The sequence below is a fragment of the Chenopodium quinoa genome, unplaced genomic scaffold (assembly GCF_001683475.1).
Source record: "Chenopodium quinoa cultivar QQ74 unplaced genomic scaffold, ASM168347v1, whole genome shotgun sequence".
NCBI lineage: Eukaryota > Viridiplantae > Streptophyta > Magnoliopsida > Caryophyllales > Amaranthaceae > Chenopodium > Chenopodium quinoa.
In genome coordinates this window covers 2,710,307-2,780,087 of record NW_018745003.1, presented here as the reverse complement: position 1 = coordinate 2,780,087, position 69,781 = coordinate 2,710,307, and the positions used below count along the sequence as shown (strand labels likewise).

At 34.4% G+C, this 69,781-nt stretch overlaps 10 protein-coding genes across 16 annotated transcripts in view; 6 read left to right on the top strand and 4 right to left on the bottom strand.

Annotated features, from left to right (window-relative positions):
* Nucleotides 1-1,063, bottom strand: part of LOC110707888 (protein kinase PINOID 2-like) — a 2,578-nt gene extending 1,515 nt beyond the window's left edge. The window contains exon 1 of the mRNA XM_021885964.1: nucleotides 265-1,063. Within this exon, the coding sequence (XP_021741656.1) occupies nucleotides 265-842 (578 nt within the window). The 5' untranslated portion in view covers nucleotides 843-1,063. The remainder of the gene's footprint in view (nucleotides 1-264) is intronic.
* Nucleotides 1,064-7,768: 6,705 nt separating this feature from the next.
* On the top strand, nucleotides 7,769-9,004 carry LOC110708128 (uncharacterized mitochondrial protein AtMg00810-like). The gene has a single exon (XM_021886235.1). It carries the CDS (start codon nucleotides 7,769-7,771, stop codon nucleotides 9,002-9,004), a length of 1,236 nt encoding a protein of 411 aa, XP_021741927.1.
* Nucleotides 9,005-10,128: 1,124 nt separating this feature from the next.
* On the bottom strand, nucleotides 10,129-10,953 carry LOC110708127 (zinc finger MYM-type protein 1-like). Its single transcript, XM_021886234.1, has one exon. It carries the CDS (start codon nucleotides 10,951-10,953, stop codon nucleotides 10,129-10,131), a length of 825 nt encoding a protein of 274 aa, XP_021741926.1.
* Nucleotides 10,954-18,572: 7,619 nt separating this feature from the next.
* On the top strand, nucleotides 18,573-22,855 carry LOC110707887. The gene is made up of 2 exons (XM_021885963.1): nucleotides 18,573-19,313; nucleotides 21,299-22,855. Exon 2 carries the CDS (start codon nucleotides 21,322-21,324, stop codon nucleotides 22,339-22,341), a length of 1,020 nt encoding a protein of 339 aa, XP_021741655.1. The 5' UTR covers nucleotides 18,573-19,313; nucleotides 21,299-21,321; the 3' UTR covers nucleotides 22,342-22,855.
* Nucleotides 22,856-23,466: 611 nt separating this feature from the next.
* Nucleotides 23,467-29,206, top strand: LOC110707886 (pentatricopeptide repeat-containing protein At1g19720-like). Of its 2 annotated transcripts, XR_002508607.1 has the most exons (3): nucleotides 23,467-23,994; nucleotides 24,698-27,761; nucleotides 28,878-29,205. XR_002508607.1 is itself a non-coding variant. In XM_021885961.1 (2 exons), the coding sequence occupies exon 2, from the start codon at nucleotides 24,815-24,817 to the stop codon at nucleotides 27,059-27,061; it is 2,247 nt and encodes a 748-aa protein (XP_021741653.1). In that variant the 5' UTR covers nucleotides 23,467-23,994; nucleotides 24,698-24,814; the 3' UTR covers nucleotides 27,062-29,206. The 2 variants fall into 2 exon arrangements, 1 of the variants encoding a protein (XP_021741653.1); XM_021885961.1 differs by having other exon boundaries at nucleotides 24,698-29,206.
* Nucleotides 29,207-30,187: 981 nt separating this feature from the next.
* LOC110707885 (deSI-like protein At4g17486) lies at nucleotides 30,188-35,114 on the top strand. 2 transcript variants are annotated; one of them, XM_021885960.1, is made up of 4 exons: nucleotides 30,188-30,901; nucleotides 32,380-32,667; nucleotides 34,106-34,186; nucleotides 34,572-35,114. In XM_021885960.1, the coding sequence occupies exons 1-4, from the start codon at nucleotides 30,763-30,765 to the stop codon at nucleotides 34,703-34,705; spliced, it is 642 nt and encodes a 213-aa protein (XP_021741652.1). In that variant the 5' UTR covers nucleotides 30,188-30,762; the 3' UTR covers nucleotides 34,706-35,114. The 2 variants fall into 2 exon arrangements, with proteins under 2 accessions (XP_021741652.1, XP_021741651.1); XM_021885959.1 differs by having other exon boundaries at nucleotides 30,201-30,901; nucleotides 34,569-35,114.
* Nucleotides 35,115-35,579: 465 nt separating this feature from the next.
* On the bottom strand, nucleotides 35,580-40,911 carry LOC110707884 (acyl-protein thioesterase 1 homolog 1-like). Of its 2 annotated transcripts, none has more exons than XM_021885957.1 (10): nucleotides 40,801-40,911; nucleotides 40,372-40,422; nucleotides 39,277-39,403; nucleotides 38,932-38,968; nucleotides 38,768-38,837; nucleotides 37,924-38,028; nucleotides 36,530-36,680; nucleotides 36,355-36,434; nucleotides 36,078-36,171; nucleotides 35,580-35,960 (listed from the first exon to the last, which is right to left on the bottom strand). In XM_021885957.1, exons 2-10 carry the CDS (start codon nucleotides 40,400-40,402, stop codon nucleotides 35,882-35,884), a joined length of 774 nt encoding a protein of 257 aa, XP_021741649.1. In that variant the 5' UTR covers nucleotides 40,403-40,422; nucleotides 40,801-40,911; the 3' UTR covers nucleotides 35,580-35,881. The 2 variants fall into 2 exon arrangements, with proteins under 2 accessions (XP_021741649.1, XP_021741650.1); XM_021885958.1 differs by having other exon boundaries at nucleotides 39,277-39,391; nucleotides 40,801-40,910.
* Nucleotides 40,912-41,800: 889 nt separating this feature from the next.
* On the bottom strand, nucleotides 41,801-50,507 carry LOC110707883 (probable receptor-like protein kinase At5g20050). Of its 4 annotated transcripts, none has more exons than XM_021885956.1 (3): nucleotides 46,766-46,876; nucleotides 43,753-44,978; nucleotides 41,801-42,171 (listed from the first exon to the last, which is right to left on the bottom strand). In XM_021885956.1, exon 2 carries the CDS (start codon nucleotides 44,930-44,932, stop codon nucleotides 43,799-43,801), a length of 1,134 nt encoding a protein of 377 aa, XP_021741648.1. In that variant the 5' UTR covers nucleotides 44,933-44,978; nucleotides 46,766-46,876; the 3' UTR covers nucleotides 41,801-42,171; nucleotides 43,753-43,798. The 4 variants fall into 4 exon arrangements, 3 of the variants coding, with proteins under 3 accessions (XP_021741648.1, XP_021741646.1, XP_021741647.1); XR_002508606.1 differs by lacking the exon at nucleotides 41,801-42,171 and adding an exon at nucleotides 50,072-50,507 and having other exon boundaries at nucleotides 44,848-44,978; nucleotides 46,766-48,553; XM_021885954.1 differs by having other exon boundaries at nucleotides 43,753-46,828.
* A 1,065-nt stretch (nucleotides 50,508-51,572) lies between these two features.
* Nucleotides 51,573-56,704, top strand: LOC110707882 (protein arginine N-methyltransferase PRMT10-like). Its single transcript, XM_021885953.1, has 6 exons — nucleotides 51,573-51,855; nucleotides 53,491-53,680; nucleotides 54,440-54,625; nucleotides 54,717-54,800; nucleotides 55,435-55,655; nucleotides 56,252-56,704. The coding sequence occupies exons 1-5, from the start codon at nucleotides 51,806-51,808 to the stop codon at nucleotides 55,609-55,611; spliced, it is 687 nt and encodes a 228-aa protein (XP_021741645.1). The 5' UTR covers nucleotides 51,573-51,805; the 3' UTR covers nucleotides 55,612-55,655; nucleotides 56,252-56,704.
* Nucleotides 56,705-63,520: 6,816 nt separating this feature from the next.
* Nucleotides 63,521-64,683, top strand: LOC110708126. The gene is made up of 3 exons (XM_021886233.1): nucleotides 63,521-63,589; nucleotides 63,662-64,387; nucleotides 64,495-64,683. Exons 1-3 carry the CDS (start codon nucleotides 63,521-63,523, stop codon nucleotides 64,681-64,683), a joined length of 984 nt encoding a protein of 327 aa, XP_021741925.1.
* The last annotated feature ends 5,098 nt before the right edge of the window (nucleotides 64,684-69,781 follow it).

The window sequence follows — 69,781 nt, the reverse complement described above, 5'->3', positions numbered from 1 at the left end:
TTTATCTCTGCCCAAAATTATTATTTTCATACTTGTACTTAATAATCAAATTGACAATATATGGTGAGAAAGACTACTCATGGTAAATTGGTAATAAAACAAAACTCCAAAAGCATCATGCAAAAAACTATGTACATACATACATACTTTTATCATAATATCTAACTCTACCGTCGTCATATCATAAAATCAAATAACACATAACCAACAGCTGATTGTCAAATAAGCGTACAGATTAATTAAAAATGGCTAAGAAAAACTTACTTAGCAGAGGAAAGATGAAACCTCCGATTAGGTTGACGAAGCCTAAGAGCATACAAATCACCACCAGAGCAAAACTCCATAACCAAACAAGAATAATGAGAAGCTTCAAAATCAGCATACAAAGTAGGCAAAAAAGGGTGATCAAGCAACCCTAATATCTCCTTCTCCATATCAGACCTAACAAGCTTCTTCCGAATAGCAAGTGCTTCTCTATCAACTACTTTCATAGCATAATAACACGGTACCGCCCCCACGGCGGGGTTTCGTATTTGACAAAGGTACACATTGCCTAAATCACCACCCCCTACACGTTTCAGTATCTTGAAATGTTCGAGTCCGACACGGCCTCCGGCTACTTGCCTTCGGAGGCCCTTTATCGCCTCCCACCCGGCTTGTTGAGCCTTGTGGGGTTTAGTTGTGGGGGAGGATAGAGAATGACTCGAGAAACTACTACGACGACAAAGACTAAGAGTGCTTAGGTTTAGGTTTAGGTTTAGACTCATCCAACTCTGGCTTGAGTCTGGGATTGTTATGGAGGATGAACAACTGCTTTCTTGGTCGAATGAGTCTGCTGCCATGGTTGATGAATGAATGAAGATGGAGTTTATGTGATGAGAGAGAAAGTAGAGAGAGAAAGAGGGTTTGTTAATGGAGGTGGTGTTGAGAAGTTTGGAGGAGAAAATGAAAGGTTTTTTCTTGTGAGGTGGGGAAGAGGGTGTTTATATATAGAGAGGAGTTTTTATAAAGTTAGAATGAGTTGAGTAGTGTCACTTCTTTTTGTTCTAAAATCACCTTAGCTTCATAATAAGATGCTTATATATATTAGGGGTATTTTGAGATATAATATATCTGTTGGTATCAATGTTATTATCAAATCCTGTTATTTTTTATATAATAGGATATTATGTTAAATTAATATCTTTGTTATTATATTTTGTAATAACTAATTATATTATTCGATTCTTGTATATTTGTTGGTGAATCGTAAAGATTATATTAAGATTATTCTTTTATTTATAACACTATAAATAGTAGTATCCCTTCTTGGATAATATAATTCAAGCTTGCTAAGCTAGTCTCTTTTATGTTTTCCAACGTGTTGTTTCTCATAACTCTATCAGCTTATACTCGCACGCTTTGTTTTGGGGAACTCCTAATAGTACATTGTGTGAGATCAAATTTCACACAATTTAATTATTTGGGTATCAAAATTGCACATATTTTGGCACCAAAAATACCAAGCAATTATATTTATGGTACCAAAATATGTGATTTTGTACCAAAATACTTGTATATAATTTTGGTATCAAAATTATACTGTATTGATTTTGGTATCAAAATTATACTGTATGAGATTTTGTAAGTACTAGACTATGAGGCACTGCAATCGACTCCTTTGTTCTAGGTTAAATGTAGTGGTTTGAGTGATACACTTGACAACGTCATATCTCTAATTACCTAAACATTATTAGAAAATTGTATAAGTTAACATGCACTACTAAAAATATACATTGACAACAGTCTTAATTTTTTTTAATAGCTTTTCTATATGTTAGTAAAAATTACGTACACAGATCAAACTAGCTAAGAAATGTAAATAATTAATAGTGTAAAAGTCAAATTATTAAATCAATAATCGGAAACTGGAGGAGTATTATATCTACGTTACCTTAGCTTCATACTTATCTATACATGTACAATCTATTAATGTGAATTGTTTGATGATTGAGTCCATATCATTGTGGGAATAGGAGAACATAAGGTTACAAGGACATACTTTATTCCAAAAAAAAAAAAAAAACCATGCAACAAGGTTATAAATTGAAAAGTTGTCACGCTTTAAGTAGTAGTTGGGAGATATGCTATAATCTATCACATATATTCACATTATATCAAGTTAGATGATAAATGATGTATGTATTATTATATTTTTGCATAATTACTCACCTAGTCACTTACTTCAAATTACTTTCAACAACTTTTGTCAAATTTTAAGCTAATTGCTTTTGATGATTGGCTTTTTCCTATCTCCTTGTTCTATGAACAAAGAATTATATTGTTAAGCCCTGTTTTTTTGAGCTTTTGAGCAAAACAGAGGAGAGTAGAACAGATTTCAGCCGAGCAGGTATCGGTAGAGCAGAGTAGCTTAATTATACTCAGTAGAATAGAGCAAAGTAGAGTAGGGCTCAGCAGATTTCAGTAGAGTATATTAGACTGCAGCAGCTCAAAAGAACATAACCTTATTTTTCATTTGAATGTATATGTACAATAGTTTATAGATGGCGAGACTTTTAAATTAGAGATGTTAAGGAAAATATGATATGAGATCTCAATTTGTAAGACAACCCTAGTCACTTATATTGATGACGGGACAGAAATTCTATCTATTTTCATACACCTATTCCATTACTCATTTCTAATCTATTATTGAAAAATATGTTTTACCACTTTACCTCTGTAATTCCACAATAATTAATTATAATATACACCATTTTACTCACTTTCTCTCACAGTATTATTGGATGTACTTATATATAATTGCAATTTTTCCTTACAATTATAAGTACACCCATTGGTAACTTAGGTTCAATTACATGTTCTACATCGAAAGATTAATTGTATCTCGTCGACAGCTGACGGTCAAAATGCTTTGTCGCTTGTGCTAAAAGTTACAACACAGATTACCAAAGAATGTTATTCTTTTTGGCTAAAAAATGAATTAAAAATAGCATAAAAGTGATTCTTTAAAGTTAAAAACCTTCTCTTGAAGAAAGAGCATATGATGGATGGACCATATCCTAAACAAATTTCTTCATACCTTTTTTGAATTCTAGTTTACTACGACTACTTTTTTAAATCACCGAAAACAATTACATTAATTAAATTAATTGTACTTAGTAAAAAGCATACTCTTAAACTTAAACACGTAAAATTAGTACATGAAACTCCATAAAACAATGGTGAGAATACAATATTTTATAACTTCTTGTTTTTCAAATCGGATATTCTAAAATCAGATCGCAATCTTTTTGTAGACTTTTTCATTGCTCTTGCCCATCTTTAATTTTAGAATCATGTAGTATTTTAAGCGTGTATGCTTTCGCTTTATTAATCTAATTGATCTAAACTCATTAAAATAACAAGAATTGTTAGATATATCATATATGAAATTATTAGAGCTTATTAATCATAATAAGTAATTGGAAAAAAAAAACAATTAAGTATATTAAAAACAAAAAATATAGAGGGAGAGAGATTTGTATTAAGGAGTATGGAATAATAATTACGCCATATTTGTGAATAATTCATGCAAAATAATATTAATTATGAAATTATTAGAGCTTATACATCATCATAAGTAATTGAAAAAAAAATCAATTAAGTATATTAAAAATAAAAATATGAAGGGAGAGAATAATAATTACGCCATATGTATGAATAATCCATGCAAAATAATATTAATTATGAAATTATTAGAGCTTATTAATCATCATAAGTAATTGAAAAAAAATCAATTAAGTATAAGAAAAATGGAGGGAGAGAGATTTGTTTTATGGAATAATAATTACGCCATATTTGTGAATCCATGCAAAATAATATTAATTATTCATTAAGTTCAAATTGTTATAGAGAAATAAATCAAACTATTTAGAAAGTATAAAATTATAAATCTTTAACATAAAACTAATTGAAATAAAAAAATTATATAAATTTAGGTAAATAATTTTTATATTTTGAAAAATAAAAATTGAAAAAAGGGTGGGAGAAGCATAGTGTAATACTAGATTCCATAGAAAGCACATGAAGTGCCCGTGCCACAAATAAATATCACCTCTCTTTCTCTTTATTTTTCACAAATATTAAGGTGCCTTTTTGTGCGTGGTTTAATAAATATACCTTTGTGAATTACCTTTTTTATATGCATGTGAACCCATTATTTATTTTCTGTAAAAATTTAAAATATAACCTTAAAGCCTTAGCTTCCAGATCTGTTACAGTGGATTTGCTCCAGGTTTTCAACCAATAGATCTTCATTCTTCTTATTTTATATATATGATTGTACTTATTATTATCTAATCTTGTTTTACTTTGCTATTACTACATTGTTTTATCATTAAATACATTTTTATAATATAGTATGAGTAGTTAATTAATTTAGTAGCTGCCTAGCTTCACTATCTAGCTAGGTAACCTACCTTGTAGTATCATGATCATATCATAAGCTTGGATATATGCCAATACTTGAAGCAAGGTTGCATTTTGTTTTTACGTATTATTGTCAAAATTATTGCGGAGATGTGTTAATGATCATACATACAAAGGTCCCCCCATTGAGATATGATAGGAGATTCATTAGATATTTAATTGTATAAGCAACAATAATCGGCATGTAACATCTTTTTCATTACTGTTGTATGTGTATTAATTTTAAGTGTATTCGGGTGTATAGTAGAATTTAAATTAGTTGGAGTTTCAAGTTATGATAATTAGTTGTATATATAAGAAGGAATAATGATTGAATAGTAACAAACACCGCTTACATTCGTTATCTAATAAGGAATGAAACGGGGAATAAACTGATGTGTAGGTTGTAACTTGCATTTGGAAAATCGATCTTTAAAAGGGTACTGTTGTATTATACAGTTACCAATCTATAAAATTGTGACATTTATATTTAATCAAATGTCACTTTTATATATATATATATATATATATATATATATATATATATATATATATATATATATATATATATATATATATATATATATATATATATATATATATATCACGTCTCAAATACATGAATATTCATGTGAGAAAGAGCGTTTTATTATTACATTTAATACTGGTGCTCTTATTCACATATTTATTCCAACTCAATTATCATTGAAGGAGAAGAATAATTGTGTGAACCTTAGCTTATTTCTAAGACAAATCATATGAATAAGCCAGTGAATAAATGCATCCAACCTTATTTTCCAAAAGTTAATTAGAAGGACATTTTGGTTCTAGCAAGAACAAAAGAACCAAGAATGATAACTAACCTAGATTGAGGTTGATATAAGGACCCAATATTGTCCCCTAAAAAGATAAAAATTAAATTAAAAAGGGGTTTTTTTTTTTTTTTCATTTATTCAAAAATTCTCTGAATTTTGTGTTTGAATCTTTTTCGTAAATGATAAAATGTCTTTCAAAACATTTCAACTCAGTTTTCCCCATTAGTTGTGCAGGATTTGATCACTTGTTTTCTTTTTGTTGCAGTTTATGGTAGCACACCCAGCAAAAAATTGCACAAACTGCAATGTTTTTGGATTACTCAATGGCCCATACATTACAGTTCTACCCATACAATTTTCCAACTCTTTCATAAAGTTACTCAGATCCAACATTAACTCACAAGGTTACAGTTTCTTGTCAATGATCTACTATACTTTACACACTTCCTAAACATTAGTATTAACCTAGCTAATAGCTTATTATGTAATAATTTGTCTGTTCTAAGCCGATGGGAAAGCAAAGGTATAAGAGATTGCTACAAAAATGCAGGAGATTTGATCCTAGCTTAGGTCTTTGGTACCATCTTAAAATGTCAAGTTCAATTACACAACCCTAGAAATCAAACAATTATTAAGGGGTTGTTGAGATGTATGAGCATTATTTATAGTGCGTTGTTTCTATTTGACATACTAGGGTACGTGTACCATACACATTAAGGCTTCTTCTTATTCGTCTTCTTTTTTTTGGGGGGGTCAATTGCCTATTTGGCAAAGTTTCAAATGAGGTAAAGTAAAATTTCTTATAAATGAGTTTGGGTGCATTATATTGTGTGCTAGATGTGCATGGAAACTAGCTAGGTACATAATGGACATCTTAATTGATTTTTATCCTCTCTAATCCCTAGTCCCCATTACTAAATTTAAGTGCGTATTTGTATAATTGTTAATTGAAGAAAATGAATAACGAATAATATTTCGAATGGCATAATGAACAATGTACGTAATTATCTCCATATGAAGAATGTACGTAATTTGATATATATTGACAGTAGTTGAATCCAATAGTGTAAATTATTTGTGACAATATATATATTGCTCATAATGCATAATGCTTACTTTGAAATGACAATATATATATACATACTATTTTTAAAATTGGCCGATGCAAAGCACATGCTATCTATTGAAATCTTGAACTTTTAAATTAAAAGTAGGAATTATATAAACATATAATCACTAAAATTGTGGTTGCAACGAAAATAGCCTACGCAAATCTGATCTTATTCATTATTTGTTGTAATAAACTTATGATTGTGCTTCATGACTTAAAAATGTTTTCATCATTCAATAACTTAGGTGGATTGAGAAATTAGTTGCTTTCTGCTACCGTACCATGCATGTCTGTCATTACTTGCATTGTATGCTTCTCTAATTAAGTGGTAAAGCATACGTCACAAAATCGACTCCACATTGGATTATGTCCTTTTATTTATACATTTAGGAGTCCATTTTTATATTTACTTCTACCTAAACTCCACGACCCATTAAATTTGTCCATTATTATGATAAAAATTTGAAAGAACATAAAATTTGACAATAGTGTACGTATTTGTATCACTGTATGTATCTATTTCTAGATATGCTCGATATATCTAAAAACGGGTGCATACTAATTATAACATGCATTCAAACATGGTTTACTTGTAGCTTCTACAAATACTAAGCTTTCTTATTAATTAATTCATTTATCATACGTTCTTCTTTTTGTTTAAAATAAGCATGTGAAAAGTGTTCTTTCCATTAATATTTCCTCAAAATTCTTGAATACCATTGAAATGTAATTATTATTCTTCACAATCTTTGCGTCACTGAAAGTGCTTTGCCCGCTTATTGATAAAGTTCAATGTGGGTTGCAATTTATTTGTACATCAATTTATTTTTAATTCAAATTCAATTTTTACCCTAGAAGGTGCTAAAGAGAATAGAGCACAAGCTTGGGACACTTTATTTATTAATGTAAGAGGAAATTTATTTGTGAAAAAGACAGGGGCACTAGAAAGGAATTTATGTCTTACAAAAATCAGTGCTTAATTTTTTGTTAAGGTCAATAATTAGGTTAATGATATGCATTTATACTTTTATGCTACTATTTGAAAATCCATTTGGTAAAATAGTACCAACGAATCACTCCCTTTGTTCAAATTTAGTTGTCATACTATGGAGTAATTTATAATTGTGTATGATGAAACAATACAAAGTATTTCATATGAATCATAACATTACTAATACTGAAACTATGATTCATCATCATATCATAAGGGAAGCCTTGGTGTGAAAATTGTATGTATTATACATCGACACAAAACTAAGGTATATATGTACGTAGTACCCTATTACATACATCCGTCAATGACTTAATCTAATCTCGAGGAGGATGGATAAACACACATTAATTACATTCTCTATGAGTGCCCCGTCCGCGTGATGTTAATGTTATTCGGTCTATGTGGATTTTTACTCATAAAGTTAAATCTAATGGTGTGTTTGAGAGGCATAAAGCCCGTCTTGTAGGTGATGGTAAAACTCAGCAGATCGGCATTGATTGTGGGGAGATGTTTAGTCCGGTTGTCAAACCGGCAACCATTCGCACGGTCCTCAGTATTTCTCTCTGTAAGGCATGGTCCATTCATCAGTTGGATGTCAAAAATGCCCTCCTGCATGGTGAGCTCCAAGAGACGGTGTATATGCATCAACCTTTGGGTTACAGGGATCGCACTCATCCTGATTATGTTTGTCTTCTGCGTAAGTCTTTATATGGGCTTAAACAAGCTCCCCGCGCTTGGTATAAGCGTTTTGCAGATTTTGTTTTGTCTATTGGTTTCACCAACGGTAGAATGGACAACTCTTTATTCATTTTCAGGAAAGGGTCCGACATGGCTTACATATTATTGTATGTTGATGATATTATTCTCACAGCTTCTTCAGATACTCTCCGGCGTTCCATAATGGATCTTCTTGGTTCAGAATTTGCTATGAAAGATCTGGGTCCTCTTAACTATTTTCTTGGTATTGTTGTCACGAGGCATAAGGGTGGTATGTTTCTGTCACAGCGAAAGTATGCAGAAGAAATAATTGAGCGTGCCGGTATGTCTTCCTGTAAGCCGTCTCCCACTCCAGTTGACACCAACTCAAAGGTTAGTGCTACCTCTAGTACTACTTTTGATGATCCTACTCTGTATAGGAGCCTTGCAGGGGCTCTGCAATATCTGACTTTCACACGGCCGGATATATCATATGCCGTCCAACAGGTGTGTCTTCATATGCATGATCCGCGGGTTGATCACATGTCAGCTCTTAAGCGGATTATTCGATATGTTAAGGGTACTTTAGACCACGATCTTCATTTGTACCCCTCTTCTTTTTCTACTCTGGTCTCTTACACTGATGCAGATTGGGGTGGATGCCATGATACGAGCCGTTCGACGTCTGGTTACTGTGTATTTTTGGGTGCTAATTTAGTCTCATGGTCGTCTAAGAGACAACCGACATTATCAAAATCCAGTGCTAAGGCCGAGTATCGTGGTGTGGCAAATGTCGTTTCTGAGTCATGGTGGCTCCGATACATTCTTCTAGAGTTGCATTGTCCGATTAGAAAGGCTACTCTTGTATATTGTGATAATGTCAGTGCTATTTATTTGTCTGGCAACCCAAGTTCAGCATCAGCGTACGAAACACATTGAAATGGATATTCATTTTGTTCGAGAGAAGGTTGCACGTGGTGAAGTCCGTGTTCTTCATGCGCCTTCTAGATATCAGATTGCGAACATATTTACAAAGGGTCTCCCGCGAGTTCTCTTTAATGATTTTCGGGACAGTCTCAACGTCCGACAACCTCCTGTTTCGACTGCGGGGGTGTGTTAAGATATATGCAAATATTATTGTAAATATTTCGGTTTCCTGATGTTTAGCCTTAAGAATATTTAGTTACCTTGTTTATAGCTAAATTAGGGGCTGAGCCCAATCTTTGTATACTGTATATATTGATAGCAAAGCAATGTGAATAGCTACGGAAAATATTACTTTCATTCATCATATCATATCAAGAGAATTTGAGGTGAACTAAACATAGTTTAATTTCAATTATATGTAACGAGTGAGCTATCTAAAGTCGATCATAACCAAAACTAATCAAATGGATAGATAAGGAGGAGCTTTGAAGTACGAGTGGTATGTTTCGACAGTGTAAAAATAGTAAAAAGCTAGAAACAAAGAAGATAAAGACATAAAAGAATGACGTTAATTTTTTAATTCTGCATGAATTCCAGTTTCCACTCTTATAATGCACTGACCAAGTGACCAAAAAAGTTGAACAGTGCTGACAACCCCACAACTTAAGTTTTCAAATCAACTAATTTAATAAAGAAAAACTTAATTAAACTCCTGTTCTTTAATTAAATATCACAACATTTATCTATAACAAAAGTTTCAGTTTTATTGCAACATTTTCTTATCTGTACACTCTTTTTCTTAATTTAATTGCTTTGTTACGTAAACTACCTTTTTTTTTTCCATTTCTCTCTATCTATCTCTTGATCTCGTTATCACAATCCGCTAGCTTAGGATACTGTGCATCCCTACATGTTACAATACAATGACAAAATTAAAGAACGGATAAAGTATATCTTATACTCAGTGGCGTCACCAGGATTTTCGAACTGTGGGTTCGAAACTTCCGAAATTTGAAATCATAATTAACAAAGGAATAAAAATACAATAATTAAATATTCAGTACATAAATAAGTTCAAACTATGGATTACAAATAGATTACACATAGAAAAATGAAAAGAAAAAAAAAAAAAAAGACTACAGAAGCATTCTTCGAGTCTTCATACTTTGGAAGCGTTCCAATACATCATCATCACTAACTCTTGAAAATAAATCTCTTTCAAGAAAAGTGACTAAATTATCATTCAATAGTTGATCACCCATACTATTTCGCAACTTATTTTTTACGTATGTCATTGAGGAAAACACTCGTTCCACGCTTGCTGTTGCAACCGGAAGGATCAATGCTAGTCTTATAAGCAAGTAAACTAAGTTGTAAGTAGTATGCTTATTTGTTTCAACAAGCATCATAGAAAGCTCATGAATACCCTTCAAGTCTCCAAACCTTGCATCTTGGCGCACATCATTAATATAAAATTGAAGCTCATGACGAAGTGCAGTCATCGTCATATCATTAGTTGGAAACTCTTTGGGATATAACTCAGCAAGTCTCAACAACTTTTGCATATCAAATGCCGCAAATGAATTGATCGGGTTTAAGCATGACACACAAATAAGTAACTCCATATTTTCTTCACCAAATCTACTATTGAGCTCTTGGAGTTGTAAATCAATAACACTTATAAACATTTCTACCCGAAATCGATGAAGATTTGAAACTTTGGCAAAGAAGCGTCTTGACCTTCCACGAGGAACATACATATCATCCATAGTAGGAACTTCTACATCATGTTTAACACAAAAACAAACCACAAGATGTAAAAAGTCTACCCACCCATGGTCCCTCATTTGTTGTAATCCCTCCTTAGTCAATTTAACATATGTCATGGCATTAACAATATCTTGGTCCCCCTTTTGCAGAGCTTGACACAATTTATCAGTAATCCCAAATATTTCGGACATCAAATGTATCATAAATACAAATTCAAATGATTCAAATGTAGACATGACAGTAATAGCCTAATTATAATCATCTAAATAAAATCATACCAATCCAAGCAATAACATCAACCACTCTAGCTAATTAGAAGGTAGAAATTAGATTGTTTATTATTCTTGATCAACAAATAGTTAGAATGTTTACGATAAGATATTGAGCAAGGTGAGGCCATATGTTGAAACTTTTCAAGAGAATGTTTTTATGCTACGAGGTAATTAACAAAGTCTAGCCCATTCAACATTCTTACAACTTTTCAGAGGTAATTAACAAAGTCAAGCCAATTTAACACTCTTACAATTTTTCAAGAGAATATTTATACTTGAAATATAAGATAATTATAACCAAATTTCAGCAATTTACAAAAAATTCTGCAATTTGTAATGTATATTAGCAATTTAGCATATGAATTTCAAGTATTAGCATAATAGCATATGTATATGTATATTAGCAATTTAGCATATGAATTTCAATTTTCAAGTATTAGCATATGTATATGTATATTACTATATTAGCAATTTAGCATATGTATATTAGCAAAAAATCCCCAAATTCACTTACCCCTACATACGGTGGGTCTGCTCCGCCACGGCGCCACTCAGGGGCGGAGCTACGGTGGTCAGCTGAGTGGCTGACTAGTGACTACTGGCCTACTGCCGACCTGCCGTGCTGCGGTGCTGGCTGAGTGCCTGAGTGGCTGCTGCGGACTTCTGCGGTGCTGCGCCCGTGCGCCGGGAAGAGAAGGAGCCAAGGAGGAAGAACGGGAAGAGAAGGAGCCAAGGAGGAAGAACGGGAAGAGATTAAGAGAAGGAGGAAGAAGTTAGGGTTTTGCAATTTGGGGGAATGAGGAAGAGGAAAGCTGGAAGCAGGGGATTAGGGGAAGCAGGATGAAAGGAAACAAAATGAAAAAATAAAAGTGTGAGTTATGGGTTTCGAACCCTGAACCCACAAACTCTTGTATCATTGTATGATGAGAGGTAAAAATAACCACTGGGCTACAACTTTACTTGTTGCCATATAATACACAAATATTCTATTTAAACCTATTTTGATTTTTTTTTTTTTTAAAAAAAAAAGTTTTTAATTTTTTTCAAAAAATCAGTGGGTTCAATGAACCCACTTGAACCCACCGTGGCTCCGCCCCTGCTTATACTAGGTATCACATAATAGTAAAAAAAAAAAATGATAAAATGAAGAGATAATAGTAAAAAAAAAAACGATAAAATGAAGAGAAAAAACATGAACTTCAGTGAAAGTAGTAAAGCAAAATATTCAGAGGGACAAAGATAGATGGTGTAACAGGGAAACTACATAAGCACACATCTAATCGTGTTTGGTGTCCATTGTTTGGATGCATGTAATTATGGGCAGCTTCAACTAATGGGGTCCAAATGCATTCATGTCTGTGTGCCCCTACACTATCAATTTTATCCTTGACATTTTTATATACTCATCAATTTTCTAGATTTTTTTTTAATTATTTTTGGCATATGTATAAAAAAATTCGTTCTATTTTGTCCTTAAGCTTCTATGGTTGTATATGTATATGATACCTCTCATACGTCAGCCAGCCCAACTATATATATTTATGTCAAAGAATTGAGAGAGAAGGTAAGAGAATCCTCTACCCCAAACAAATATAGGTGATAGGGCGCTCAAATTTGTGACATCAAAGTCACAAGGACACAAGGTGATGAGTTCTCACCAACACCACCAAACATGCTTATTGGTTCATATATACACAATTAATACACGTATTGATAAATAATGATAAACAATACATGTAGAATATTCTGATTTGTCCTCATAAGTGTAGACATTTAGTACTATCTAATGATAGATAATTTCTCTATTAAGATGAATGTGTAAATGTACAAAGAGATCGATAATCTATGTAAACCCACCACCAAACTATTATATCTTATTAATGAGAATAAGTTGTAATATATGTGGTTAGAACTTAGATAGAAGCTAGGGTTACATAATTTTGTATTCTTCATCCTACATATTTATATTTAAAAAACAAGCAACGAGTAGAGAAAGTAGGAAGTTATCTTAAGTTTGACTAGTAGTTTAGATTTCTAATCCGGGTGCCCCTAAAGTACTTACAAAGTACGTATTTCATAAAATTTCTAAGATCCTCCAATTAAATTAGACATTCTAATATGCTTAAAATGTCATTAAGATACGCTAATCTCTCAAATGACCCTTCATCCCTCCAAATACTAGACCACATACATTAGTTGTATTCAATTAACTAAACTGATCAAAGTCCAAGTTTGGATTTAATTCTCTTACATTGTTGACTTTTTTGTTTTATTAGATTATCTATTCTCCTAACTCTAGTAACCTACTAATTAGAGAATTTATTCCATTAGTCATTTGCAAATGGTTTACAATTCTTGATCATCCATCTTTCTTTACAACTTTTAGATAAATAGTAAAGGAAATAAGCGCCTCTAATATCATTCCTCATAAAGTCATAAAAGCCGAGCTTTGATTTTAAATAGTAAAGAAATGCATTCCAGGGTATAGCAAATAAGTAAAAAGGATATTGTTATCAATTTAGAAGACTCGTCTTGATATATACTTTAATTTATCAAAAGATATTATTACTCGTATTTTTATTAGGTAAGTCATATCATTATATTCACAAATATTATTAATACAGTACAAATTGTATATTAATAAGCATGAAACTACAAATGATGCAAGTATTACGGCAAGTAAAGTCAAGCAAACGTGGATTCTTATCAATTAAATAATGTTATCCAAGAAGCAAAAGAAAGCAACAGTAAGGTGATAAACCAGAAAATACAATCAATAAGATAATTTCCTCATGTGAGGGTTTTGAGGTATATAGAATCTATATCATAACAAAATAAAAGCTTGATGTCTAGTTGGTCGGGAACATAACAAAACTATGAAAAGATTGATAGTTTATCTAGAATTCTAGAATCAACATCAATAGATAAAGTTCCTTGGTACATGAATGTGTAATCTAGTGAAGGTTCAATGCAATCAATCTCTTTACCTACCTCTTTTAATCTTAAAAGTTTAGGTGAGTAATTTTTATGCTTTATAAATTAATTAAAAAATTAGGTTTAACTATTTTGAACAATTTTTTTTTTTTTTTAACGAACCCATTAAAAAGGGAAATATTTAAAGAAATCAAATATCTCTCAAATATATTATGAAAAACCGAGGAACTTATACTAGTATATCATTTGACATGTCAAGTTAATATATGTTGGAACATGAGTCATTGTTCGACAAATTGGGCATTGGATGCAATATAAACATGGATTTCCAATGCAACTTAAGAGAGTTTTTTTTTTTTTTTTTTTCGCCAGCGAATTTTTTGGTGTTTAGAAAAAAAAAATTCAAACAATGTCAGTCCTAAGCCTCGAACCCAGGACCTATTGACCTCAAGTAGTTTTGGCTCCTTTTTATCTCAATATAAAAAAATCTAGGATTTTTCTAAGCTATGCCCCTAAGGTAGTCGAGTTTCTAAGGTGTACCCATGCTTTTTCAAATTTCTAAGTTGTGCCCCTCAACTCACTACCATTAATGAATGATACCCTCCTTGGGATTTCCACGTCACCTAAAGTTAACTATAAATTTAATAAAAAGATGATAAAAGGTAAGGAAATGATAGGAGAAAGAAATCTTAGCCACCGCAACCCTAATAACGAAAACTGAAGCCAAGAAATCACACTCTCAATTAACTTTTAAACAACTAATAAGGGTACATTTTAGTATGATAAGTAATTGAAGGGCACGGCTTAGAAACTTGAAAAAGCATGGGTACACCTTAGAAACTCGACTACCTTAGGGGTATAGCTAAGAAAAACCCAAAAATCTATAAATATTAGGCTTTGAATCTAAGGTACTTGGGCATCCCATATTCTAGATGGGTCATTTTAGCAAGTCTTTAAATTGGTATTATTTGGGCTTCAAAAGTAATGATGGTCTTCAATAAATTGGGCTTAATTAGTTTTATTGGGCCAAATTAACTGTACTATCATTAAAACTTCAGTCCACAAAAGTAGACTTCGCTACTGATTTGTACTTCTATCTTGATAGCTACTTTTTCACCTTTGATAATTGCTTTTCTTCTCCCTGCCTGCCTGCTTGAGTTTTAATGAAATTCTGATAAGCAGTTTGTATGAAAGTTTGATGCATTTCGAGTAAATTTCACGACCATATGATATACATGTAATCTTCGCCTTAGGGAGCACTTAACTAGGTACTCAGTAGATAGCTAGGCTGCTATATTCTTCTCATTATTGTTTCCAAAACACTTCTTATCAACGTGCTCTTATGATCAACGTAACTCTAAGTTAAAGTAACACTGCAACCTGAGATCGCTACTAGAGAGGTACTGGTTGTTTAGTCCTAATTAAGTGCATGCCGACCATCTTACTCTGAGAGCTAAAGAATTGCGCGCCATTGCAGCTACATGGATGAATATTAAGTTAAAAAACAGAAATAAATAAATCTATAATGCACCACTAAGGTGTTGGAGTAAAGAGAGTAAAAATCATGTTTTTTTGGTTGATTTGTGATCTTTCTAAAGCTTGATCAGTTTACTCCACAAGTAGGTTGTGGCCTACCATGTTTGCCCACAAGTGGGTTGTGGAGTAGACTTTTTCATGTCTAGTAGCTCTCTAGTAGCGATCTCAGGTTGCAGTGTTACTTTAACTCCCCTCACTATGTGATTGTTTATGATGATTAATCTTCACCTTTATTCTGATTAATTCACTTGTTGGAGAGGTTACATTTGCCTTTTTATCTTCCTTGCATAGTTTATATATTGCTTGGAACTCTTTCACAAATATAATATACACGTGCTACATAAATAAGATTATCATCCAAACACATAAAGCTAAACAAATTCCTATTTTTAGGCATAAGTTTGACTCCAACCTCTCATCCAAAAGTGCCTTTGTATGAGAGTGGTGTGTTAACCTTAGGGAAAGTGCCGGCGAATACAATTGAGCACCTCGGTTGCGCCGGAATTTCGTTTTTAAGTCGGTGATTTGCATCACGACACACCATATTTATTCCATTGATTATAAGATCAACTTTTCGATTGTATTGTTTATTCATTTCTCACAGTCTTGAAAATACCTTATTTTACAACATAAGGGTGTGTATGGTCTGATAAAAAATATTTTCATGTAAAATGATTTTTCCATTTTCCCCTCAATTTTCCTTTCTATGATTTGTGATACTTGATATCTCCGTAGATGTCGTAGTTTACAATATCAAGTTCAGAGGGGAGAAGGCACTTGAGATACAGCTTTCAGCCATCTGGTGCCAAAGTCTTCTCAAATTGTCTTGACTCTTGAGAGGTTTAGCTTGAAGTAACACTACTTTTGTAGTAACATGTAAGTATGTAACTATGTAAATATGAAATGCGTACTTAAAGGGGGCATTTGGTTCGGATAATGGAAATGGAATAGAAAGGAAACAAATAAGAGGGGAGAAAAGAATTATTTAACTATTACCTTTTCATTTGTTTGGTTTAACCGGTATTTAATTTGTTAAAAGGAGGTAAGGGTATTTGTTACCCTAAGTTTTTGAGAGGTAACAAATGAGAGGAGGGTAAGGGTATTTGTTACTCTAAGTTTTTAGAGGTAATAAATGAGGGGTAACCATTACCCTTAGGTAATGGTAATTGTTATCATGCCTTCTAACCAAACACATGATAACGATATCGGCTTAATCGAATCTGTTTCCAATCCAAAAAATACACTAACCAAACGCCTCCTTAGTAAAAATTGGCCATTTTAATAGACACCTTGTGCAATGGTGCTCATCCATGTAATAAGCAAATCTTTGGATTGTGGAGTATTTGGCCCTCCAGTATTTGGGCCATAGAATCCATTCACTCCTTGGGCCTTTTTGCACCCAAAAACTAAGGGTTCGATTTTATTTGCATTTTTTTAAAAAAAAAATCCTCGTTTTATTCATAAGTTATCTTTACGATCTTAAAATTACAATAATTCTTTCCGAGGTTTGAAAAATAAAATAGTCCACTAACTTTGAAAATACAATTTTGATAGAGAGACTAACCATAAAACTAAAATTTAATAATTTATGGTGCATTGATAAAATTATTTTTTTTTTTTTTTTTATTTTTTAGCAAAGTAAATGTTAAAGGTGAATTAACTTCAAGAGCTACATTTTACAGTAGTATTTTACAAACATTTTGATAAATAATGTTTTGTTCTTCAATTCCTTGGTTGGTTGAAATTAGTGACTTTCAAGGATATTAGGAGCTTTTCCAAAGCTTTTTAACTCATAAAACTAAATTCCAAATACGGATTTAAAAAAAAAAAAAAAACACACATATTGCCCATGCCTCGAGACAAATTAACTTCAATCTTTGAAATGACTAAATACATTAAACTTAACTTAGGTGTCGTTTGGTTGGCGAAATTCCTAGGAATTAAAATTCTTTTGTGTTGTTTGGTTGATTAATTCATGAGAAGTACGAATTTCTAGGAAATTCCACTTTCCACAAAATAGAGGAATTTAATTACCTAGAGAAACATAGATAACTAGAACTTCCCATGGGAATATAAATTTAGCATTTCTTAGGAATTTCAATTAAATGAATATATGAATTTCTAATAAATTTACAATTCCTACATTTAATCAAATGAACCATTAATTTATATGTTCAAATCTCTTTTTTTTTTACAAAAAAAAAAAAAAAAAAAAAAAAAAATTAAAAAAACACCGTGAAACTAAGAGAACATGATATTGTTTTAATTTGATAAGATACGAGTAAACAAATTATAAACATACTTGAATACAACACGATTAGACTCTACTTAAATTGAGTTATTCGTCGTCCAAATTTATACTCACTCCGAATTTTTGAAGAGATTCGTTTTGACTTTTTGCATTATTTACTCAATCCACTATGACTAATGTTAGTAATTTATACATAAGAAAAAAATATAACTTTGTAGGTACTTGATTCATTTGTTATAATTTTTACTGATTGATAATTATAGATTTTATTAGTCAAAATTTTACATTGCCATATACACTCTAGAGAAATGTTTTACTTAATAAAATAAAGACGAAGAGAATACAAGTCTTAACAAAAAAAAAAAAAAAAAGCAGTCTTCAACCCAATTTGAATGAATTCAAGTCAAAGACCATTCTCAGCAGTGAGGAAAAAAAAACCTCTCAATCTCTCTCTACCCACTTTCTCACTCCTCCCATACAATTTCTCTCATCAAATGTTTTTTTCACCACAGCAATGAGGAGAAAAAAAAACCTCTCATCACTTTCTCCTCCACTATTTTTTAATTTATTTTTTAATTACGTTTAAAAATAATTTAATAAAAATTTATAATTACGTTTAAAAATATTAATAATACTAAATGGAAATTTTTTTTATAAGAAATAATTATAATAATAATAATAACAAGAAGAAATTGGGAAAATATGTTAATTTCTCTAATTTATGGGTTTTTTTGAAAGTATATCAAAATGCATGTCTATTTATAGAGAAAAAAATTTTATGGTCGTTGGTGAATTTTTTTTTTTTTTTAAAAAATAATTACAACGGTTATATTTCAAATACAAAATATAACCGTTGTAAAAAAACAACAAAAGCAGTGGGGGCCACATGTTACTGTTCATCACCAAAAGCCCTCAACTCTTGAGGGTTTTTATTTTCACTCATCGGTGAGTGTTTTTTCACTCACTGATGTAGTGTTCGGATTTTTTTTTTACACCCTTATTTTTACTCGTGAGGGCTTTTCTCCTCACTGCTGGGAGTGCTCAAATGCTCAAATTGCCAATATCATTTGTAAGTGAAAAAAAAAAAAAAAAAAACATTAACCAAACTAGTGAACTACCAAAGCAATAGCGCGTGATACCCACACACAAAGAAAACCGAGACAGTAATGATTAAAGTTACATTTACGCGCCGCCGACTTTGTAAGCAAACATGCATTTTCATTTTTACCCCAAAATCTCTTTTAAATTTCAAAAAATATAAATAAATAAAAACCACTAATTCCACGTCAGCAATAAAAAAAAGTTGCATATAAATAAGACGGCCTAAAACTCTCATCCAATTTTAAGGCGTCAAGTTTCTCTCTCTAACATCCCTCTTCTCTCTCTTCTTTCTCTCTGATTACAGAGTTTTCGAAGCAGTGAAACCCAGCATCACACCTACCTACCAGTAGAAGAACAAGAAGAATTCAAAGATCATCAATTTATTTAATTTCGGATTTCAAATCGTCGATCGTTTACCCTAGTTCATTCAATTTTATCGACATCTTAGCTATTTCTGGTAATAATTTTTTATTCCGATGAAAACCCTAAATTTTAATTGGACCAATTTTACCCACCTTCTTTTTTGATTGATTCTTGTGTTTTTGTTTACGAATCGAATTTTGTGTTTTGGGGATCTTGGTTTTGTTATTAGGGTTTTGATTTTGGTGGGATTTGTTGGGTTTTTTGTGTAAAGGTTGAATTGCTTGGTTCGGTTGTTGTCAGTTTGAGGCGGCGGAAATTTGCTGTTGTTGATTGAGTTTTTTGGTGCATTGTTTCAAATGTACGAACTGTAATTGCCTGTTGGATTGAATTATTTTTATGGGTTTGATATTTCATGGTTTATGATTGGGTGAATTCGAGGTTGGTTCAGCAAGAAACCCAGATGAATTGTTAAATTGGGGTTAAAGATTCAAGCTTTATGTTGTATTTGAAATATTCCTAGGTAGATTTGCTGTTAGGTATTTAGGATTTTGTTAAAGTAGGTTGTCATTTGCTTTGATACAGTTGTTTACTGTTAGTTATGCATTGAGGCTCTACTTGCTGACTCATATGCTGGAAATTGAAGCTGTTTCCGCATCATACAATGTGTATTAGGCAAAAAGGCCTAATTAAAATGACGGTGATTCCATTTCAAACACAGATTGGAGAACATAGAACTGGTTGGTTTTGCGATATGGACACCGGTGTTTTATTCATCAAGGAAGCAATGTTTGTGCGAGAATGTATGTTACTCTGGCTTTACATGAAAGGTTATGAGAACAATTTTTCATGGACTGTTCAGAATCATATGGTCAAACATAACTATATACCATTGGTTTGCTTATGACAGCAGCAACAACCATGTATGGATCATTCTCTGAGTTGGGCTGGTAAAGGTAAATTGTGTTCAAAGCCGTGTATACTGAAAGATCACATGGGAAGACGCGTATACTAGTCGTCTGATTTATGTCTTAGTGCAAATTCTCAGGTGGAGTGTATCGTTGTATCTATGTAGTATTAGCATGGAAGCTGTAGTTTGGAATGCTTGTCAGTGGAATACTCAGAAGGTGCAGATAATGGAATTACTCTGGGTTAAGCAGCAGACACTTGGTATTAAATATACTCTTGGTCTGTCATACCATCTCTAATTTCTTTAAGTTTCTTCTCCTATGATATGAGCTAAGGTTTTAGGGTGAAAGTTGAGGTATGCTGGTTCATTCATTTGGAGAACGTTACAGATGTCTGCATTTGGAGAATTCAACTCCCATTGATCCATTTCACAGGGATGTTCATGGTGTTGTATATCTTTGGAAGAGAAGCTAACAGTTACTAGTATGTATGTATGTATGTATGTCAATTGGTATCTGCTAGAAGAGACCAATGTGTTCTACTTGTGAATGGAATGATGGAAATTTTATTCATTTTGATTTCTTGTTTTGATCATGTATCTGCAAGGCATGGTGATAAATGCTGTATTTTGCTGCTTTATTACTTTCATATTGCAGTGTTATTTAAAATTAAAGATTAATGGAATAGAATGTACTGGTTAGTTTATCATCCAGCTGTGGGTTTTTAAGCTGGAAAGAGTTCTTTCTTCATTGCATCACTAAGCTTAGTCTCCTTTTTCTTTTACCCTGATATGGCGTGGTGGAATGATATGCAGATATGCTCATCAATTTGATTATACTAACTAAGATTGCTTGATTTTTGATCATTTATTTTTGAACAATCTTGCAATACTTAATACAATCTATCATTATGCAACATGACAACATCATGGTTTTGCTTTGCTCATTTTCGGGTTCCTCTTGTTGGAATTTGGGAACATCATGTAATGGAAATTCACGAAAATATGAATGTTACCCTTCATAAAAAGAAGTAACCTCATCTCAGATCAAATCATTGAATTGGTCTCATATACTCATATAGTCATTCTAGACTTAGCTTGTTACTTGTTGGTGTCCTATACTTGAGTATTTGGGTTCACTTATCAGTTGCTTATGAATTTTCTGTGTGATCTAGGTATCAAACTGCAGTATATCAACATGCCTAAGGCAAGAAGAGATCGTTCTGTCTCTTTTGAGAGATCTAGAAAGTCACCTGTTCCTTGCAGCTCGAGTTTGTCTTGTGAAACTAAGGCCAAAAGTCCTCCAGCAACAGTGGAGGACTTGAAAGAATGGGAGGATGCCAGATGCGCCGTTTGTATGGAGCATCCTCACAATGCTGTGCTTCTCATTTGTTCGGCATATGACAAGGGTTGTCGCCCATACATGTGTGATACCAGCTATCGACACTCCAATTGCCTAGATCAATTTCGCAAGTCTTTCACAGAAGCTTCAGCAGAAACGCTGACAGAAGAAGGAATTCAGCCTCCCGTGCAGTCATCAGACATTGTGGCCGTTGAAACTGTGGTGACCTCGCAGGACGAAGGGAAATCCCAAGGTTCTGTTGCTGCAGAGATTGCTAGCATGCATAAACTTCAGCAGAAGCTTGTTTGCCCTCTATGTCGTGGACAAATTAGTGGGTGGATTGTGGCAGAGTCAGCTCGTGATTTTATGAATGCCAAGATTCGAAGCTGTGCCTGTGAGACTTGTGAGTTTAGTGGCAATTACACTGATCTGAGAAAGCATGCAAGGGTAGAGCATCCATTAGTGAGACCTTCTGAGGCTGATCCTGAGAGGCAGAGAAATTGGAGAAGACTTGAGAGGCAAAGGGATATAGGTGATGTGCTCAGTACAATCCAATCTTCCTTTATGGAAGATCAAGATGAAGATGCCAATCTTCAGATGGATGAGCGTGGTTGGATCACCATATTTTTCCTCTTTCGGGTTTGGCGTCCTTCATCTAGTCCCAGGAGCAGCAGTAGTTGGTCTGGTACCTCCAGGTCTCGAACCCGAGCACAACAGGGTACTAGGAGGAGATCGTCTGCTAGGTTATGGGGAGAGAGCCTTGAGGCTGAAACAGGGTCTGCTTCCGTAGAGGATGAGGATTCCTCTGATGACGGCTCAGTCCCTTGGAGGCGTCGTGTGAGAAGACGTCTCCCCACCCCGGACGACGAATCTTGAGTGCCTTACTAGAGTTACTTTACTGTAAGAGAACTGGACTTGGGCATATCTTTCTTGCTGAATATCTTTGTTGCAGTTTGGCATGTGTCTTAGTTTAAAATCGTCAACTTTCTCAGGCATTTGGGGGAATTCAGGGATAGTATCAGTGGCTAATAGGAAGCTGCAGAACTTGGAGATAAAATCGCTTGGGCAGTTCCTTTGCTTCACTTTTAGATTGGTTCAGAACTGTACTGAAGAATTTCTTTGATACTCGTAGAATATATGCTGGTTTATCATTGTATCACATATAAAATGAGCGGGGTTGTAATTTTCTTCTCGAAAATGTACCAATTTGAAAACGATACTAATTTTTGTACCTCTATGGTTTGCAGTGCAATTGCAATCCTTGTTTCTCTCCCTTATTTCGCACTTAAATTTCTCCCCCAAATTCATTTGTTGTTATTTATAATAGAATATCTAGGTACCTGTGTGTATATTTTATCTTTGAATAATGAAGCAAATATTATGTTGTCAATCTTTTCTATGGAGGAATCAGCTCTTGTTCTCTTTCAAAGAAGTTGCCATGTCTAAAAGTCTCATCTAATTATTGAATTAAGTTGTTTCTGTATCTATATATGGAATCCAATTTTTTATTGCTCAAATTACTAAGAAAGGCTAGAGTATACTGAACATGAAGTATATTATCTCTAATGAATACGTTTATGAATCCTATGTTAGAAACATTTTGGTTCTGTTCACCTCCCCAAGTCCCCATAGATTCTTTTAATGGTGAATTGTGAAGTCATTCTTACTTATAAGAACATTTTTTTGTCGATAATAAACTAGTTTAACATCGTAATAAAATCTTCCTCTTTATTCGGGATTTTATCCTAGATTTCAAGTCTTGAATTCTTGAGTACGACCCTCAAGACTTTAACTAATTAAATCATCCACTTATTATATATAATATAAGTATGTATGCCCTTTTATTTATGAGACGCTGAAAACTATGTTTTTTTTTTTTTTTTTTTGAAACAAACTATGCTTTTCTTTAAACTAATAGCAATCTTGTATTAAATTTTGGTCTTATATTCTCTCGAAACAAACCAAAATTAGAAATCATAGATTATTAAAGAAAGGTAAGAAAAAAAATACTACTAAAAACTTTATTTATATCAGGTTAGGTTAGTCAAGTCTAGATTTAACATTTAATTTAGAAATTGTTACTCGTTCTCGTAACAAATGTAGTTTTCTGAACATAAAACACCATATTTCTCCTTAATGTTTTTTTTTTTTTTTTTTTTTTTTTTTTTTTTTTTTTTTTTTTTTTTTTTTACAAAAGAAATTTAGAAAATGTGTCCTTAATGTTAGTTTAACCACATTTTCTAAATTTTTTATGTAAAAAAAAAAAAAAAAAAGCAAAGATATTTACTGTATAATGGATTTGGAGCCTATATTCTGGTGAGTAAATAAAATTCCCAAAGTCCCTTATCCTCTCGTACCCTCACTCAACTCTCTCTCTGTCTTTCCACTGAGCAACCACCACACCCGTTTTCTTCCGGGTCAGAAGACCACTTTTCTGACGGGGTCGGACTGCTGCTCCACCAAGCCCAACACCGGCCCACCTGCAACTCCACCCGACCCACCGCGGCTATACCAAAATCCTCTGTTCAGGTAAATTCTTTCGTTGCTTCACTCTTTCGTTTTTTTTGGTAATTAATTATCATGTTGGCAACTTCAAATATATTTTCTTTAGAATTTTGTTTGTAATTAGTTGAAATGCTTGGGTAGTTAAATTGTTGATTACCAGCTTAGTTGGTGAATTGATTGATTTTGTGATTAATTTTCAAGGTGAATTAGTTACTAAATTGTTTTCCAAGTTTAATTTTTTTTTGATGTATAGGATAATTGTTAATTGAAAGTTTTGAACATTATTGCTGGGTATTTTTTAAATATTATGTGTTTCTACTAATTTTGGATGATGGTATTATACATTGCTTCTTACTGAAATTGTGATTTTTTTTAATGTTGGTTATTGCATAGAAGACGAAAGCGAGATGATGATAATGTTTTTCTGTGTCTGATATCCTAGAGCGTACCCGTACTAATGCACGGAAATATATCCCAGTATACAAAGAAACTAAGAAAGACTTATCTTGTCAGTAGTAATGGAAGTTATGGGGAGATTGTTGTTAGCACCAGATTCTTGGTTTGTTTAAATGACAAAAATTGTTGTATGTGATTTTCTTATAATGATGTTTAATTGCGTGTAATTATCCTTTGATTATGGCTGTTGTCTTCAATGATATGACATTATATTGAATTTTAGGGTAGCATGTACATATTAACTTTCTGACCTCCAATATGAATTTTTTAGATCCTCTATTGGCCGAGAGTCCCAGAGATGCAATGATGCTTACTTGGTTGAATACATATAACCTCTCGGTGAGCCTGCTTGAACCTACCTTGGTTCCTATGGTATAAAACTTCAAACATGGAAGTTTTTTGCCACCACTCTCTTTCTCTATCGGCTAATTTTCCAAAGTTTTTCCCTACAATGTCCGCTACTGGATTACTTACTTCCATTCCATTTCATAACACTCCTTTCCTGAATTTATTTCCATGTAAGCTCAATTTAGTGCAAAATTTTAAAGCTGAGGCTGCAGCAACTCATAATGTGGGTCTTAAGGACTTACCACACCGTAAAAACTACTTATTGTCAAGAATCCAACATGCTAATGATTTTGTTAACTCCAATCATCAAGCTGTGGAAGATGAGGTTGTTGAATGTTTTGCTCTCCTTAACCAAATAAACAGAAATAGTAGTGGGACTAACAACAATTCTTCCACTTGTAAACAAGTCCATGGACGTCTTGTCAAAGTGGGTGCTTTAAAGGCTGATTCTTTCACAGGGAATATGCTAGTGGTGGCCTACTCAAAGAGTTTAGAGTTGTTAAGTGATGCTATCAGGCTGTTTGATGAAATTCCAAGGAGAACTGTATCCGCGCATGCTGCTTTGATAAGCTCATTCTGTCGATTCGAGAAATGGATTGATCTTTTCTTGGCTCTTGGGATGATGATAAATGATGGCATGTTACCTGACAGATATCTTATACCAACTATCTTAAAAGCTTCTTCTGTAATGGGAGTGGAAAACATTGGTAAAATGGTTCATGGATATGCCATTAGGAGGGGGCTTGATGAAGATGTTGTTGTTGGGAATGCTCTTATTGATATGTATACAAATTGTGGGGGATTGAGATTGTCAAAGAGTGTTTTTGACACAATGAACTCAAGGGACGTGGTTTCTTGGACTGCCCTCATTGTTGCTTATATGGTTCATGGTCTTCTTGACAAGGCAATGGACATATTTTGCAAGATGGAGTTGGAAGGTGTGGAAGCCGACTTGATTTCTTGGAATGCCCTTGTCTCAGGCCTTGCCATGAATGGGGAGATTGAAATGGCTTTTAGAAGTCTAGAAGAGATGCAAAGAAAAGGGGTTAGGCCACAAGAGAACACTTGGAATGGAATTATCTCAGGCTGCATTCAGAATGGATTTTATGGAGATGCTTTAGATGCATTTGTTAAAATGTTTCGGACTTCCTTGATCCCTAATGTTGTGACAGTCTCCAGCATTCTACCAGCTTGTGCTAGCTTGAAAGATCTAAATTTGGGAAAAGCAATTCATGGATACATTATTAAACTTGGTCTTCATGGCGATTCTCATGTTGATGGGTCATTAATTGGTATGTATTGGAAAAATGGAAGGATTGATGATGCAGAAAATATTTTCGTCAGGATAATGCACAAAAGTACTTTCGTATGCAATGAGATGGTTGCAGCTTACATGAGTGATGGAAATGTGGAATCAGCTCAAAGCCTTTTTATGTCAATGAAAGACTCTGGTCCAAAACCTGATGTTATTACTTATAACACTATGCTTGCTGCCTGTTTCGGGCATGGAAGAATTGAGGACATTTTCAAACTGTTGTATGAAATGCCTGAAATGGGTTTGTTACCAAATGTTGTTACATTCAACATTTTAGTATCTGGCTATCAGCAAGCTGGCATGAGTCATGAAGCTCTGAGATTGTTCCAGGCCATGCAATCACCTCATAGTGTCAGCTTTCTTCCTCAGATAATGGAAAATTCGATTGAACCAAATACTGTAACTGTTACTGGTGCCCTTGCAGCTTGTGCTAATTTAGGTTCATGGCGCCATGGGAAGGAACTTCATGCTTATATTGTCAGAAAAGGGCTTGACTCTAATATTTTTGTATCAAGCTCACTGGTTGATATGTATGCAAAATGCAATGATATAAACTCAGCAACAGATGTTTTTTGGCGAACAAATAACAGGAATACAGTTACATGGAACATATTGATTGCAGGTTACATCAACAGTAGTTTGGAGCACGAGGCATTCAGACTCTTTGATAGAATGCTTAAAGAAGGGGTTGAACCAAGCCCTATTACTTATATGATACTCATTCCTGCCTGTGGAGAAACAGGGGCTCTTAGATTAGGGAGAGAAATCTATGGATACCTTCTGAAGAATCAGTTTGATCAGTCTGATGATTACCTTGCAAGACCTTTGATAAATATGTATGATAACGGTGGCAGGGAGGCCAAACGGGTACTTGACTTCAAACTACAATTTAAGAGCACATTTAAATATGATAATCTAATGAAATACATTCATTATACTTCTTTTGTACCTATTTCTATAGGACCTTTCTAAGAAATATTGGAGCTGCTTAAAAAATAGTATTACATGTTACCCAAGTATAATATCTATAGTGGAAACATTAGACTTTTATACATTATAGCTCTAACTTTTTGCGTGCTTGTGTTGTACGGAGTAAGAAAATTGATGATGTGGATGGCCTACCAAGCATTTTTGTTCAGGAATGTCCACAACTACAAGACATTAGTGATGGAAATTTGAGATGAGAGAGAGAAGGATACTTGTTCCATCAATGGTTATGGGAGGGAAAGAAGGGAAGAAACTTGAGGAAATGATACCACTCCAACATTAAATTTGCTAAGCTAGCATTCTGTAAAGTGCCAGTGCTTTAGCAAAGGTGGTGTGTCATTTCAACATTTTTCTTGAAGCATTGGCGTGGCATACTAAGCTCCTAACTAGTTATGTTGCTAGTGCCCCTATATTTTCTATGAGCAGGCCAGAATTTCCATAATGGTCATGCATGAAAGTATGTAAGAATAATTCAGACAAAATATGGAAAGTTTATGTATGTTCAGTGTGTGCAAATATCTCTAATCCAATTTGAAGAAGCTTCATTGATTCCTCTAGTATTTCTTCAAGTTCAAAGAACATAAGGAGTTGCTTGCTTTGGAATTCTCTATGATTTTAACTAAAGCAAAGGATTAGTGAGTTAGATGTGAAGAACTAGTGTTATTGCCCTTGGCTCAGCATACAGGTTAGTTGTCGTTTCTTGATGTTGTCATTGAATTAGAATTCTGTAATGCTGTATGGTATGTTTATTTGACGTGTCTCTTTATACATGCACTTTAATCCAAGACATTCTCTTGATGAGTTGATGTATATAATTGTAGCCCATGGTAAACTATTGAGGTGCTAAATAGTAAATACCAGTGTAGTTTTGCATTATATGGGCCATTCTTTATTAAAACTCTACTGAAGGCTATTTTAATATAAGCTGTAATGGTAGCTTTTTGGTATCATTTGTGATGTTGCTTGTGCTTATATTATCAATGGAATGCATGTTTAACTGTAGCATTTTAAAAAAAAATAATGGTTTAATAATTATTATGCGAATTATAACTAGTGTAACAAGTGTTTACCAAAGTCTTAGTTTGTGTTTGTCTAATGATGCTATTAGTGGTATTTCATTGATGCAATTTACAATGTTTACTAGATGAAGATATGAAGCATCATTATTCCATCAATACTGAATATATGAAGTTCCAATTATTCTGCTGACCAAAGTATCATTACCAATGTCGACATCCTTTGGTTGTGGAATATATGAACTAAATTTGTAAATGTGCAAGATTGAGAAATTGTTGATAATAAAGTAGGACATGTTTTATGCAAGCGATGAATTAGTTTTTCTGTGGAAGGGAAGCTTCCTTGTGACTGTTACATTGGAAGGAATTTATCCTTCTGCAGCATCTGCCCTGAACAGCATAGCTTGTGAACTGCCTGTGGAACAGAGTTTTCAATTTACTATACTGCTATAGATACGGTCGATGGTCTTTGGCGTAGCTGCTGCCTTGTGTTTTTGCTACAGCTGTAACTGCCTGCTTTATTATTTCTGTAGAAGTTGCTAGTACATCTGTAGCAAGTGTTGCTGCTCTCTAGCTTCTTTCAGTGTTGTTTCTTGGAGCTGCACCAGCTACAACAGCATAGCTTACATGCTTTTTTCATCGTTGTTTGATGGTTCCAACTTCCAAATATATTTATGCTTTGCATCTGTTGTTGTCGTCGTTTTTTTTTTTTTTTTTTTTTTTTTTGCTTACTCTAAATTCTTTTCCATTCTGCTTCTGTATATAAATGGAATGGACTTCACCAGATATCATTCGAGCTGTTGAGAATCGAAAGGTTTGACCTTGCAGCACAAAGCTATCCTCTCTTTTCCATTGAAAAGAAATGATCACAGCATCACAGACTTGCAGAAGCGGCATCTCATACTACAGCATTTCATTACACGGTGCTTCATGGATATTACAGCGAGATTGACATTGAAAAAAAAAAAAAAACGCTGTACTGTCATTTTAATTCAATAGCTTTTGAATTTGATCAATTTGTTAATCTCTATTTAATGAACTCATATGCCCCCCAAAATTACATTTAGCAATTAATATATATGGCTTGCAGTTGCGACTTGTTTCTGTATTTCTTTTATAATGTACTTGGTCACCCAAAAGGTTTGACTAGAGAATTGGTGGGAAAAATGTGGTCTAAGAATCTCTGAAAACCCAGTGTTTTTTAATTGGAAAAAAAGAAGTTGACTTTCATTGTATCAATTGATAAAACCATTCTTCTCTAGAAAACATTCTTATTTGAAGAAAGTGCCTAGAAAAGGCTTTATTTTTAATCTCCAAGTTTTTTTATCTAAATAAATCTTGGCCTAAGTTAAATTATTAATATTTTTGACCTAAGTATTAGATTTAATTTTGCCACCATTGGATATACTATTTCCTGGAAATTAATATTTTACTCAAGTAGAGAATAGCATATAAAATATTGCTTACATTGTTAGAGATACTATATTAGGCAATTGATACTTGATGTCATCTTTTGTCATGTATTCAATGCAACATATGTTACAAGTATAGTTTTTATTTTTTTTTATTTTTTTATTTTTAATCACTACAAATATGTCAAATTTGATTATCATATCAGTTTGCTTATTGTCATAGTTGATATATTTGACCAAATTTCAACTTCCATATAAATATAATACTCCCATGACAATATTAGGTTACTTTTATCCAACTTGACTCATTCAAGTTGAAGGGATATGATGACTAATGCCAACAAAGACTAAATTAGTAAATTCTAATGCACATTTTTATACAAAATCAAAGTATCAAGAATCTCATCATAGTTGAGCTGTTTTATATGCATGTAAACTCATATGGTGACATGGTGTAACAAAATTTAATTCATGTGAAACTAAACTCTATATTTATTTATTTATTTAGAAGGGGACCTTAAACTAAGACTGTCTATTCACTTATGAATTTCTCCGTATTTTGATTAATTAATATTTAAATAACTCATTTTACTTATAAAATATCAGGATCACCAAATTTATATATGTGGCTGACCTACCGTGTGGCCGGGGTTACTCGAGATACTCGGTCAGAGATTATTTAAGGGGTTTGGTCAGAGGTTACTCGGTCAGGAATTACTTAAGGGGTTTGGTCAGGGGTTACTCGAGAGATTACTCGGTAAGGGGTTACTTGAGTACTCGGTCAGGAGTAACTCGAGTAATTCCGACCACACGGTGTGGCTTACACAGAAAAATCCCCTGTTAAAATATAATGACTAGTTTTGAGTGAGATATTAGAGATTCAAACCTCTATCCCTTCAATATTTTCGACCAAATCCACCAACGAACATAATTGAAAATCATTCTTTTTTTGTTTTTTTTTTTGTTTTTGTTTAAATATTTGGTTTTCCAACCACGTTCAAATATTCCTATAAAATTTGACTGGAGGCCCCAAAATTGCCTGTTTCTCCCTTCTTTTTCTCTCTCATCCACACACAACAGCAGGGCTGATCTCAGAAGCTTTGCTTTGTTACTGGGTTGCTGGGGATTTGTCAAAATCCTCATCACCTGAAAACAAAGTTTTGTTCTTGAAAAGAGGGTTTCAGTATTTTCTGAGGATTTTTTTTTTTTAAAAAAAAAAAAAAAAAACTAATTGGGAAAAAAGGGGGAAATTCAAAAAATGGGTAATGAAGAATCATCAACGGCTAAAAATGACGGAGGAATTGAAACCCAGGTGGTATTGAATGTGTATGACCTAACCCCTCTTAATCATTACACCTACTGCTTCGGTTTTGGGATTTTTCATTCCGGCATTGAAGGTTATTTCTTGTAACTTTTGCTATTATTATCTAACAATTTCTTGATTTTTATAAATTTTGTTGCACTCTATTTTTGTTGAATTGATTGATTATTTATGTGTGTGATCTGGGTTCTTTCCATTTGATCTGGGTTGTTTCTCTACATCAATATGGTAATTGTTAGGTTATTGTTTGATTAGGGTCTTAATTTGGTGTTTTGTAAAATTGGTATTGTAAGTTGTTTAAACTCTTCCTGTTATTCTGTCAAATACTTAAAGGATCTCAGTATTCTATAACCATCTGCACTTGTGTAGTGATATAACCGAGCTCGGAAATATAAACCATATAGCTAAGAGGAACCTTGAACTAGAATAGAAGATTAATAAGTACATATTTTGTGGTAGTCCCATTAGACAGTACGTCTTTCTTGGTGTATGAGCATAGAAACTTATCGGAGTTATAATGATGTTCTCTGAAATAATCTAATGTTGGTGATATTGTGGGATGGCACCATTTGATGATAGTTCTGAATTTTTTGAAGGAGTCAAGAGAGTTGTGTGTCTATGCTGGTTACTATGGACTGTTATCAGTTACCAGAAATTTCTTATTAGTGAGTGTGTTTTTCTATATTGTTATCATCCCATCATTCTCAATTCAAGATTTGTTACTTCTATTCCTTTGTTTTGACTGTAAAGTTTGGTGCACATTGATCTTGTGTCGGAACATAAGGCTTCAAGCTAGATTTATAGGGATTTTAAAAGAAAAAATGCTTAGGTACTAATTGCTCTTTTTTTAATGGTCTAAATTCACTATTAGATGATTTTGTCTTGGACATTGTGTTTTCTAGTTTTCATTGATTTATACCAGTGTGCTTCAATGCCTTTGTGGCTATAGGCTAGGGTAATTTTTGCTAAGGCAAATCACTACTGATGCACCTTAGGGCACTCCAGCTTCTTGAGACACAAACAATGGATCTTTTAGGTGCCTATTTAAATTAATGTAGCTTTTTAAGTCTTTTGTTGACAAAAATAACTCATGAATCTCCATAATTTTACACTTGAATCTTGGCATCACATAAGGGCTATAACACCATTCATTATGGTGGTAATGTTTTTGTATGTTAACATTCAATGGTGATGGTTAAGGTCGTCCATTTTTCTTGTTTTATGTAGCTTTTAAGTAAATGCACTTTGTTAACCCATGCAATTACTTAGTGATGGAAGGAGTATGTAATTTTATATCATGGTATAACTGATGTCTTTATTATGGAAAGATCAGCATTAGGCCAGTAGTAGCTTCTTTTTTCTTTTTTTTTTTTGTGTGTGTGTGTGTGTGTGGTGGAAAAGGGGTATAAATTGCTATTTTTTTCCCCGTTTTTGGAATCATGCACCTCACTTTGCCTCAGCAAAGACAGATCTTTATGTCTTCTAAGACATTGATTGAGAGTTTCCTTTAACTTCCTCAAAATCAATTCTCATTTATGCATCTTATATAAACAGTCCATGGCATGGAGTATGGATTTGGGGCCCATGATTTTCCGGCTAGTGGGGTTTTTGAAGTAGAACCAAGGAGCTGTCCAGGTTTTATTTACAGATGTTCTATCTCATTAGGCCGGACGAGTATGTCCCAACCAGAGTTTCAGCATTTCGTTGAGCGAGTTGCTTCTGAGTACCATGGAGATACTTATCATCTCATCACCAAAAATTGTAATCATTTCACAGATGACCTTTCCTTTAAATTGACTGGCAAAAATATCCCTGGATGGGTCAACCGTCTTGCCCGAACTGGTATGCCCTGCACTTTCTATATATTTCTGGGTTTTTTTTTTTTTTTTTTTTTTTTTTTTTTTTTTTTAAATTACACCATTTCTTTTCTTGGTTTCCATTGAGTTCTTTTCACCATCAGTAAGTGTAGTTTCATATAAACAATTATAGAGACTTGATATCTTGAAAATATAGGGTGTGGCTAATCTAACAAGTCCTACATGATATTATTTTATTTTGTAATAAGTATAGTATGTATCTAATTGAGAGATAAGGTCAAAATTCAGAGAAATTAATTTTGACCATGAAAAGAGAAATAGTCCAACCAAAAAAACAGAGAAAGTATTTGGTTCACTGGTCTTGTTCTTATAATTTTGGACAAAGCATTTCAAGTTGGAAAGTACTCATGTAGCTGCTGAAAGTTCCTTCATGCATGTTTTCTGATCTGTCCTTCACACATATGTTATATGAAGTACAAAAAATTTTGTCCTCCAAGAAAGCCCTGTTTGAAGGGCATATCATGTTCCCATGTTCTATGTTTGAACAACTGGCTACTATACCCTGTATCATTTTGTTTAAGAATTAAACTTGATTTCTCTTGTATCACAATAAGATTTTAGTGGTATTTGATTGATGTGGGGGAATTTTGGACATGTGCTGTTTAGTTGTTCCAGTTGTTTTTTTTTAAAAAGTGGCCAACAAGTTTCATTTGACTTAGCAGCTAGCAATATGGAATGAGTAATGTGACAAGTGATATAGAGTAAATATATATTTGGCTGTTTCATAGCTTTACATGCTGAAGTTTTGGTGTTTTCTGATTTTCCCATATATTGCTGTAACAACATGAACTACCATTGAGCCTTGATCCACCAGGTGATGGACCCAATAGTATCCTTGCCCTCAAGAAGTATAGTAGAATAGAGCCTTTTATTTTCAACTTTGGTGCTGAAGTTTTTTGGGATGGGTCTTGGGAGTTTAAACCAAAAGGAAACTACTTTTGAAAGCCGTTCCAGCTAAATAACATGTTATTGGTATTATTGTGCCATATTTTGGATGATCCTTTCTGTTATCATCTGAGTATTTGATAGATAAATCTCTCACATAATTCTCTGTTCTTCTTACTGCTTCCACCCCAAATTTATACTCCTGGTTTGCTTTGGCGGAAATTAAGGTAAAAATAGTGGGCTGACCCGTTTGCAATATGTGATTAAAAAAGTTGAACTGGATAGAGAGAGTGTTGGACTGACTAATATGGTAAATATGAAGATTACTTTGGGACTGAAGGAATTTTTGACTTTTTGCTGCTATGAAGAGTAGTGCCACCTGCCTGAGGTAGGACGGTAGGAGCCTCACTAGAGGGGTGGGGTAATGGTCATATTTGGGATGAGCTTTGCACCTTCTACTCTTTAGAGAACAATCAAGTCTGAAAATGGCTAATAAAATGCAATTTTTTGGATTTCAGGTGCTGTTTGTAGCTGTCTGCTTCCCGAGAGCCTGCAAACAACAACTATTAAACAGTCGCCCGAGTATCATGATTGCATAGGTATGTACTAAAGCAACATTGTTTGTTCTTCTCTTGTAATAGTAATAGCTTCGTGGATTAATAGTTTAATACTACTCCCTTCATCCCTAGATAATAGGCCACATTTGTTTGGAATCTTTTTGTGAAATATAGCTACAATACCATAATTATGTTTTCACTATGTAAATATTTACATCTCCACCCAATGTTGTCTTTCTTTTAAATACTTGTAACTCTTATAAAGTTATCACTAAGAGTAATATGTGAAAGTTCAAATTTTAATGTACTAAATTTAAATAGTGCCCTGTTAGATTGGGATGAACTGAATTAGAATTGTGGCCTTTATTTTTGGTTTGGCGGTATGTTTATATGTACTTGAGCTTATGGTTTAATATGAATTCAGAAGATGGAATGGAATCATCCTCGGTAGACAGTCCTCGTGAGCACACTGAAAGCGAAGATACTGATCAAGATAAAATTCTGCTGCTATCACCAAAACCTGGATGTAATGATGTTGCTTTTATCAGGGAAGCAGAATAACAGAGGTGCAATTTGTTAGTTTCTTAGAAGACTGCTTGCTTGAATTTTCAATAGACGAAGTTCTGGCTAGCAGAGAGACATCTACTTGAGGAGCTCTCCATTTCCGTAGTCCCCACGAATTACCTCCATTTTTTGTATATTTTGGCCTCACCTTCTTGTTGGAATTAGTGAGTTGTATCATTGTGATTGCATTCTCAGCTCATGTTAGTCCTTAGCCAAAAGTTAAGGTTTTGCATAAAGTTGGTGTAATTGTTATTATATTGCCCTGAGGGCTTTCTGAACTTTTACCAATCTGTGATCGCATAATGATGTCAACCCGTTTTTGTGTATGAGCTTGAATTCTTACACAAGCAAAGAGACAATTGAACTTCGTCTTACACAAGCAAAGAGACAAATTATCGATCTTGAAGTATTATTTATCAATGATTAGAGATTAGATAGCTAAAGCTACAATGGAGGAGTTTAAGGGTTGCAAGTATGAAGTGAAAGTATATCTATCTACTTTTATCATTAGAAGTATATCCTAGTCCCTGTATTTCTGTCTTATCATTAGAAGTATATCCTAGTCACTGAATCATAATTGTTTTACTTCAATTATTCTCTAATATCTTCATTAAAGTGCAACTGATTTCAATCTCACTAATACTATTCCATAATGGCACAAGTATTGTGGTACCGTAGTTGAATCATGCAAGTTCCTGAATCATTGTTTCCACCCTTCACAACCCTCTCAAAAACTGGCAAGTAACAACCACCCTAATATGGAGGCAGCATTCGTCTAGAATCATGAAATTAAACGGGGAAGGATATGATTTTGGTAAATTATATCGATTATGTACCTAGGAAAACTTAAAATGTAGGATACAGATAAAGCTTGCACAAAGAACAAACACATTATACACAAATTATCGAGCAATTTCACATATTTTTTTTTCCCTCCGACCACAAAATGCATCACCAAATTATCATATAAGCAGACAATTCAAAGTGCAAATTTGGTCAATTCACCAATACCTTCTGTCCGGATACAAACTAATATGTGAAACAATCAAACCAGAGAAACACGAGTAACTCTGAAATTAACACATAAAATCTCACTGTAAAAGAGTAACCTAAATCATAAAAATGAATTCCCCCCACTCTTTTATCAGGTTTCCACGTCCACTGTGGCAGGCATCAACCATCAAGATTCAATTTTGATTTGAGCCAACTACAAATATCCTGTATCTCTTCAGGGTGAGTGTAGTGACCAAGACTGCAATCAAAGCCAACAATAAGTGAATTTCAAACATGCAAAATATTCTCCTAAATGAAAAAAAAAAAAAAAAAAAAGAAATGGGGGAGGGCATTTGCAGAATTAAATTATTATTACCCAGCGTATGATTTAAATGTGACGTCGCCAAAGCCACTAGAAGACAACGCCTTCCAAGATTTCTCTCCAAACTTGTATTTAACAACATCATCAACTGCCATTACAAAATGCTTTGGGTTTATAATTTCCAAAAGTGGAGTTGGAGAGGGAATCATTTTATTCACAATATCATCTAAAATCCTTATACTCCCAAGTATTTTTACCATTTCCGCAGGGTTTGCCAGATAATCTATTATTTTATCCAAAACTTCAAATATGTTTTGCACTAGTTTCATACCTTTGCCATGACAAAGCATTATAGGTAAAGATGCAGCCCGATTTGGAGCCTCGTTAGCAGCTAGCTTGTTGTTCAAGCTCCTAAGAAAACGTCCAAAAGAGGGTTAGAACTGCAGGAAGTGAGAAATCATCAAAGAACAAGAAACAGGGGAAATGTGTAGGTAGAAGAAGCCTACTTAGCCCAAGGAAGCCAGCCGCTTAGCCCAAGAACTGCACTCAGATTGACTGGAAACTCTTTTCCATTAGCATATTTCCTGGACACGTGGCATACCGCAGTATGAAGGGCACTTGCTGCACCCATACTGAAACCACCAACAGCAAGTTTAACTGCAGTATCAAACACCATACATATTAATACAACAATTCAACAACTTTTAAAGCCATGCTACTAATTAGCAAAAGCCAATTGTATCACAAAATTCAAATTGTCACGCAACTAGCAAAAGTAATGGCATTTCAAAACAAAAAAATGTAATGAAATGATTGAAGCTAAAGGCAGTATCTCAATAAATTTTCATTCTAGAGTTTCTCATACTAAGGATTCTTCTCAAAAGGAATAACCATAGATCCATCCTAAGTATATAAGTGTAGCCAACACTACATTATGTATTTGGATGAAAATGGTAAAGGCCTACAACTTCAGTTAAAAATACTGTTCAATTGAATACCAAAACTAGCAGAAACCAGTCACAACTGACAAGAGCTACAGAACTTGATAAAGTATAATTATTAGGTTTTGAGAATGAAGGTTTGTACTTGTCAAAAAAAAAGAATGAAGGTTTGCAACGAAAATGGAAGCAAAAATATTATATTGAAACAAATTTCAAAGAGTGAAATCTGATGAGGTAAATTCAAGTAGGAAAAGAAAAAAAAAAAATCACTACGAATGGTTTAGTCACTAGAATTTGTATTTCTTCCATGAGTTCCAGCTCATTCTTTCCTAACTTCCTTCCCCACCCCTAAGCCAACTGCATCAGTTATCTACTTCCATGCTCTAGCAGGTTTTTCTCCACCATTAGTTAATTCATCGACATCAAACTATCATTACTTTTGTGAGAGATGTTGTTTTAGCCAAATCTGGTTACGGTTGGGGTTCAGTACATCTAGACGACGTGTGATTGTATAAGAATGTTGTTTGTTTTCTCCAACAACATTTGACCACCACCGTATCAGATCAATCACCCAAACTGGGATGCTATAATAATAAAGAGATATATGTTTACAATTTGTATCCAGAATATTGCATGATATACACTAAAGATGATTAAACTGTGTGCCAACTAATCTCAGCAATATCCGCATTAATGCTCCCTACAATTAGCCAGGTAGACCAATGAAATCTACAGCCGATATAGATGATTCCTTGGACTCTCAGAGAGGAATTGTGGCAAAGGGAAAATTTTTCCAATCATACATAGACTCAGAATATAAATTCAGGACTCTTAAAAGCTACAGGTTCCCAAATTGCTTATGAACCCTGAAAATTAGTAGTCATCGCTTGAAAGTCTAAAGAAAGGCACAAGCAGCTAAAAAGTGTCAACAAAGTTAAAACTTAGAGAAAGGAACCTACTGTCAGTGGGCTCAGTAGACAGCAAATTTACCACATGCGCTACTGTAGCATCCAGTCCCTCTTCATCATCCAGAGCATCTTCAGATAGTTCTTGTACATCAAACCCTGATTTAATTCGCATTGCAACCGATTATGTCAGCATTGCAAAACTGCAAAAATTCAGCTGTGGTCCATAACAGCTAATTAGCAATTTATTATGAAATCAAGATGGCATATGGACAGAATGCAAGTGCATGCACAACAGCCACTATTGTGCAAAACTAGACAAGGTAAAGACCTGGCACTTCACTTCATACCTGAGCATAAAAAGCCCATATATTGAGTAGAACCAGATAAACACTTATATATATATATATATATATATATATATATATACATATATATATATATATAACACTATTTGATCACAAAAGGTAGACAGTACAAATTCAATTTCTCAGGAGTTAAATGCAGCAATTCCTCATCATGATAATCTAGTATTTATTTCTTATTATAACAAATTAATGTATATGAAGTATGCTCACTATGTGAGTTCCATTGTTTTAGAATCCACCTTCCTCGGACCGTGACACATTGCCATTTAAGCATCAATCACACACTAAAGCACAATACATAGTTGGATAAACAACCATTCATAGTAATTGCATATCAACATATGCACATTCATATAATTTCCTATCCCCTGAGGATATAAGATACAGTACATGTCTAAACATGTAGGTGATCAAATCAAGTATACATATCTCTCTAAAGAAAATGCAAAATGGTATCTAAGAGCTCAAATATGAGCTTGCAAAGCTATTGCACATAGGACAAATATCAAGAAAGATCTGAGGAAACTCACAAGCAGTAGAAGGAAAGCCACCAAATAAACTAATGGGCCGGGTTGGAGCAGTTGGGCAGATCCATTTAATCTGCATTACAAAAAATCAATCACAAATAAAGACCAGTCAAAATACTATTTGACAACTTTTTATCATAAAACCAAATTCAATTCAATGTTCTCACATTAGTCAAAGGAAGGGTCTCCAAAATTTGTGACCAGCTGCCAGAAGAAACACATAATTTGTTAGACAACTTTTTATCATCCATATTCCATAATTTAATACCCACACATCAGAATAACAACTAAGCCACCACCCAAAAAAGAGGAGGAAACTGAAATCATGAATTTCTGATATTTAGTTGGATTATCTTTTCGAATCCTAATAAGTAAAAATAGAAAATTGAATGTCAGTAGAGGAATCAGTCAACAAGGACATAGAAAAATAAAAGAAATTAGAAGACATACAAAAGAGAGGAAAAAAATAACTGCTATGAGCAACAAAATATAATTACATGCAGCAGAATTACCTCCCACCATTATCACCAAGGCCATGTAGCCACACTACAGTCGCCTGGTGCTTGCCTTTGGGCCTAACCACATAAGTCCGTCCAAACTCATATGCCTTTCTTGCAGCATTACCACCTAAAAAAGGAACTAACAGAAAGTCAAATAGTTAACTACAAAGTACTTGGCTAATGGTAAAACGAAAATTGGAAGTCTAATTATGTCTAATAAAATTACTTATACAACCGCCCATTCTCATCTCAGCCGCTCAAAGCTTGATAACTCAAAACTCAGCTCTGTGTTTGGTGAGAAAATAGTAGCAGCAAAGAAAATAAAACAGAATGAGAGAAATAGGACTGACATTCTCTAAAACAAAGACACCTGGCATTGTTACTCTCAATATCTAGGCTGTAACAGTGTCCAACACATGAACACATATCCAACACCTCTATCAAATATCAGGTATTTGAGTTTTATCCTTCAGATATGATACGGGGAGAGGGAAAAAAAAAAAACCCAACCCGATGTCAGATTCTGATACCAGTACGACGCTTTGACAAAAGGACAGCAAAATTCTGCCTCTGGGAATTCATCCCATGAATATTTGTATCTCCTAGAACATGACGATCCTCTTGCTAACCAGCAAAAAAAACAAGGTTTGTCTAAGCTAGCTGCCTACAAACTTCTTCGGAAAGTGCTAATTGCTAAACACATACCAATAGAGCACAGAAGGGAAAAAATTACAAAATAATACTATATTCAGTATGCCTCTATCCCAAAAAGATGGAAAAATGTCTAAACTTGGTTATCTTTAAGTAATAAAAGCTACTTATCTATCACCAATTCACCATATTCAAAATGATGCTGTGTTTTCGGGACAGACAGAGTTTGTTTCTTTCTATCTCCGACCAATGCCATGATTAAAGGCTTATGTCACATTTGTTTGCTTCATTTAAGTTCCACATCAAAATCAAACTTATATATTCCCAAAGCAACTTGCTCAAAATAAAGCACAAAATCAGCAGTAAATTACCCCATATTTAACTATGAAAACTCGAAAAGCTTCACAAATAACGGTATGATTATTGGCAATAATTAAAAGTGTGGAAGCAACTAACCTGAACCAGCAGATGCGCTACTGAAGCTCATACTTGCAATTTGTATAATTTCTGCAGCATTTAAACCAAAATAAATTAATTAATTAAATCATATAATCATTCCACAAATTGAAAGCAATACTGAAACATCAATGCAACAATCTCAGAAGTCAACGATAAAAATGCTCGTAATTATCCCATTAAAACACCTCAAAAATTGAAACTTATTCCAGAAAACGAATCAATTTTCAGAAAATTCAAATGGATGCCCTATCCAGATAGAGTGAATTCCTCAAAAATGAGATCAAACAGATGATTTTTTTTCGCGGAAGCGATTAATTCAAAAGAGAGAAGATTACAAATTGAATGAAGAAGATGAAGAAATTAATCGAAAGAAGAAAAAAGCAGAAATTAGGGTTTAAGCGAGAAAATTAAGGAGAAAAAAAAAACCTGAAGAAAGGAATGACGGAGAAACGGAGAGCAGAAGAAGTTAGTTGTGAGGTGAGAGACTGACTATATGGCGTGGCATCCGTTCGTGTGTACTTGTCCTTTTATAACCTTCATTCATTTTAATCCTCCTCATTCAACGGAATTCCAACTTTTTTTGGCGTGATTCTATCGCGTATCGGATTAAATTAGATAAGATAAGAAGTGAGCATTTAAGTTTTAATATGTTTGATAGGATGTTGGTGGCGTTTCACTAATGGTGTATCGTGTAATTTGAATTTTATAGATAAAAATCGAGCTTTCTATTTGTTCGATAGCATATTGAACACGTTTTCAGAATTGGTGTATCTCATAATTCAACTTTTATCATGATTTTTATTTTCAAATTGAAAATAAGTATAATAATCATTCACTTGCTAGAGCCTAGAGGCAATGATCTTTGAATGTTTGATTCAAGGTTATATTTGATTTGCCACAATAGTGACCAATTCAAAATATGCAACTTTCATGTGGAAAAATGGAAAACCTCCTAAGATCTCCATATAGGAAGTGCAGTCAAAGCTAGTATATTTGTACACACTACCACATAGAGCTTCATTGCAAGAGTGAAGAATAATTCAAGTGGTTAGAACTTTCCTCCCGGTTTCAGGAGATTCTGAGATCAATTCTCACCTCCACACTTGTGGCTATCTAAATACCAAAAATACATTGAGTTTCATTGCCCTTGACAAAGGTCTTTTATTTATGTGCAAGAAAATTGAAGGTAACATGGTATGAATAAAGTTTGGATTGCCAAAATCATCAAACATTATCATTATTTTTTATTATTATTTTTATAATTGACAAGTTGTTCTTTATCATTGCACCCCAAAAAATAATTGTATCATTCATTCTACACTGTTTTGGTGGATAAAGTCGGACATTATAATCAACCAAAAAAGTTCATGCTTTAAGTGGCCATTAAAATTGCAAAAATCAAAATTGGTCAGAAACTCAATCAATATGAAATTTAAGTTATGACTAATTACAGATTTTGCCAAAAAGCAATTCTCTTAGAGATCTAATTAATCATTACATCAGGTTACTTCAAACTTTTCATCCAGTATTGCACGACTTACACCACTACTAAAAAAAAAAAAAAAAAAAAAAAAAAAAAAAAAAGTAATAATCTAATTTTACAGAGCAAAACACAAAACATTGAACGTGTATCAACCAACTCAGTAAGCAATATTGTGATTGATGTATCAAAGGAACAAGTAAAAAGAAAAAAGGCTCCATGGGACGAAAATTTGAGATTCACCCCGGATTTCTTAGGGCTAGATCGAGCAAAGTAACGCCATCGTGACAAATGCATTACCATCTCCACAACATCACCTAAACACAGAACCAAAATGCTTGGCGTTAGGATAATCTGGTCTGAATAAGTCGAAAAAAGAATATAGAAGCAATGTCAAATGCTGAAAAGAGCAATACATGTATCTAACTGGCTTCCCACTAATATTAAAGCTGGGGTTTCAACCTTGGCATATTCTTCACAACAAAGTTGACAGTACCTTCTCAAACAGAAAATGTCAACAGAAAATTCTATAGAATGAAAGTAAGAACTTATGCTCACTATCGAGTAATTAGCAAATCACAGTAGTTTATTAGACACGATTTCAGATGCTTAACATTCAAAAAAGGGAGTAACTATGATAATTTGATCCATACATATGCATTATGCAATACGTACACGTAACACAAGGAAACTCAGGGGAGCATTCTACCAAGAGTGTCCCGTGAGGAAGCATTCTACAACTAAACATCAATAACCAAAATGTGATGTTAATAATTGTACTACTAAATCATGACAAACAATGATAAAACGCTACAAAGGATCGACGAATTTAGTCCACCCCGGGGCAAATTTTGCTATTTTGGGCATATGTAAGGGCATTCATACCAAAACCCTCTCCCAAAAGGTGGGACCATTGTCCCAACAAGCTCAAAAGAAGCCAGATAGTTATGCATACAGAACATTACAAACACAATTTGTAATGTTATTCTTACAGGGAATCCACTAGATGGCATATCCTGCTAAAATTCTGAATCATTACTCTGGTATGAAATTTGTGTATGATAGTTGACTTTTTAACATTAAATAATAAAATAATAATAATAATAATAATGAATAAATCTAGCTGTCAAGCCTGTCATATTACTGAGTCAAGAACATTATATTTATGGTATGATGTCAACCAAGGACCAAAGACTTAATGTCAAGTATTGTCAACACAAAGTGCAAAAAAAGGAGAGTTGGAATGATTCCTACAAGCGTGAATCCAACTTCTCATGTTCTCCCACTTTTGCACATCTTTTGGAATAATGTCTTGTTGTTAAGTATCAGATCCGTGATTCAATAATGACAGATGCTTATAATCATATCATCTTGTAGTTGATGTCTCGAGTTTAGATTCCTCTCATTACTTAGAAGACATTATACTAAGATATATTAGTTACTCTAAGAAAGTTAGAAAATTTCATTCCGTATTACAAGTGAACGTTAATGCAGAGGGGTGACGTATCGGAAAATGGATGGATTTTATAAAGAAATGACGAGTTTTGTTGTCTAGTGAAATACCCCTTCTTATCCTAAAATTGAAAGCATAAAATTATAATTTTTTCCCCACTTTGAATGAAATTTGCAATATAGTAGTAACATTGATCGGTTAAACTAAACAAATAAAAACATAATTTATTCTGATAAAAATGTTTTTTTTGCAGACATGACACAATCACCATGGAACTCATGAAAATAACAAATGCTCAACAACTATACATGAAAATTTTAAGCCAGGGCATAGTATTTCACAGTTCAACCACAATCTTAGGCTGAGAAAAGCATAAAATACAATAATGGAAGTGGAATAAATAAAGAAAAACAGCGGTAAAATGCAGATGAACAGAAGATTATACCTTTTAAAGCTGCATAGGAGTCAAGTTTCTGCACCAGGCACATGAATTATCGGCCTGACACAAGCGTACCAGGCTCAAATGTTGATGTGCTAGCAGCTGTATTGCAATCTGATAGTACTACTCCAGTAGCCTTTAGCCTGCACATGCCAGGGGCAACTTTATCTTTGTCAATGGATAACAGATCAACAATGATCATTTCAGTTTCCGGGGGCTCGTCCACTCGCATATTTCCTTCAAGCATATCAACCACCTGAGCCATGGTAGGCCTACGCCTGACCTTCTCTTGAATGCACCATAACGCGGTATACACCAATGTCCTTACCTGTCTCTCATCGATATGCCTTCCTTCCAATAGTCTTTGATCAACCAATGACATAAATTTCCCTTCTTTTGCTTTTTCCACCACGGTTTTTGGAAAATACTCGTATTTCCTAACAGACCTATCTTTGCTATCGTCAAGAACGCGCACACTTCTCCTCCCTCCAATCATCTCAAGAAGCACCATTCCATAGCTATAAACATCGGATTTTGCAGAAATGCCATTTTCTAAAAGCCACTCGGGTGCCAAGTACCCCTTAGTCCCCCGTATATTAGTAAATATACTGCTTTCACCTCTTCCCATTAACTTTGCCAGCCCAAAATCTGACACAACTGCTCGATAATTGTCATCGAGCAGTATATTCTCGGGCTTTACATCAAGGTGCAAGATTCTTGACCGGCAATCATGGTGCAAGTAAGAGAGAGCCTTAGCCACATCAATGGCAACACCATACCTCAAATGCCAAGGAAGACAACCTGCTGGTCGATTTCTTTTGTCCCTTCTAGGGAATATCCAACCATCCAAGGATCCATTTTGAATGAATTCATAAACAAGAAACCGCGGTCCCCCGGGAACAATGCAATAACCATACAATCTTACCAAGTTAATGTGCTGTACACTTCCAATCGCTGCAACTTCTGATAGAAATTCCTTCTCCCCACGTTCCTGACTTTCTATCCGCTTCACAGCAACACAAGTACCATCTCCTAGGATTCCTTTAAAAACACTCCCAGATGCCCCTCGGCCAATCAGTGCATTGAAGTTATCCGTAGCCAGCTCAAGCTCTTTTTGACGGAACTTTGTAGGAACACCTGCCACTTTTCTGAGAAAGCTGCAGGGGACGGAAAGTTCCCGGGACATCACATGCTTCTGAGGCAAAATAAGAGCAGCTCCCTTGGACCGGCGTCTGATAAGCCATATAAAGATAGCAAAATTAACTGTAAGACAAACCCCAAATACACAAAAGAATTGCCAGGTAGGTCCAAGATACAGAGCAGATACAGTAATCAAGGAGATGAGAGTCACCACCAATATCAGTGCAAGTATCTTAGAGCACTTGTCATCCATCATAAACTCAGAGCTAAAATAAGATGTGCTATGAGGAAGAAAGCAATCTTCCTTCTTCTTTCCTCATTTTTTGAGGACAGCATGATAGAAAAATGCATCCATATTATTCAATACAATGTTGCCCAAGTCAATGATAAATTTTCTTCCCTTATATCATCTCCTTTGATCAAATCTTTTTAGCAATAACTGAAGCATCAACATACAATCCCTTTCTCTTTATTTTATTCACTTTAATTTCTTATTGATGGAAGTATTCATCAGCATAAATTGAAACATTTGGGCAAGTTGACCTAGTCATTCCACATAGTGCAAGACATGAATGATGGTAATTGCTTGTGTGGATACAACTCATCCAAAAGTTAAAAGCATCCTATATTCATTTGTACTAAAAGATCTACAACTAATAATCAAATGCAATGCCGTCTTCTTAAGAAAGATTGGTTATCATGCCAACAAAATTTACTATTGCCCCTAATACCAAGGCAAACATACCAAAAGCAGAAAAAAGGTTTTAAAAGTGAATAATTTTTCCTATCTTTTGCCCCTCTTGTAGTAAATGCTAACTCTGCTTCTAATTTAGACCACACCAAATGTGAAGACACATCAAGTTAGATAAAAAAAAATCACAAGAAAGCTCCCTAGAAATGGTGAGATCTAGCTCATACTGCTATTAGATCCTGAGAATGTGACATGGCTTGTGATTGGCACAATCACATTGACTTTGCACGATAACAAAAACTGAGTATGAGTATTCATACATGCCGTAAAACATAACATATGCAGTATGTAATATTGTACAATACATGGTTTACTGATACTGTACGTCTGTAATACCATATATGCTGAAATGCCAAAAACTTAATAACTGTGAATTTTTCCAGTCTTGTGCTGCCCATTTTGACTTCTAAGACAAGGGTGACACTGAAGTAAGAGACGTTAGATATTCATATAATCTCAACGACCGCATCCAAGTCATCACAATCTCATCTCTTCCTCTAAGCCAAGTACATTAAGAAAAACTCCAGAAACTTTATTGGATTTATAGGATTTCACCAGTGCAATTGAGCATTGATACATAAACGAAAACACCAGTAATTTGAATCAGCATAATGAACTGTGGCAAGTGGATACATAGCCTGATTAATAACCTATTCCATTTTAACAAGTCACTCATATTATCATTTTTGTATGCATTCAGAAGGGACCCTTTTGAATCCTGCAATTGACTTCTAATACTCTGTCTTGGCAAGATTAGATAACAGATGGAAGGAAGTCTAACAGTTTACAAAAATTTAGTAATGTAAAGTGCGTGTATACTGATCATACTCCATGAATACAGAATTTTCCATAGTTCTAACTTTTCTGGTGGAAAGAGAAAAACTACAAATAGTTAAAAGCAAGTAGTAACAGCTGTAGTGGATCATTTCTCTTTTCAGGATGAAAAAGAATTCCATTATAAGAGTTATAAGAAAGCTAAAATGTTTCAGGATATAAGAGAACAACAGTCAGAGATAAGTGTTACCAAAGATCAAGTCAATGAGAGTCTGAGTTATATCTAAAACATCCACACAAGGAGAGGGGGGTTAAAAAGAGAGATCCAACAGGAGAAAGTATTGAAATATTTACCTAAGTAACCAACCCCAATGCAATCACTAAGCTACTGATATGACAAAATTGTGATAGACTGATACGCGGAATTATCAAGCGTACATTGATGATGTTGAAGCAGCTTCTGGAGATTTATCGTTAGAAATTTGAGAAACCTGCAAAGCAGTAGCCTTTGTATTATTCTGACCTTGGATCTTCTCCGATTTCATTAACAAAAGATCGTGGAGGAACATTTTGGTTTCAGGGGGCTCATCAACAGGCAAACGGCCTTCAAGCATATTAACCACCTGACCCGTATTAGGCCTAATCTTAACCTTCTCCTGAATGCACCAAAGGGCTATGTAGACCAGTCTTCTAACCTCATTCTCATCAATAACAGTTCCTTCTTCCAACAGTCTTTTATCAACCACTTCCATGATCTTTCCTGCTTTCATTTTCTCATAGACAGTTTTTGGGAAATATTCCCACAATCCCATTTCAGGCTTCGTGGACTTTCCTTTGAAATCCCGAGCAGACAGGACGTTCCTCCGCCCTCCAATCATTTCAAGAAGCAACATTCCATAGCTGTAAACATCAGACTTTGCAGAAACTCCTTTCTCTAGGATCCACTCAGGGGCCAAGTACCCCCTAGTACCCCGAATTCTTGTAACAACCATATTTTCCTCTTTACCCATCAACTTTGCAAGCCCAAAATCTGTCACGAGTGCTCGGTAGTTAACATCAAGAAGTATATTTTCTGGCTTAACATCAAGGTGCAAAATCCTTGACTGACAATCATTATGGAGGTAGCAGAGAGCCCTGGCCACATCGATGGCAACCTGATGCCTAAGTTTCCAAGGCAAGCAACCACCTGGCAGCTGTTTTTTGTTGTGTTCATGAGAGAAAATCCAACGATCTAATGAGCCATTTTGAACAAACTCATAAACAAGGAAGCGTGGTCCTTTTGGGATGATGCAATAACCATACAGGTGTACAAGGTTTGTGTGCTGTACACACCCAATTGTAGCCACTTCAGCTCTGAATTCTCTCTCTCCCCGTTCCTGACCTTCAATCCGCTTCACAGCGACGCAAGTCCCATCCTTCAGCATTCCTCTATAGACACACCCTGATCCTCCCTGGCCCACAATTGAGCTGAAATTATCTGTTGCCAGCATAAGTTCTTCATGTAGAAACCTTGTTGGAAGCCCCACTGCTTTCTCAAAACCAGAAAGTTCCCTGTTCCTGGACAGCTCCTCCAGTTGGGTAAAAACCCATATTATGACGCCAAAGGACACAATCATGATAATTCCAAGAACAGTGAAGAAAATCCAGAGTGTTTTCAAGAAAACTGCAGCAGCAACAAACACGATGAGAAGGCCAGACAGCAGAAACAAACCAACCAGCCTAGTTTTCTGCTCTTCCATAATTGCTTAAAACGCTCTCTCACAATTTTCTCTGGAAGTTTTACACATACTTTGAAATCATATAGACTATGAATGAAGCTCCCATGTTTCCATCTAACAAAGATTGATCCTAGAATGAAGTTTACCAATGATTTCAGGTTCTAAACAAGACTTTTGCTGTCAGAGACAGAGAACAAAGAAAGAAGATACTATTAAATATTCCACTTAGTAAATGCCTTTTTCAAGCCAGTAGCAAATGAGTCCTGCTCAAGAGGATATCTAATCTTGTCCTGTAGCTGTGACAAGCTCATCAGAGATAGATAACTAAGCCCCCTCTATGAAAAGCATATAATAGTCCATCATTTTCTAATGTTGAAGATTCTCGAAAATTATCCTGATTCTTTCTTCTAAGCATTCTCATTAGCTGCCATAAGTCAATCAAACAGATGACATCAGATACAGGTTTGACCATTCACTAATGCAGAAGGTATAAAGACTATAAACAAAGAATAAGACTCATGGAACCAACCCAATTGACTTGATCAAATTAACAACCTTTTCTCATGTAAAGAACACCTATTTATCCAATAATAATAACACAAATAATCACGCGGGCATTTATGTCAAGATAGCTAGATTAACCAGGACATAGTTGTTAACCTTAAAAATCATGTAGACACAAAGTAGATCAAGCATGAAGCACCATGTAATGCAAACATTAAAAGGCATGGCTTATACTGATTGATAGTAAGATGTTCTTGTGTTTCAGATTAATGCTTCAACACTTACAATAATTAAATGACATGGTACACTTAAAAGTTAAAACTACAAGGGGTTTGTGGCCAAACCACCAAAGGGGATAAAGATCACTGTTGCAAAATTTTCATCCATTCTAAACAAATATGATTAAATGAAAGATCATAGTTTTGTTAAAACTTAAAAGTATGTTATTGAACTAAACAAACTACCTTGCTTGAATCTGAATCAAAGAAGAAAAAAAAAACATATTGATTGATATATGGGGTAATTCAAGCTACATGTAGTATCAATTATAGCTCACCATTGGAGAAGATCAGAAGATTGTAGCATAACATTAATGTGACAAAGCTATAAGAAATCTTGCTTAACTATTAGAGACGCCCTTACTTCTTTAATACTAAGTACGTACTACTATCAATAAGTCAATCAAGAAGCATTCCTATCAAGAGTTTCAGACTCTCAATTGTATTTCCAATCAAGGGTACAATAGTGAGGCTACATCAATATTACCGTCCCCTTCCCTTACAAGGAACAATATGTGGAATCGGAAACCCACCTAAACTCTTTTTTCTTCCCAAAAAATACCCTTCCAAGCCCGAAAAAAAATCAATAACCTCAAAATATTTATATAGTACTATGTATATGCCAAAATCGACACACACAATGCTAGCCTGCTAGGGTCATCACTCGTCCGTCCTTCATACCCTCACCCAGGCAAACCATAGAAGCATAGGCATTTTAGTTCAATAATGTCAAGTATTATGTTATGGTAATACTATATTCTACACCATCCTATCAGAATGTAACCCAAATTTATATCAAGTACTATACTAACTCAATCTTAATTAATGACCCGTATGCTTTATAATTGGGGCAAATCTTAATATGGCTTTCAGAAATGTTGGTCTTTTCCTTGCTTGTAAATTCTAACTACCTCATTCTTCTTAGCTGCATAAATTATTGACCAAACCTAACTGATTAACATAGTTTATTCAATATTTTTATCAAATCAAAAACACCCTTTGACTAATTAATTCAAATAAATAAAATAAAAAAATATAATACAAAACTAAATTTAAGATGAATAATATACCATGCGTATATGCTGATGATTTTCCACAAACTTTACTAAATATCTACAATTTAATGGATAATTAATATTCGGAATTTTATAATTCTGTACCTGATTGATTGCACTCTTTGCTGTTGCACAAGAAGCCCAAATGTGTCGCCTTTTTTATGGATTTGGTTTCAAAAACGGAGTACTTGCATTTCGATTTCAATTTTCTAATGAATTCAATTTAAACAATGATCAAATTACTTTCTGCCCTAATTTCAGAAAACTCTCTTTTGATTTTTCCACCTTCTTCAATGTACATAATAGAAAATGCTATTATGTGTAATTAGTTAATTACCCAAAAATCATGAAAAGTTAATTCATTGAAATTGCACCTCAAGTCCTTGCTAAAGGTGTCAACTTGGGTCATTTAACGGTTTTTTTGGGTTATCTATAATGGGTTGGTATTTATTTTCAAGATGGGTTGTAAATTTGAAATGAGTTAATCTAATTGGGTAGGTCGATGTTAAATCGGTTAAGTCCATTATTTGCTAGCTTTTGAGTCGAATCATCTTAGAGTCATTTCATTTTGGATTAACATCTCAGTATTATAATAAAAATCGATCACATGATCTTATAGAATCGGGAGGAAAGCTCTAACCACATGAGTTATTCCTCACTTTCAACATCTCAATATTTTAGGAGTATCAAAATATCATAATTGACAACTGGTCACAGACACCATGAAGTTTAATTACATATAATTATATAAACTAGTTGTATAAATTCATGCAATACAAAGTATAACCTACCTTAACAAGTATCGTTTCACTAAGATTGCAACCCTTGCGATAAAGGAGAGTAGCAAGTGAGCAAAATTGGAAATTAGCTTGGGCAAGTTGATTTGCTTGACAAGAAGATGAAGAATGGCAATAAACTATTAGTTGACAAATAACACATTTTAATAGCAATCTAATAGCTAAACATTGTAGAGTAAATTAGCTTCAAAAATAGCTTGAATTATAATGTGGTAAAGTAAGCTAATTTAGTAATTAGTTTGTCATTGAAAATGCTCAACTCATGTGATTATGCAAAAAATAATAATTTTGGTGGTTAAGGAAAACGAAGAGAAATCAGAAAAAGAGAGAACCATATACTATGAGTAAAGAACGAACTTGAGCGTAGCACATCTTTTAATAAATTAAACTTACTGTTGTAATTTTAGTGAAAAGAATGGAGTAGATTGTCCCAACTACTCATTCACCCAGGATCATTTACAAATTAGAGAAAATCGCTAATGGTGTAATTTGTATTGTTCAGAATTCATAATTAGACCTTACTCTTTTGGATTTATTTTCAATTTTTTTCTTCTAGTACGAGTACCTTGTACTTCTATTCATTTCAGCTTCATTGCATCGACTTTAATTATAAGCACCTATTCAAATTCTATTCACTCCGCTTCAATTCATAATAATCTTTCAAAAATCATTTTATATCCTCAAAGAGGAGTAACAAATACTAGTACAAAGGGACCTACTTTTAAATACTTCTATGAGTTGTGAGTATCATTCATGAGATTTGATTCATTGAGAAATGAAGGGTATAAAAGGCCTTTGCCCTAAAAATTTCATCTTTCTCCAGTCTCCCTCTCATTTTCACTCAACTCCACTCAACTCCACTCAAAACCCACACAGAGAGAAAAAACCATGGGAAGCTCATATGCTAATGGCGGCAGAGAGCGGGGACTCGGCGGCGCTGGCCCAGGAACAGTGGACAAAGGTGTAGATTACGCCAATTACTTCTGCACTTACTCTTTCTTGTATCACCAGAAAGAAATGCTTTCTGATCGTGTTGGAATGGATGCTTATTATAACTCCATTTTCCAGAACAAACACCATTTTATTGGCAAGGTTTACCCCTTTTCTCTCTTTCTAATTTTATGTCTTTATGAAAAAGTATTTCAATTAATTCTTGTAATTTTTGGGTTTTTTTTGGAGTTATTTCTGGGGTTCTTGAGTTCATCTAATTTATGCATTTTGATTGGTTCTTGGGTGAAAAAATGTTTTTGTGTAAAAGGGTATGTTGGATTTTGGGTATATGTATGCCATTTTTGTGGGTTGGGACTTGGAAGCTGTTTGTGGGAGTACAATGTGTGAAGTTTCTGATTATGTTGATTTATGCTGTAATCCTGTTATAATTGCATTCGCGGAATATTGTTATTGGAATTTCCTGGAATAAGTTATCATCTTCCCTATAATAGTTAGGCTTTTATGATTGGATTTTTGGAGACAACAACCCGACTTTGAATGAGTGATGTTGAGAGTGTGTTGAAGGGAATGCATGTCATATTCTTGATTATGAGGGGTTGGGACGATGTGATGAATTTATCAAGGAGAGATTCAGATTTCAGTGAGTGACTTCTAAATGTATGTGGTATAATGACTCTTTTCAGTTAATAAAGCCAGCCCTATATAAATCGTAACTCTTTTCCATAGAACAGTAAAAGTGTAAGTGATAGCAGGTGGTTTGGGGTTCGGATTTTGACGTATTTACTCTTATTATTTGAACATTAAACAAGAAGGATAAATTATTTTAAGTAAGTGCTTTCTGAGTGATCACTTTTGTTCCTATAGGTTATAGAGAGGGGTTGTGGCTTAAAACTGGGATGTCTAGCCATGGCTGTGAAGCCCTGCTGGAGTGGCTTAGGGATTTTTTTTTTTAAATGCCTTTCCCTCGTACTATATGACTTGTTATGCTGTGAAGTCCAAAGAATGTTACGAGTTACCCATGAGAGCCACTCCCGACTCTAGAATTCCTTAGTTTGTCGAATGTATAACTGGTGTAAATTGTCGAGGAATTGTTTAGTTGAAGATCCATCTTGAGCACGTTTGTGTAAGGGTTCATCAGCAATGCAAATTTGTTTTGGTAATTTATCAACGTGAAATAGAACTTGGTTGTAAGTATTGCTATCAGTCATACCACAGTTGCTACTAATGAGCTATTTTCTCTATCTAATTTTCATTGTTTCTCTATGGCTTTGTAACAACTTAACAATCAAAGCACATATAGTTAGGGATAGCATCTATAATTGCTTTTTCCCATTAATAGATCAACATGCACATGACAAACAAGTCAGAGATAAAAATTGTAAATGAAAAAATCAAGTTGATGTGGAAGTGGAATTGCTTTAGGTGATGTCAATACATTACTGGGGATAACAATACATTATTAGGTGATAATTGTTTTTGGCTAGCTTTTGGAAGTATGTCTTATGAGAAATAAGCGTTAGTTATTTTCTATTTGATGGCTTATATTCTAGGACTCACACTTGCCAAAGGGGAAGGATATCTATAGTAGTACAACTGAATTTGGTAGACTCCAAAGAGGCCACTTTCTTGTAGAATGCTTCAAATCACATTGTTATGCATTTAATAGTATTGTTGAGATGCCTTTCCTCTTATAGATTGTCTCTATTCACGCTTGTGTCGTGAAATTTAGCGTAACACCCTTATGTTTAATAATTGGAGGAAATTTGGGTATTGCAGGTATCCAAGTCATGCACGCATATGGTTGGCTCCTATAAGATCTCACTTGATAGATCAGAAAAGGGATCACTATGATGGAACTATGGAAGAATGGCATGGTTTTATTGATGACACTAGGAACTCCTATGGTGTAGATATGAGTATTCTTACAGAGCCTTTTACTGAGGAGCAGAAGAAATACTACCTACAGGTCAGTGGTCATTTTTTTTCCTTAAGCGCTTAATAAAAAATACTATGATGTTCTTCTTCTTGAGTTTGGTTTGGAATTTTTTTCTCTTCATATTCAGTTTACCATTTCGTCTATTGGTCCAAATTCTCATATTCATAAATTGTAAACTAATATTTACATCTCTGTACATGTGTGTGTTCAGAAAATAAGTGTGTTTCTTTTTAAAAAAAAATGTCATTGAGAGTAACACTGCATTTTTACCCTGGCAACCACTATTTTGGTATCTGAATGACTGAACGTGAACATTCGTGCGTGTGTTGCAGGTGTATGTGCTAATCTAATGTGCATGAATGATATCTGTTTTCTCGAATGCTTATAGCTTTAATTCAGGTTATTGGGTTTGTAAGTCGGTTACCTTTAATGATATCTGTTTTCTCGAATATCTGAGGTATCATTCTACATCAGAATACAATGTGGCTCATGTGGGTATGAGCACTAATGAAAAAATTCAACAAAATTACATATAACAAGTAATTGATTGTTGAAGATGCATTCTTTTTATATCCATATTGACCATATGTGATGTGTCTATGTGACATATATTGCCTAATTACATACAGACGTTGCTTCTCAAGTTACCTTTGCGTGAAATGAACTGGCTATATAAGTAGTTATGGCATATAAATGGTGTCCTTGACTCCAGTTTTAAGTGTGTTTCTTTTTATCAAATACATTAGCTTTTATTATATATTTTGTTGAACTTTGCTGTTATAATTTCAGACTTCATTGTGGAACAATCTTCGTCCTGAACAAGTCATCGGAACAGCTTCCATCATCAAGGAGATGGATTGTTTAACTGCTACTGTTGAAGATATCCTTGTTATCAAAACTCAATTTTTCTCATCAATCATGGAGGATGATACAAAGTTCTCTGGTTTTGGAGGCTGGTTTGATGTTCATTTCCGAGTAAGTAGAACTTTATTATGTCCAAAGCACGCTTGATATATATATATATATATATATTAGTTACTGTATATTTATGATTCTGGTATCTCAGGGAAGAAGTGAGAGTCCAGCTACAAGTGAGATTGAGTTGTCAACTGCCCCAAGTATTGAAAATGGCACACATTGGGGTCAGCAAGTAAGTAGTGCATCATATAAAGATATATCATGTTTAATTTTGTTTATTCTTGAATTAGTTAGAACATAGAAGAGTTGCATGTTTTACACTATAGACAGTTATTGCTCCTTGAATTAATCTTTGTCTTCATAGTTCATGTGCTTTCTAGTTGGTGTATTTTATTGATAAATAATGGCCATTACTTAGTTGGGTTGACTTTTGATGAATACTTCCAGGAACGGATATACATTATACACTTACGTATGCAAAATATCTAGTTACTTTTTCATTGAAACAAAAAAAGAGCATTATGTTTGCTCCAAACTTTGCGACACTTTATTCTTGCTGCCAAAGGACACTCTTTGCCATTATCGACTACCTGACATATTTATGTCTGGATTTCATTTGAAATTAGGAGGATAATTTATTAATGGGGCCATTCCTAGGGAGTATATTTTGTATGTTCCTCCCTCTATCCCAAAATAATGGCTTCTTGAATTAGGAAAATATTTTATGATGGGAGAATTATATGAGTCATGATCTGGGTGATGAATTGTTTCATTGGTTACTGACTATAATTGCCTATGGTATGCTTGATATAATTAAGTCATTGCCAGTTTGCAACGGTGGTTATATTTTTGTTTCTTAATCTCAGGTCTTCCTGTTGAATTCTCCAATTCGATGTAATGAAGGAGATAATATGAATGTTTCTTTTGTGATGAATCGTGCTAAAGATAACCATCGACTGTTAGAAGCTGAATTTGGGTGCGAGTTCAAACTGGCATCTGGACAGCCACTCCAGCCGTTCAGGAAGAAGTTCTTCATAGAGTGAGAAAGGAAATGGATCAAGCGTTCTTCTTAGTTGTCTTAAAAAAGGTAATTTCAGTATGATTTCAGCATTGTACTGCAGTTTTTCTTGATTCAGAAAGTTTTAGATTAGTGACACTGCTGCAAGCCTGCTAGCACTTGGTATAATAAATGCTGTCAGACTCAGTGGCATAGCCCGTCTCCATCTTGTGGATGAGGATGGCGGGAAAAGAAATGAACATAATACTTTGACGTATTCGACTGTATTCTTGTCTTTTGCTGTCCAACATGTGCACATTCTTCCCTCCCCTCAGTGTGCATTATGAATGTTTGATCCACAATCATTGTCCAGCCTAATTTTGATACGGAGTAGTGTCTTTAGGGACCTCTAAAAATAAAACTTCAGTACACGATCCCTGCTTCATGCTGGCTACTGCGAATCATGTTTATGTTAACAGTGAGGCTATTCACCTAATCATTAGCCAACTATTAAAGTGTAAAAAGGGCTAGAGATTACTTATCCTTGACTTTGCGGTCCTTCTACTTTACTCATTATTCAACAAGCACAACATTGTCATTAGCTATTTAGAATGAATGTATATATTTTACTCAAAAATAGTAACATCCTTATTAAGTTTTCCCTAATCTCCTGTTTCTTTTTCCAGAGCTGCTATGACTCAGAAGACATAAATCAGAAGTCTGATACTCTGTTGAAGCTTCTCTTATATGGAGAATTCTATTGGGATGTTGTGACGGCCTTTCTATAAAGCCTGAGAGGTAGTTACTCTGTAAACTCTCAAGCTTTTCTGCTGATTATTGGATATACAAATGTCACACGTTATTGTGTTAAACTGAATGACTACAAGAATCCTAAATTGGGTACGACAAAAATGGTTTGAGTCCATCTGTATTGACTGAAACAGAGTTCATGGCGAGGCAAATATAATTTTGACATTGAATCATGTAATGCATAGCAGTAGAAAATGTTGATGAAATGAAGAGTTTTTATGTTTTAGTAATAGTTTTGTATCTGTTAAATAATTATTGAATGAATTGTCAATCCTTCAAGAACATCACAGTGCCATGGATCTTTAATTCCTTATACCATAGATTGCTAAATTCTTATACCTGTTTTACTGCCATGCCATCGAATAATGTCTCCGGTTTAACATCTGTGAAATTGTCTACAGAAGGAATTTAATCATGTAATAATTAAAATGGAGAGCATGTATGATTAAACTTTATACTTATTTTTAACATAATGATAATAAACTAATTAATCAATTTAATAAGAAAAAGAAATCAAAAGATGATCTATCATAATCTTCGAAGCATTACAAGTTTCTTTTTATTCACAAATTTTCAAAAGCATTTAACGAAGTAATAGTTTGATTGTAAAAGATGTACTAAAGTAGATGTTAATAGTTATACAAGTATAAGTTGTGTTATTTCGATTGTAAAATTATGTTTACATAATGATATTCAATTAATTAATCATATAGTACTATAGTAATAGGTTAAGAAGAAAATTCAAAACAAAACATGATCGGTCAATATCTTTGAAGCATTATCATGTCGATCATATTCACTGTAAACAAAAAACTAAGCCGGCATACGCACGCACAAGCGATACAATTAAAGTTTACTCTCTTTGTGTCACTTGATGTTTGCCCTATTTTCCCTTTTAATCCGTTTGTTTGTACGATTATACTATCCTAGTATCCTATACCTATATCCGCTTAGTCCCAACAGAGCGATAAAAACACTTTGTAGTAGGTTACTTTGTCATGTGTCGCTTTCTAAATTTTAATTAAATTAAGTTAAACAAATCAAATCATATGAAAGCATTATCTATCCTGTGTAGTACGGAGTAGTATTAAGAAAAAAAAGGATAATTTGTCGCAAAGGTCATTTTAAGTGGCCGATTTGTGGTAAAGGTCCTTACATAAAAAGTCCTTATATGCCAGTTAGGTTGTAAAAAGGGACCTTTGTTTGGATTCTGACCATTGACTTTATTGCTTCCCCAAGACCTGCCTCATTGCCTTCTCCTACATGTGCATCGGTATTCACTTTCTAACATCTATCCCCTAGCTGGTCGTTCCCATGATCTAGGAAATAAAATCTTAGTTCATGTAGCTAGTCGTTCCCATGATCCAGTTCATGTAGCCAACTACTTGTACGTCTTTGGGATTAGCCGATTAAGGCCTCGATTCATCTTGTGTTATTATATCTTTATGTTCAAATCATTAGCAAATAGGTGATCATGTTTGTGTATCACTTTCCTCAAAACAAACGGAATATTGATCAAAGTAATAATGATAATTGAGTGAAACAAATCAAGTAAAAGCATTATTATCCATCTGTACTTTGTTAACCTATATTAGTTCAACATAAACTGCTGGCTGAAAAAATAATTTAGTAATGTTAGCGAATGGAAGAATTATAGTTACTTTCCCTCGACTAAATAATCAATTCTTGTTCTTGTTTATGATAAACTGCAGGCCACTAATCAATTATTCTTGTTCTTGTTTATGTTAGTTTTTTTTTTTTTTGACAAGTTGTTTATGTTAGTTAATCAAGTATATATATAGTTGATCCATAATTAGCAAACTTCATCCATCTAACTCATAAAAAAGTTCCACCCTATATTTTTAGTAATATAAAGAAAATAAACAAAATGAATCAGATGACAAAGTGTATGGTGTTGATGACGGCCATACCATGGCTATTCTTCTGATGGTCGTCATCGTCTCAGCCGCCCGACAGCTAGCAGACGACACCGGAACTTTTTCTGCCCAAGAGGATATAGGGCTCAATCGTCGTCATTGATCTAATGTTCCTGCATCACAATCTTTTATAATATCCAAGCATGTACTTCGTATTATTTTTACTACTCTGTTTTAGCAAAGGTTGATGAAAGTTTTTTAATACTTTTCGATACATCTTTAACGAATTTTACTTTGATTAACGAGTTAAAGATTTCCATTACGCCACATTTTATCAAAATATCCGGCATAATACAATGTCAGCTATTTTAAATATTGAATTTTTTTATCCACTTTAACAAAACCCCCTAATTTTATTTGTGCGATTGGTATCACGGTAGTTTTCTGTTTTTTATTTTGTAAAGTCATACTCGTATGATATACGAAGTATTTTATATAATAAAATTAAATTCGTCAACCTTATAGGAATCATCATATAAGTTTGAAAAGTTACAACAAAAAAGTGCTAATCACTTTTTCTGTATTGATTTTTTATTTTTATTTTTTTAGTTTGAAAATCAACAGAAAACTAAAAATGAAGGGAACGAACCAAGATCAAAAGTGTAGATTATATCCTTCAGCTTTAGACAATCTATCTAGAACTAATACTAAAATAGTAATCGACTAACCATTGATATCATCCTATTATAAAATTAGACACGTGTCATGTTATCATTAAAAAATTTCAGAAATTGATACTAATAATAATATAGCTGACCATAATCTTATTTTATTTTTATTATTAAAATTCTAGTCAGCTATATTATTATTAGTATCAATTTCTGGAAAAACAGCCTATTCTCTCTAACAATACGGAGTAATAATTTAATTTTTCTATGAGCTCTATTATTTGATATTTGATGTGATAACAGAAACCGCTGACATCATTTCTTTCCTAAATTGTACACATGTCATGCTCTCATAAAAAAATTTCCTGCCTAAATGTATTGATGAAATCATTGTAATACTTTTTTTTTTATTTTTCTTTTGTGCTAAATCTTTCCATCTATATATATATTATGCCTAGAAAATAGTATTAGATACTTCCTCTATTCTTTTTTACTTAACCTGTTTCTTTTATTATGGTTGCCAATGCAAAATTTTAACGATCAATAACTTTAATTCTCCATAAGTAAAAATTATAAAAGTTATATATTACGATAGTATTTATTGAGACGAATTCAAAAAGATCCCTGTAATCCCCCGTATTTTTAAATAATTTATAAATGAAATTTTATTTTATTTACAATATTTATTTGTATTTTTTTCCAAAATTTTATTTTAAAAGTCTCAAATTATTAGTTTGAGTCAAAAATTATTTTAGACTAAATTATTTTATAAAACCTATATCCTACAATCTATGATCATAAAAACAAAGCATAACCCATTTGTTTATTTAATTGGCCCATTATTTTTATGAGGACCAATTCTACCCTACAATTCTCTCCTATAAATACCCCATGAATCCCCAAATTTTCCCCACACAAAAAAAGTTAGTCTTATTTTCTTTCTCCTTTATTTTAATTTTAAATTTTCTTTTTCTTTTCTTTTTCCTTTTTCTTTCTTTTCCTTTCTCCTTTATATGTGAGCATAGCTCACTGCAGCCTGTCGCTGCCGCCCAGAAGTCCGGCGTACCACCTGTTGCCGGCGAACTCCGGTCAGCCGACCACCAGCCCGACCCCCCCACGTGGCTGGCCTTCCTTCCCTTCTTCCTCCTTTATTTCTTATTATTTTCATAAAGCTTATGTAATTGATTTTTGGTTTTTATTGCTTGAAATTAGTTTATTTAGTATCAAAATCATGTTTTTGATGTTTTAAACTAATAATTGATGTTTCAGATTATAATTGTTGTTTTAATTTTCAGATTTTGTAATTTTAAACCTAGGGTTTTAATTTTATATAAATTGGGATTTTAGGGTTCTAATGATCAATTAAATTAGGGCTTTTGTTCCTAATGTATTTCTAATCATTAATTAAGCATAAAAATATTTTTTTAAGGAAGTTTTAAGGAGTTTTAATCAAATTTATATTGCTGGAAATTAGTTTGTGAATTAATATTTGATTGTTGGTTGTTTTCTAGGAGGTGATTATTCCCTTGGAGACTTTTAATTAGTTAAAAGTGGCACAAAGAATTGTTTACACGAGGTACGTACATGTCTATTTCGTTGTAAATAGTATCATGTTTAGGTACCAAAAGGAAAGAACTTAGTTTCATGTTTAGAGAAATCTTGGATGGAAATTGTTTGGTTAAACATTGAATTAATTCATGTGCTTATGTTTGTGAGACATGTTTTCGTGAATTGATTATGTTTGTATGGAATAATGGATGCAAGCATGTTGAATTATATTGGATTAATTGTTTGTATGGAATGTTGATACAAGCATATTTTTTTATTGGATTGGTTTGTTAACCACATTTGGATTATTGAAGGATTGGAATTGAATGGTTTAAGTGGAATGAATTTATTAATTAGTCAATGAGGTTATTATTATTTTATTATTACTCAAGCATGACTTGTTAGTATGTTGAGTAAAGGTGAATTAAGCCGAAATGGCTTGGTGGGTTAACTATGCTCAACAATTTTGGATATCTTAAAGTTTAATGGAATTAAAGGTCAATTTGTGATGTGATCATCGTTGTCCTAAATAAGATTAAAAGTGAATTATATGTTTGATCATCATGTATGGTTTACTTGAATGAGTCGGCTATTAAATAAACTTGTAATCACGTAAAGTGAAACATGGATGAGCAATAAAACTCTGGAAAGCGTGCACTTCTGGAGTATTGACAATTATGGGTTGGGGCACACGATGGTAGCCCGTGGCTTTCCGAGGCTTGTTTGATCAACATGTCCTCTTTTCTTTTGGTATTTACATTTTCATTTTAGAATGAAAGTTAGATGGGATCCTAGACTAACTTTGTGAGAATGGAGTCGCGCCCATTCTTGCATCGCGCTATATTTTTATTTTTAAATGGTCATTTGGGACCAAAATGATTTGGTGGGTTGGACAACCTCGTCTATTGCTTACTTCAAACTAAATTAATTAAATTAAATATAAAGAGTCAAGTGGATTATATTGGAATCGGTTAGTGAGTATGTTGAGTTGATTGAACTATTTTGGTATGGAGTCTTGGTTAATGAATTTATATTGACTGTTATTTATTTTAATTAGTTGAGCATGCTAAGTTGGTGTGTTGTAGCTTGTATGTACCCAACTTTGCTGATTGCGTGCTTTTGTGTGTTTTCTTTTGGTCATGGCCTTCGCCTTTCAATGACCCTATGATGATCCAATTATTACACTTGTATTATTGGGGAGCAGTATTGCACAGGTTAGCTTGATGATGTGAAGTTCAGGGATTTGGCATACGCATTGTCAAGGGATTAGTGTGATTGAGAGTATTTGTTCTTTGTGTTGAACTTATTTATATTTTGTTATTTCATTTATGATTTGGGTTTTGAATACTGGTTTGGTTTTAAATAAGGCCTTTTTGGTTCCATTTTGTAAGTTTTGACTTATTGGTTTTCTAAACTTTGTTATTTTAAAGACTTAAGTTTGGTTTTTCCGCTGCGATACTTTGATAAAGTCTTAACGTTTTAACACGTGGCGGTAACATGCCAATGGTTCTCCTTTATTTTATTTAAAGTATGTGGTTTGAAAAAGGGATAATTATTGGGTGTTACAATCCCGCATGAATATGTTTTTTCTTACCTATTATTCACAAAAGACGATAAAAGGAGGAGTGGTGAATAGTATAAAAGTCAAAGCGGGTCAAGTAAAAAAGAACGGAGGAAGTATATATTTACTAATCTCAAGTTAAGGACTATTCCCATTCCCCCAATTATTGAAAACCCTTGTTGCTTTTCTTCTTCCTCAATTATGTTGTTTTGTTGCCTCTTTCTTAATTTTTTTTAGCCTTCATCATTATTTCAATATTTAATGTAACATCCCCAAATCTCCCTCTATGGAAATACTAGAATAATACGTATAAAATGCCGTAAGGATAGACTTGGGCGTATTACCGCCACGTGAAAACGTAAGGCTTACTGAACTACTAAAAATGGCAGCCGAAAATAACTGACTTTTATTAATAACTATAATAACCATAAGATATTGTTTGAAAATATTCCAAATAAAAACTCGTCCGACTCATGAATAAATAAATTCCTAACTAGGTGATCCCAATCCCGACTCAAGTATGCGCATGATCAACTCCACACCTGAAATCAAAACTACTTACCAATAATGGTAAACAAGGCGAACCAAAATAAAAAGGAAAGCGGATTAGCAAAATGGCTAAATACATATAAGTGCAAGACATGTAAATACTTTTATTAGGCAAACATGCTTTCGAAATAATTACTTTAATTTAAACCTGCCAAAATATACTAGATCATACAAAGTTCATGGTCTTACTTAACCAGTCCCAGGTAAAGGGACAATAAATATTAAATACTCAGGCCCATAATCTGATTTTTGGTGGGTGAAATTAGGGGTCTATTTATAGGTGTTTAAGGGTAGCATGATAGGGTTCAAGAAAGTGTAGAATTGGTATGAAAACAAGGTAAGTTTAGGTTTGTTAAATGAATTTGAATTTGATTAAGTCTAGGTTAATAGTTGGGTATAAAAGATGAGTAGAAAAATTTAGATAGAAGTTCATTTGGAAGGAGGAAAATAGGAATAAGAATAAGATAATAAGAAGGTTTAATGGTTAAGTTAGAATAATAAGGAGTTGAGTAAGTCTTGTATATGGCTAGCCACACGGTGTGGCCACATTGGTTTATAAGAATAATCTTTATTTATATATATGAATAACCCCATTTTATTCATAAGAGTAACCCCATTTTGTCCAATAAATTAAAGTAACCCCAATTCATTATATGAGTAATATCAACTAATTTAGAAACAAGTAAATAACCCCATTTTTCATTCGAGTAACTCCTATTTTTTTCTTTTAAAAAATCAAAGAATGATTCCATTTATGTAAGAGAGTAACCCTTTTTTCTCATTTAAGTAACCTACATACGCCAAGGTAATAATATTCGTGACTTAATCTTGATTATTTCTTTTCTCGTTCAATGGAGGAGGTGGGTAATAATATTCTAAGGTTGAAAGAGAAGGAAAGCGATGAGAGTAGAGAAAGTTTGACCGGTGCAGCGGAGGACCCTAATGAAGCAATTGAATGGGATATATGATAAGGGTGAGGATGATGAAGATGCTCGTATTGAACTTGCTCTGGTAGGTAATATCTGGACTAATCGGAATATTAATGTCAATGCTTTCATTAATACTATTAAAGGAGTTTGGTAGCCTAAACATGGTGTGGATATTTCGAATATTGGCAAAAACCGTTTTTTGTTCCAATTTTACCATTGGAGAGATAAGCAGCGTGTTCTAGATGAGCAGCCATGGCATTTTGATCGTCATGCTTTGATCCTTGGAGAAACTACTGACTCCGTGAAACCTTCGGATATTGAACTTTTTCACCTGCCAATGTGGATTAGGGTTTATAATCTCCCCTTTAAAGGGAGATTGAATCTTGCGAATATTGAAAATATAGGAAATAAAATTGGAATGTTTGTTAAATTAGATGCGGCAGCAAAGGTGGGGATTGATAAATCCATCAGAATTCGTGTTCTTGTGGACGTCCGTAAGCCTTTGTTTAAACAGGCCAGGTTGAAATTAAGAGGTGGCATTGAAGAGGCTTTTGAAGTAAAATACGAAAAACCACCGCTCTTCTGTTTCTTTTGTGGGATGATGGGGCATGGTGTGAAAGATTGTGAGAAACATAAAGACCTCGATGAACCTGTCCTACCTTATGGCTCGTGGTTAAAGGCTTCACCATGGAAGTACATTTCTGGAGAAAGGGTCGATCTAGAGGGGAAAGATAGCCAATGTGCGAAGACCCTCTTTGTTACAAAGCCAAAGCAGAGAGGAACCTCGACAAATGTTGAGACATCTCAGGTGGTTGAAGTACTTGATAAGCTAGGAGAAGTGGCGTTGAACTCTATGGAGGGAATACAAAAAGCATTCAAAGTAAGTAGGGAGGGGAGATTTTCATCTTCAAGAACGTAGAGGAGGGGAGGCAGGGGAAGGAGCATTCTGAAGTAGTTGAAAACAATAGTAATAAAGTGACTTTCCAGAAGAAAAATTGGAAACGTCACGTAAGGGATGGGGACCGTAATATGGAGGGAGAGGTGATCCTAACGGGGGAGAAGATGAAAATAAGTGATGACCTGGGTGAGATTGAAGAGAGCAATAAGAGTAGAGCATTAGTGCAAGATTCTAGTAGTGTGGCGGGCCCCACCCAAAGGGCTCTCGGTGATCAATGAGTTACATAATTTCTTGGAACTGTAGAGGTCTAGGGGGTACTCCTGCAGTCAGTGCTCTAAAAAGGATTGTTTTCCTTGAATGCCCCCAAATAATTTTTCTTTCAGAGACTTGGTTGAAAGTTTTTGAATTTGAAAAAATAAAACAAAAAATAAAATTTGATTGTGCCTTAGTTGTAAACTGTGAAGGTGAAGGTAGGAAGAGAAAAGGTGGGTTGGCATTGCTGTGGAAGAGTGCTATGAATGTGGTGGTGAAGTCTTACTCTCTTAACCATATCGATGTAGAAATAATTTCTGATCATCAAGGGAGATGGAGGTTCTCTGGTATATACGGCCACCCAGAGGAGGGTAAGAAGGTGGAGACGGGGCTGCTCTTAAAAAGCTTATGGGATGAACGAGGAGGACCATGTGGCTTTGTGGTGGGGATTTCAACCTCATGATGCAATCAACTGAGAAGGCTGGGGGTCGAGATTTCTGCGACGAAGAAGCTGAGATTTTAAGAGAGGCTGCCACCTATTGCAACCTTGAGGATCTTGGGTATATTGGGCATGACTACACTTGGTCGAATAATAGAGGTGGAGTCGAGAATATCCAAGAACGCCTTGATCGGTTTCTTGCAAATAAGGCATGAAAGGAGTGCTTTCGGGGTTCTTTTGTCTCGCATCTCACAAAGAGGAGATCAGATCACCTTCCAATTCTCTTGTTCATTAAGGAGGCCTTGAATACACCAAAAAAAAGAAAAAAAGAAAGTTGTACAGGTTTGAGGAAATGTGGCTCCGAGATGAGAGTTGTGCTGATGTTGTCTCGGAGGCGTGGGAGAGAGGAGGCGGTCTTTGCTCAAAAATTTCATTCACCTCGACCAGGTTAAGTGCGTGGATTAGAGAAAGGTTTGGTGATTTCATTAAAGAGTTACAGGACTGCAGGGGACAAATGGAGAAGCTCATGGATGAGACCCAAACTGAGGAAGTCATGGCCCAAATGAAAGCAATTGATGATAGAATAGATGAACTTAAGAGAAGGGAGAAGATGTACTGGAAACAAAGAAGCAGGCAAGACTAGTTCGTTACAACATGGGGATAAGAATACCACTTTCTTCCCTACGAAAACGAAGCAAAGAGCTGAACGGAATAATATAAAAAAAAAATTAAAGATGAGGCAGGGAACGAATTTGATGATGAGGAGCAAATCACGGAGGTCTTTGTGGACTATTTTCAAGGCCTTTTTGCTGGAAATAGTCTCATTGAGCCGAAACCTATCATTGAGAAGGTGGAAAAAATTGTCTCGGATCGGCACTACAGCAACTTGGCAGCCCCTTTTCATGCCGAGGAGGTGCGAAATTCCCTTTTTCAGATGCATCCGACGAAGGCCCCTGGCCCCGATGGTATGTCTGCAATCTTTTTTCAAAAATTCTGGGACATTGTTGGTATTGATGTAGTGGAAAAGGTGTTAATTATTTTGAATAATGATGGTGATATAGGTTCTATTAATCAGACTCATATTGTATTAATTCCGAAGAAAAAAGAATGCGAGTCTCTTGTTGATTATATGCCTATTAGTTTGTGTAATGTTTTATATAAAATTGTTACCAAAGTACTAGCTAATCGTCTTAAGTTAGTATTACCTTTCATTATTCATGAGTCACAAAGTGGTTTTGTCCCTGGAAGATTGATCACAGATAATGTCTTGGTGGCGTATGAATGTTTTCACTATCTTAGAAAGAAGAGAAAAGGGAAGAGGGGCTATCTAGGGCTCAAACTTGATATGAGTAAGGCCTACAACAGGGTTGAATGGGTCTTTCTTGAAAAAATGATGATAAAATTGGGCCTACCGAAATCTTTTGTCACGTTGGTTATGAGATGTGTGAGTTCGGCGGTGTTCGATGTTCTAATTAATGGGCAACCGTTAAGGAGTTTTAAGCCGAGCAGAGGGTTAAGGCAAGGCGATCCCCTCTCACCTTTCCTCTTTATCATGTGTGGCGGAGGGACTTTCAACCCTCCTTAGAGATGCGGAGAATAAAAATTCTACTCATGGGGTGAAAATAGGGAGAAATGTCAATCCTATTTCTCACCTTTTTTTTTGCAGATGATAGTCTCCTATTTGTTAGAGCGACGGAAGAAGAGGTTGATAATGTGATGGGGATTCTCTCTACCTATGAGGTGGCTTCTGGTTAGAAACTGAATATGGACAAGTCGGAAGTGTCATTTAGCCGAAACATTGAGCAAGAACGGAAGAACATGCTTCAGATGAAGTTATCCTTTAAGGCTGTCGAAGGACATGAAAAATACCTTGGTTTGCCAACTTACATTGGTAGCTCCAAGAAATAAGTGTTCCATAATATTCAGGATCGAATTTGGAAGAAACTAAAAGGGTAGAAAGGTACCTTTCTATCACAAGCTAGCCGGGAAATTTTGCTTAAGTCAATTGCTCAGGCAATTCCTACATACACAATGCAATGTTTCTTAATCCCGACGAGTATTCTTGATGGGATTGAAATATTGTGTTGTCAGTTCTTTTGGGGCCAAAAAGGGGAGGAAAGGAAGTTATGCTGGATTGCTTGGAATAAGTTATACTTGTCTAAGAAGGAAGGGGGTCTCGGATTCCAGAATATGAGAAACTTTAATAGAGCTCTACTTGGTAAGCAAGCGTGGCGCATTTTGACAAACGAGGATTCTCTTGTGGCCCGTGTTCTTAAAGGGAAATATTTCCCTCACTCTTCTTTAATGGAGGCCAAAGTATACTCGAGCTCAAGCTACACTTGGAGATCGATCATGGGAGCCAGAGATGTCCTTTGGAAGGGCGCAAGGAAGGCGGTGGGGAATGTTTCTACGGTGAACATCTGGAATGACCCGTGGGTTCCAACTCTCCCAAATTTTAAGGTGCTTTCATGCCCAACAGATAGTGACGGAGGACCTACGTTTGTCCGAGATCTTTGGGTTGACAACTCCTGGAATATTGCAGCTCTTAGTTTGTGTTTTTCCTCTATGGAGGTGAATGAAATTCGCAACATCCCTGTGCCTCTCTATGACAGAAAGGATGCGTGGGTGTGGCATTTCACGAAAGATGGCTGTTACTCGGTGAAAAGTGCTTACAATATGCTGACAATGGAGGATAAAAATGGTATAGCTACTTCCTCAAAGGTTAGTTGCAATTTCGAGTGGTCTGTTGTGTGGAACTCTGACAATCCACCCAAGGTTAAAAACTTTGCTTGGAGAGCCATTAAAGAAGCGGTGGCTGCGCGGCAATGTCTGATACAGCGAGGTATGAGCCTTTATCCCATTTGCCCAATGTGTGGTGCTGAGAACAAATCTGTATTACATATGCTAGCCCTCTGCCCCGATGCAAAAAGAATATGGTACCTCTCTCCTTTACGACTAGAGGTGGATAAGTTTGAGGGTTTGGGTTTTGGTGAATGGTGTGGTTCTATCCGAATGCATCATAAAGACCCCCACTGGTGGAACATATTCCTGGCTATTTTATGGGGCATTTGGCTTCGTAGAAACGCGTGGTGTTTCGAGAAGAGAAGGAAGGATGTGATGGATGTTATCCACAAAGCAGTGAGTATGGTGGGAGATTATGAGCAAGCTCAGCTGGCCATGAGCTCGTCTGAATACAGGCAACAGCAAATGGAGGCTAAATGGAGGCCACCTGTTCATGGAGTGATAGAGGTCAATTCCGATGCGGCGGTTTATGGTAATGACTCAGTGGGGTTGGGTGGTGTTATGCGTGATGCTGTGGGGGATGTGATGGCGACTACTTGTCTCTGCCTTAGAGGTAAGTACGATGTTGATGTGGCTGAAGCTTTGGCGCTGCGACATTCCCTGAGCATAGTTTTGGATTCGGGATTCAGAAATTTATGCCTGGAAACTGATTGCTTAAAGGTATATAGCCATCTGTCGAAGGGTTGTGCCCCCCCCCCCCCCCCCTACGATCTTTGGCATGGTCATTCATGATATAATTCAGCTAGCTCGTGGGTGTCAATTGTGCTCCTTTTCCTTTGTCAAGCGAAGTGGTAATGGTGTTGCCCACGCTCTAGCCAAATTGAGTTCATCCTTTGTTGATCTTAGAGTTTGAATGGAGGAGGTTCCTAGTGAAATATTCAATATTGAAATGGCTGATTTAGTTCCTTCATTTGAGTAATAAAATTGTTATGATCGATTTCCGTCAAAAAATAAAAATAAAAATAAAAATTAATCTTTCAAAACTCGGTCGATCAGTATTTATTTCCAATACATACATCAAGAAATATATACATAACCATACTTGAATACTGATCGATGAGTCATACGACGCAGCTAACAAAGTTATTGGTGGTGTTCATAACCATGGCTATACTTGTCATGGCCTCTGTCGGAGAAAATTTACCCGAAATAAGTCACCTTCTTGGCGGGCTTCTTGGAGGCATTGCTGGAGGTAGAGATGGCGGTGGCGAAAGTGGCCTAACGGAGGGGTTGGTGGGCAAGTTCCTTGAGGGCTTACTGAATTGCTTCTTGATCTTGGAGGCATTGTTTTTAGTTTTTTACCATACTATAATAGTACTTAGTATATGTACTGCATTAATTAATAAAAGAATTACGGGGTTTCACTAATTCATACGTAGTAGTACATGTTTCCTGTTGGACGTTGGTTATTGAGTTATATGTTTGAATACTTTTACTTCATACTTTGTATTATTTCTGTGTAGTAAAATTAATTTATTAATGCGGAATATTGTATAATTAAAAAGTCATACGATATCTAAAGAAAAATTAACATATTGAATCAAATAAAAAAGTTCTTCAAATAAATTATGGTCGTCTAGGCCGGAGATCTTGCATTATGAAAACATTATATTTCCCGATTATGTCACTAGAATAAACCGTCTTTTTGGAGAGACGATCTAATAATTTGTCACATCCGTGAGGATGATTTTCATCTGATTGTATAAGAGAAATTGATAGATTTTACGATCTTGCATAATATTTCACCGATGAACAAATTTCATATGGCGAGTAACAATCAATCAAAGTCAAAATTTAATAAGAGGCTTTCCACCGATAAAATTTGATAGAAGCCACTACAAAATTCAACTATGAAATTAAAGCTAGGGTTTTAAAAAGAGGAA

What these genes read in the sequence shown, in the direction of transcription:
- LOC110708128 (XM_021886235.1), top strand. Translation starts at nt 7,769, where the DNA reads ATGTGGATTTTTACTCATAAAGTTAAATCTAATGGTGTGTTTGAGAGG.
- LOC110708127 (XM_021886234.1), bottom strand. Translation starts at nt 10,953, where the DNA reads ATGTCCGAAATATTTGGGATTACTGATAAATTGTGTCAAGCTCTGCAA.
- LOC110707885 (XM_021885959.1), top strand. Translation starts at nt 30,763, where the DNA reads ATGGGTAATGAAGAATCATCAACGGCTAAAAATGACGGAGGAATTGAA. An exon ending in TTTTCATTCCGGCATTGAAG is followed by an intron (nt 30,902 to 32,379) that starts GTTATTTCTTGT and finishes TTATATAAACAG; the next exon opens with TCCATGGCATGGAGTATGGA. An exon ending in CAACCGTCTTGCCCGAACTG is followed by an intron (nt 32,668 to 34,105) that starts GTATGCCCTGCA and finishes TTTGGATTTCAG; the next exon opens with GTGCTGTTTGTAGCTGTCTG.
- LOC110707886 (XM_021885961.1), top strand. Translation starts at nt 24,815, where the DNA reads ATGGAAGTTTTTTGCCACCACTCTCTTTCTCTATCGGCTAATTTTCCA.
- LOC110707883 (XM_021885954.1), bottom strand. Translation starts at nt 45,142, where the DNA reads ATGATGGATGACAAGTGCTCTAAGATACTTGCACTGATATTGGTGGTG.
- LOC110707884 (XM_021885957.1), bottom strand. Translation starts at nt 40,402, where the DNA reads ATGAGCTTCAGTAGCGCATCTGCTGGTTCAG. An exon ending in CTTGGTGATAATGGTGGGAG is followed by an intron (nt 38,969 to 39,276) that starts GTAATTCTGCTG and finishes TTCTTCTGGCAG; the next exon opens with CTGGTCACAAATTTTGGAGA. An exon ending in ACATTTAAATCATACGCTGG is followed by an intron (nt 35,961 to 36,077) that starts GTAATAATAATT and finishes CTTTGATTGCAG; the next exon opens with TCTTGGTCACTACACTCACC.
- LOC110707887 (XM_021885963.1), top strand. Translation starts at nt 21,322, where the DNA reads ATGCCTAAGGCAAGAAGAGATCGTTCTGTCTCTTTTGAGAGATCTAGA.
- LOC110707882 (XM_021885953.1), top strand. Translation starts at nt 51,806, where the DNA reads ATGCTTATTATAACTCCATTTTCCAGAACAAACACCATTTTATTGGCA. An exon ending in GGTTTGATGTTCATTTCCGA is followed by an intron (nt 54,626 to 54,716) that starts GTAAGTAGAACT and finishes CTGGTATCTCAG; the next exon opens with GGAAGAAGTGAGAGTCCAGC. An exon ending in GCACACATTGGGGTCAGCAA is followed by an intron (nt 54,801 to 55,434) that starts GTAAGTAGTGCA and finishes TCTTAATCTCAG; the next exon opens with GTCTTCCTGTTGAATTCTCC.
- LOC110708126 (XM_021886233.1), top strand. Translation starts at nt 63,521, where the DNA reads ATGAAGCAATTGAATGGGATATATGATAAGGGTGAGGATGATGAAGAT. An exon ending in CTCGTATTGAACTTGCTCTG is followed by an intron (nt 63,590 to 63,661) that starts GTAGGTAATATC and finishes GGAGTTTGGTAG; the next exon opens with CCTAAACATGGTGTGGATAT. An exon ending in GAATACAAAAAGCATTCAAA is followed by an intron (nt 64,388 to 64,494) that starts GTAAGTAGGGAG and finishes GTGACTTTCCAG; the next exon opens with AAGAAAAATTGGAAACGTCA.